The sequence below is a fragment of the Xyrauchen texanus genome, chromosome 17, assembly GCF_025860055.1.
Source record: "Xyrauchen texanus isolate HMW12.3.18 chromosome 17, RBS_HiC_50CHRs, whole genome shotgun sequence".
NCBI classification, from domain to species: domain Eukaryota; kingdom Metazoa; phylum Chordata; class Actinopteri; order Cypriniformes; family Catostomidae; genus Xyrauchen; species Xyrauchen texanus.
The window spans coordinates 17,494,194-17,559,835 of NC_068292.1; the positions used below are offsets into that span (position 1 = coordinate 17,494,194).

A 65,642-nucleotide genomic window follows, 5' to 3' on the forward strand; every position below is an offset into this window, starting at 1 on the left:
CTGATGGTTGATGTTATTTTATGCTTTTATTGTTATATTTTTTGTTGTTTTTTTTAAACGTTTTGTTACATGTTTATAAGTATATTTCTTACTGTATTTTTTTTACACTGTCTCATGCTGCACCCAAATTGCCCATTGGGATTATAATAGACTAAAGACTACTGCTACTACTAAATAACATGAATGGAACATCCTTTACATGCCATTATTACAGTTTTTGTTTTCAATTGGATACACAATGTGACTGAAACAATTAATAATTTCATCCGTTTCTCTTGCTAATGTGCCAGAAAAATATAGTATATACGTTCTGCAAAATGGTAAACACTTTTTTCCTGCTTCCACACAATTTGCGATTCTCATGCATTCTATTTGCAAAAATCTTCACCCAACTCTCAGCAGTCCAGCAAAATTGTCATTGTTAATACCCCAACCAAGGGAGTCAAACAAACAAAACTCAATGAGATAATGAGGTAAACACATCTCATCCATGAAAACATAATCAACCAAAATTGAAGGTGCCAGCCCTTCTTGGGAACAATGAAGTAAGGGCTGTAAAACCCTTGCCTCACCTCGGCTGGAGGGACAGGCTCTCGTCCTTCACTGACGTGAAGTGAAGGACGCAGAACTGGGGTGGGTGCCTGGTGAATTGAATCGAATAGCGAAGTCGGATGGTTCTGGCCAACAAGTGCGAAGGGTTGGAAAGCGATAGCCACGCGTCCAAACTCAAGGCAAGGGGCACTAACAAAAGGATTGCATCCGATGTTCCTGGTGGTGGGGCCTCGTGGTGGGGGGGAGCAGGGAGTGCCATGTGGGGGAGTGGCGCTGCGACCCGAGGCGACCGCGCAGAGGTAGCCCTCGAAGCACTTACCTTGCTCTGTGCGCCCAGTGTAAGGCAGGCCAGTGACTGAGGAGGAGGGCCTCTTGGCCCGTCCTTGAGACTGGTCACCACCGGCTGGCCAGTGTGGTTTATGTGATGCAACGGGTTCCCAGAACTGGACGGGAGCAACGAGTGTAGTGGAAAGCGGGCGGTCTGTGAGGGAATAAGCGGTGGAACCGTACCCATTTAAGCCCCCGAATCGCCTTCAGAGTCAACCAGGGTGGCCTCGTACCTGTAGGTAGAAGGACCGGCAGGAGGGACAGCTGATGTGGCTTTCCCTCGAAAGAAGGAAAGCTGCGACTGTAACGTCGCCATGGTCATGTTCCCGCAATGAGAACATGAACTATCCATGAATGCTTCATCAACGTGATTTTGGCCCAGGCACCTGAGGCAGTGATCGTGACCGTCAGAGGCGGAGAGGTAACAACCGCATCTAGGAACTGCACAGAGACGGAAGGGCATCTTTAAAAAGACGCATCTTTAAAAAGACGTTCAGTGTCAATGTGCCTGCTCTAATAGAAGAAACAAACATAATAGAAGAGTGGCGTAGTCTGCAGTGCAGAGCAGAGTGGAGAGAAAGTCGCTGGAATGTGCCATATATCCAAAAGCACACGCTTCTGAGGAGGTGAATGGATTAGTAAGTAGTACTCAGCTTGCTGATATACCACGGCTCGGCTCCGAAGAAGAAATCTGAATGAATCTGCATTCCAGCTCCCTTTTATACCCGTATGTCGGGGGAAGTGGCATGCAAATTCTACTCATCAATTCTTTTTGGTGTTTTCTCAAAGATTTTAAGGTGTCTGGGGCTCTCAAAATCGACCCCTGAGTGACAATACATAGAAACAACACTGAGTGAGTGATAGAAGGGGAACCCTTGCAGTCTAGCTGTATAGATGATCTGTATGAATATCCTTAAAAATCAAACAAGTTTTAGAATCTTCTTGTTCTTAGCTCATTTTGAGTTTTCATTTTGGTCAAATGAAAATAATTGTGTATTTGTTGATGTTGCATTGTGTTTAGTCTCACACATAGTGGTCAGTCTCTTGGTTCCAAAAAATATTAGTGTGAAAATAATTAAAAACATAGATTCTTGGTGTTTGAATATTGAAAGAGTATTGTGAGGTAAAATTACCCCACACCCACCTCCTGGACTCTATCCCAACTATATTGTGTATATCAACATCAAGCTTGTATCTGTCTAAATATTTGTATTTGTCTGCCTGAATGCTGTAATATTGACCCATCTAAACAGAGTTTGACAGCTGCCCCTGGTCTCAGACCAGTTGCTCTTTTCAGTGGTTAGCTCAGACTACATCCACACAGGGCCATCAGTCATGCACAAACAAGCGTTAGAATGCCATGCTGGACACTTTTCTGGCAATTGGAGTCATGTGTGCCATAACAGTAAACAGGGGAGTAGCCTAGTAAATATTCTGCAATGCTGGAGCGGATGAACGTGTGGGAGAGATGTTTATAGCAGGTGGAAAATTGTTTGTCATGCTGATGGCCCTGATTTATTTTGGGAGAAAATTTGGCACATATATCACCTCGGATGGCCAATCAGGATTTCTCTCTTACACGTGCACACACAGCTACACGCTGACATTCTCTCTCACTGTTATTTGCTTTCTCTCCCTCCCTCTCTCTTTCTCTCTTTCTCTCTCTGTGTTAGCCCTTGAACATGACACCAGAGTGCTGGTATGATAACACCTGCCCTGCTGAGAGACTGACTCTGCTGATTTCCTTCTAACCATGGGTGTTACTTTGTCTTTTTTTTTTTTTGCTACTTCCAGTCATGACAGTGCAGCTCCCAACCACAGTACTTGGGGAATGGGGGAACACTGAAATCTCAAAAACGGTTGGTCAAGATTTTGTATCAAAGACCATATTTTCAGCAGTAAAATCTGACAAAACTGTTATCATAAATTGTACTTTCTTACCTCATAATGCAAAAATAATGCAGTGTGCCCAAATGAATAACAATATGAACATGACTAATGTGCATCGAGTTGATTGAAAGGCGATGTCTGTATCTAAAAGTTGATTGGCTCTTTTACCTGTAAGGCGGGACTTCCTTTCAACACCCATTGACTGTTGGGCATTAGAGCGCCTTGGTTGGGGGTTCCAATATCTCCCAGTCATTTTAATTGAAGTGCCTCATCTCTGTTAAATAGTCTCTGACTCATATTAATTAGATTACAAGCAGATAATGTCAAATAATATTTCACTGTTTTGATAAATATTATTCTTGATGAACTATTCAAGTACTACTGTAAATATTCACATAATTAATTAGATAGGTTTTCCAGGCACAGAGCTTTTAATGAATTATCCATCCCTTTTCTTAGCTGTCCTGTCTTTGATTTAAAACAAAACACCTCATAAAATGTGTTCCTCAAATAACCCTGAAACTGCCATTGAATTTGGAGGAGCTGAGTAAGAGTTTGACTCATATTTCCCCAAAGTCACTGTAAATTTTGATCCAAGGGTGTAGTTTAATATAAATAACAAGTAATGGTACAGTTCACTGAACATCTACCAACAAAAGTTTAAAACTAGGGGTTTGCAGGCTGCCTGGTGATTAGCACAGTTGGACCACAAAAGGAGAAACTCAAACTCAAAACTAAAGTTTGGAACAACACAAGCAAATGATGACAGAATTTTCATTTTAGGTTAACAGTACCTTTCACAAGCAGGTCACTTTAGGTCAGATTCGCAGGTCTAAAGCTAAATGCTCTGAAGCACAAGGGTACCATCACAGCATTTCCTTTAATTGATAAAACACTTGCCTGGTAAAATATGAAGGCCAAGAGCAGCAGCCATTATGAATCATCGCAGCCATTCCCAGCATACAAGGAAAATGTGAGGCGTCAGCACCCTGCACCATAATGCCACGGGTGCACAAAGGTACTTTACATTAGACGCCTGCATGAGTTGCATCTGCTGCAACTGACCCCAATTAATATTTGCTTACATTTCAGTGGTGTCTGCATCAGATTTAGAGGCATAAAATGAAGACAGTACCTTAATGGGATGCTGACAGGAGGCCAGTTGGAAAAGTATTATATTTCCCTAAGGGACGCCTGGGCACACCACATAAATAAGGCCCCTGTTATTTCCAAGAGGGTTAGTGAGGTGTGCCTTTCTCTGAGCATGAGTGCTTGTGTATGTAAGAAGGGAAGTGAAAGAAAGTGGATGAATAATTTGTATAAATGAGTTAAGATGTATTAATACACCACAAAGTTCTCCGGTTATACTGTAATAAATTACATGTACATCTGAAAATGCAGGAAAAATATATTAATATATCATATATTTATATTCAAAATCACATACATGCAGGGCTGGACTGGGAAGAGAAATCAGCCCCGGATTTTACATAACAACCGGCCCACAAGTTGTGTGTGTGGGGGGGTGCTTATCCAAAATTTGTTGAGCGTGGATGGGGTTGCCATTTTCTGCATATCGCGGCACCATTTTGTGGCCCGTTCTGCATAACTGCATAACATGGTGGCTCATTTTAGCTTATTAATACTGCTTTTGGTTAGTAGCTTGTAGTGTAAAAATGATTAAAAGAGTAGCTTAACTGTATTTTAACGACTTTAAGTTGTGAGTAGCTCGTAGCTTGGGAAGCTGCAGTTACAAAGCAGCTTCCACAACATTGATACAAACCGTGTGGTCCACAGATCCATGTTCTGTGGATGTGTTGCACAAAGAATGACATAATCCATCTGTTAATGATCATATTCATTTACAATGTCAGTGTACAGATCATATAAATGGAACATTACAGAACTGAGCAATTAAAACATCTAAGAGGGCTTTGCAAAAGCACTTTGCATTTGATCTCTGCATTAAAAAGCGTTCAACTTGACTCATCAAACTTCTTTTCCATTTGCCCGTTTAAATTTTTCATGTTTAAGCATCATTACAATAATTTAATGGTCTTCAGATTAATTGTTCCATGGCATTTACTTATGAAACCTATATTTTTACAACAAATTGCAATAAAGGATATGCAGCTGTCCAGGCAGAGCAGAGCAGGGAAAGGAGTGCATATCCATTAAACAAATCATTTATTAGCCTATAAAATCAAATGGTAATATTTAGCAAAACGGTATTCTACGACAGCCATTGTGGTAACTCTTTCATCACTGCTCAAATTGTGCTAAAGAGGCAGATGACGAAGAGACTGCCTCCTTTCTGCAGGATGGTCGATGATATGACCAGGTATCAAATAAAGCAAACCTTTTGAAATCTAAAAGATCTTTAGTAGCACAGGGGTGGTGCAATCTTAACAATATGATCTAGGAATCTATTATTGGATAGCAGACCAACAAAATAGCTAATTACATTATATTCTGGATATAGCCTCTAAGATCTAATTGCCATTCTGGGGTTGAAGCTAAAAATCAGACAAAACTACATCTAATCTCTGATTAGACAGCTGGGAAACTTCTTGAAGCATCTCTGCTATGCATGCACACAAATCTCACTTTGCTATGATGGACTGCTCCCTGCGGCACACATACCTCCCATTTAATATAAAACCGCCTATGACTAATTATGGTAATTCATTACATCTCCAATTAGGCTGTGGGATTTATGGCAAACTGGCCCCATAAAGAGCAGGATTTATGGAGCCTTTGAATGTCACCCAGAGGACAGAGGGTTGGCTCCATATCATTCTCCTCTAAGCCTCCAGCTCCACTATATCATCGGTACAAGAGACAAAGACACTCCACCCTGCTTTGTTCAACCACAAATGCTACCCATCTACTTTGAAGCCATTCTTCTCAGTTTCAGTGTTGGTGTAGTTACTGCATTTTGACTTTGTAGGACTGTGATCTAAGTGTATTGCATGCCCTCATTAACCTAATCTTTAATCTTCATACATTCATGTTCCCCTCAGTCAATGAAGTCAATAGTGGCCAGCCTTTGTAGAGCAGCACATCTAATCAATGCTTCAATATTTGCAGTGCAGTCTACAGAGAGTGCTCTCCATTTCCTCTCCACCTCTCTAGAACTCTTTACATATGGACCTGCCAGCTGCACCTACAGCTTTGATTTTCATGACTATCATCTGTGACTGAACAGGAAGAGAGCTTGTAAACACTGACAGTCAGGCAGTCCTTAAACGTGAGCACCCTTTGTACCCTTGGCTGGGCCCCAGTTTTTCCTCTGAGCAGAGCTGTGTTGCCCGCAGCAGAGCTGCAGGAAGGCTGATTTGTTCCATGGCTTGAGTTGACAGGAGCTGGAGATGTTGTTATGAGCACGCTCCAGCTTCAGTGTTTCAATCAGGCACACAGCGGGGCAGTCCATCTGCTGCTCCAGACCTCCAAGCCACTAAAAAAACAGGACCATTACTGAATGGAAACTGAATATTCATTCAGTACTGCTCGCTTCTGTAGAGGTATCCAAGTTTTTACTTATTTACTAATCATTTCTAGATGCTTTTATCCAAAGTGACATAGAGTGCATTGAAAGTATACATTATTTCTTGCTGTAAAAAGTAACAATAACAGGGCCAATGGTCTTGTCTGCTAAATTTTTTTTTTAGTGTTCTTTCCGATTGTCCGAACTGTCCCCAGCGGCCGAAGCAGTTGTGTTAACTTGTGCAAATGCACTACAGTACTGAGACCATAACTGCATTCTTTCACTTACTCTTTGAATGGGTGTGATGTGAAGGCACATCATATGTCCAATTTTACTCCTAACCAATAATACTCCTAACACAAACACGAAAGAATGTCATACACCAGACGAGAAGCATCATGCTGATTCACATTGCATGTAAGACAAAGCACAAGTATCGCACACAGGATGTATCAATGTGGAGCAGGTGGCAGTTAAAAGCTGTAAATAGTCGCCATCACTGGAGTGCCATTGCCATTTTCTTTCACAAATCTAAAGGTGCCTTTTTGGTCATCCAGAAAAAGGGGAGACATTCTAATTATTAAATTAAAATATAATTAAATAAAAATAAATTAAAATCTTGTCATAATCTCACAATAACAGTAATAATGTGTTATTATTCTTTGTAAATTGTATTAATATTAATATTAAAGAAAATTAAGCGGAGGTGCCTTTAAGAGCACGCGCTACAGCACATCGGGGTCAGGTGATCCTCCCTATGCTCTATACTCACTCCGAACCGCAGAGCCCTTGAAGTGGGTCCTCTGAAGGAAACATGGCATTACTGTATCAATGTAACCTTCGCTAACAGTCTTGTGGAAGGGCCCTCCGTGTAAAGATACATTTTCTCACTTTCGTTTTGAACGTGCTTTCGAGTGGCATCCCCTCCCTCAGGAGTGCCCTTCAAGGAGGCAAAAAATTCAATGTTTTGAATTTGCCCCAGAACATCGAAGTGCCGTTACCTCAGACGAGTAACAGGTCAGATAAAAAGTTAACTCCATGTATTGTGTTGTAAGCGTATTAAAAGAATAATATCACGTATTAGTGTGGACAGATGTATTAATTATAATGGGAGCGTCGCGTCGCTTAAATTCGACTTTTATAGAATATTGACATAAACTGAAGGAGCTGTCAGGTTCAGCCAAAGCCAGTTTGGTTTTGTTGAAACTAATAAGCCATTTGACTAATCACTTTCAGAAAAATACCTTTAGGCTACCACAGTACCGTCGCTCCCTATACGCATATTACGCAGTCTGCGTAGGGCACCAACTCACTAGGGGAATACCACAAACTCCACCAGCTGTCCTCCCTTGCATGTTATACATTATTTAAGGACCGCGTTGCATTCGTGGAAAACAGTTGATCGCCTCACGCTCGCACTTCGTCATCGCAGCGTGCACCACGTTACCAGGGTAATGCCATGGTACTGAATGATTGATCATGTTCATATTTCTTGATACTGTCATGGTACTCCAAGGTGCCATGGTTTTACTATGGCACATGTCATAAACATGGGGTTATCACAGACCATGTCTGAAAATGAATAAATAAATAAACAAGTGTATTACATTGGTGCTGTTTGTGAGAAATATAACAGAATAGGCTATTATTTGTGACTGAAAGGAAACATGTTCAGTATATACTGTATATACAAGAAAATGATTAAATACTCAAAAAGCAAAGAAATAAGTTAAGTGTTTATAATTACTACTGATTAAAAAATAAAAATAAAATGTGTATCCTTCCACCCCAGTCCCTGCTAAGGTCTGTGCACACCACTGGTCACCATACAGACAAAAGTTAAAATGTTTTTAGTACTTCTTCAAGAATGAAAAAACTGACATCAAGTGTTTGCAGGTTAGTGTGTGAAAACAGTGCAAGTTGAACAATTAAAAATAGCAACCTTTTTATGCAATCTGTAGCCTTGAATAGTCTTCATTCAATTAATTCAAACTGTCAAACTACAAAAAGACAAACTTGTTAATGAAAATACATTGTGTTGGCTGCATGAAAGATGTAAATAGACAATGTATCTTCTAGCAATGGCTAAAGTAAATATAGTATCCCCTATAGCTGGAAATCAAAAGGGACATGATGTCAAAGGCACAGGCATTTTTCGGGGCGTGAACATTGGCCACATGGTAGTGCTTGAACATAAGGGTCAAATTTGGGTGAAAAAACATTAACACGCTAATTTCCTGTGTGTATCATGCGTGTCAACCCCATTAACATGCATTTCAAGAGTCATGCACTACTACATTATACAGAGTTGAACTTGTGGTCATTGCATTATGCTACAGGGAGTTGCTCAGTTTTACTTTTGCTACTGACAGAACAAAACTCCATTGACAAGAAGTGGTTACAAAAGGAATTTACAAAGGAGGAAATTCAAAGGCTGCACCACCTCAGCTGCAAAATCTAGTGCTGATTTTTCATGCAGCTGGACACTCCATTCAGTGGAATGTCCTCATCTATGGCATCGCGTTTCTCTCTATTTCATCTTTCTCTGTGGAGGAGATGGGTGGAGCTCCTCCTCTCTCCGCACTGCTCAGGAACTGGTGTGAAATGTATAATGAATACTAATGAATCCCCACCTCCCTCGACAGGTGTCTTACCTCCTCCACCCCTCTCACAGCTAACATCACGTCCTCTCCTTTTTTCTCCTTCCCTGACAGAGAGCTACTGACATGTGATGTGAATTTAACACACACTCAGTGGAAACATCCTCTCCATCTTGACCTCCTTCATTAGTGCTGATTCACAGACTGGACAAATTCAATCAGAGTCACTGTTCCAGATTTCATCCATGCAATCATTTCTCAGAACTTTATCAGGAAGCACAGCCTTAAGAGTTTTAAAAACAGCATATCACAATCCCTGAATTTATTCTTTCATTAATAATGCATTGATAATGATTCATTACTTGATTGAACTGTACATTTAAACAAAATAAATCAGGATGTGGCCAACACTGCACAAATAATTATCTTCATCAGTATTTTTGTCATGTTTTTCAGTGAAAATACCTTTTAAAATAAGATCAAATTTCAAGATAAAAAAAAAAGTGTGTTTTAGAGAATATAACTAAAATTATGTTTATTTCGTTTTTTAATTAGGTATGAAAATAAATACATTTTCTAAATGCTACAAACACGAATATCTTGCATATTCTCTGACAACAAGTATGAAAATCGTATTCAAATTTGCTTCTAAAGTAATTATTTTAGTTTTAGATATTTTTTTACTGGAAAATAAATAAGAAACATCAGAAACTAGGTAAGACCGTATTCTCAAATCAGGGAGAACCTAAAATCTTGAAAATAAACCTGGCCTGGGTATCTCAGCAAATATTGACACTGACTAGCACCCCTGGAGTTGTGAGTTTGAATCCAGGGTGTGCTGAATAACTCCAGCCAGGTCTCCTAAGCAACCAAATTGGTGACAAAGGGTAGTCAGGTGTAACCTCCTCGTGGTCGCGATTAAGTGGTTCTTGCTCTCAGTGGGGTGTGTGGTAAAGTGTGTGTGGATCGCGGAGAGGAGCATGAGCCTCCACATGCTGTGAGTCTCCGTGGAGGCAACTGAGACTTGTCCTATGCCACCCGGATTAAGGTGAGTAATCGCACCACAAGGACCTAGTAAGTAGTGTGAATTGGGCATTCCAAAAATTGGGAAGAAAAGGGTAGAAAATAAATAAATAAACTTAAACATACCATGTTAAGAGATTTGGTTGAGATTGCTCTTATGTCACTCAATTTAAACAGTTGGTCTTTTTGTCCATCAACTGCAATATTATTTAGGATTATGTCATGAGCGAATTAAAATGTCTTTAGTATTTATTGTGTGAAGCTTGGTTGAACGAGTTAATATGTTAATAGTAACAATTCATTTGGGCCGAGAAGGTAACAGCCTGACATGTGTTTTAATTAAGTTTCTCACTTCAGTGCCCAGATATTTGTGGATGTCAACACAGCGGAGTGCATGGACCATGAAGAGACATTACGATATGCCAAACAGTTCTCCTGCACCAGGTAATTAATTTCACATCTGAATAAATGCTATTTGATTTGTTTGTTATGTTTCTGCATAAAAAGGTCAGACATTTTGTTTCCAGTCGGTTTGCAACATCCTGGTACATTCTGATCATATGTACAAACAACACTGACAGTCTGTGTTGAAAAACATCTTTCTGTGTAAAAATGATGACAGAAAAAAAAACATCATCTGCCAGTGCTGCAGTCTCAAATACAGACATTCCACATCTGTATTGAAATAATCTGCTGCAAAGCTTGACATGAACACTTGTAAACTGCTGCCACCTGGTGGCCACATTCAATTCAATCAGCTTCAATAAAGGCTTAAGAGACACCATTAACACATAAGCGTTTATTTCATTTACACAACACTTACAACATATTTATGAAGCATTTATGCCCTTGAATGAATGTTTTTTTTATTTCACTCAATAATTCATATAAAATATTGGAGCACATGTGGATTAAATAGCTTTAAAGCATCACATCTACTCACATCTTTCGTTGCATATATTTTACAATCACTTTTTGATGCAGTGTGCTTTATATCTTATACAGAATGATAGAAACAGTGCAACAGACAGTGGTTTGTGAAACATGGCAGTGCATGAAGCTACAACAGCAGGCCATCAAGGGGTCTCTAGAAAAAAAACTAAAACATGTTATAAAACTACATCAAAATAACAGCTTAGATATGTCAGGCATTTAAAAAAAAAATTAGACAAATCAATGTATGTTTCCTGTTTGCGTGAGAATTAGATTAGATATGCTTGGGTAACATTCCAGGATAATTTGCTCACCTCAAGTCCCTTACAGAGCATACAATTCCAGAAGATACTCCTTTGGCACGATTCCGATAGCTCCTTTCATCTCCCCCACCCACCAGCCGAAGGTGTCATACTCCTGTGGAAAACACAGAAAAGCCGATGACACATACTAACTAGAGTTTGGGTGAAGCAGCACAGCAGCGTTCATTAAACTTACTCACTGTTGCAACAAACCAATCAGAGCGGTGTCACAATCAGCAAGGTCAAATCTTATAGGTCAATGCCTAGGGGAATGAAAACTGCCAATATTTATAGTTCATTGACCCGTTCATCTTCAGGTTTTGCCTCATTTTCTTCCCATACTGTCTCTTATCCCTCTGCACAATTTTTTTCCACCCCTCCCTATGTCCTCCTTTCCCTCTGATTTTCCAAGGCCAACTCAAGGACACATGGCCCACAGGACCTATAAAGATTACACAAGAGAATGTGAACAGCCATATAATTTGTATGAAGTACAAATGATTTATAAGCCAGAGTACAGAGTCCTGTTCTTTACATACAGATCTACTGAGATCAGCTCTTCTCGAGCTCGTGGAATAGATAACCATAACGATAAGATGACTCTATCTGTCTTTGTTTCCCTTTTCACTCCCTATCGTTTTCTGTATTCCATAATTGCAAACAGATCACAGAGTGCCATTCACTTCAAAGCCACAAAATCCTGTGTTTTCTCCACATCCACGATACTCTGTTTCTCACAGATGTTTTCTAATCTAAAGAGTTATATACTGAGGCAAATATCTGTCAAGCCACAGTGTATTTTTCTTTTTTGAAAAGGAGAATGCAGTGAGGAAGTGAGGACTGGATTAGAACATGCAAGCATTGAAGCTGTCTGAGCTCTACATAAAATTTCAGGAAAGCTCCATTTCCCAGACCTTTAGAGGAGATGCTTTTGGATGCATGCATAATATCCAAGACAGGTGATGGATTTCATTGTTAAGACTTGTTAAGACGAGCAGGTTGAATGCCACCACAAATTCTTTGTGAATACAGATGCTGAACAAAAGCAATACTAAAATATAAGTATAAAAGGTATATGCAAACTGTATAATATATATATATATATATATATATACACACACACGCGGTGTAATACACACAGTGAAACGTCTGAGTGCTGATGTACTGAGACATCAGTACTCATGGAACGTCTCTCATCCAATCAGATTTGAGGACCGGAACTAACTATATATATATATATATATATATATATATACACATACACACACACACACACACACACACACACACACACACACTGTATATACAGGTATATTCTGTATATATAAGGAGGCTCTGGTGTTGTTTTGGTTCTGTGTATATGAAATGCAGCATCAGTGCAGCCTTAAACTTCTGTCATTTCTGCAATTCTGTATGCTGTGTAAATGCACCATTTTGTGGTAAATATGCTGCAAAAATAAATAAATAATAAACTGACAAATATTAATTTTGCAATGGCTTCCTGCTGAAAACACATGCCTTACTGAAAAAATGTTAATTAAATATATATTGCAACCACTGCTTCCCTTTTCCAAATTTTCTTACATAAACAGGGTTTCGTTTTTTATACTTTGAAAGAATGGTCAGCAACAGTAAAACCAAGAAAAAAGGCTTCAAAAGGTACTTGGTTTAAGTGTGGATTTTGTCGCTATACTGCAACATTCTCCTTTTGTTTTCTTTATATCTGAGCAATGTTGAGCCAAACCCATCAGTCACAGAACAGATCATACAGACATGATTGATTGCGTTCATTACTCAATTTTGATTCAAATGTACTGCTATTTGCCTTTGCACGGCAGTGTATCCCTGAGACATCTTAATCCAGTGCAATGAGTGTTGGCTGATGTTTATAGCCCAACTCCTCTCTATCATTCAAGTCTTTGATCTCCCTGAGGCTGACAAGACTCTTCATGCTCTTCAACCTTCATCTTTATTCTTACTGTCCAGGGGGAAAATCTCTCTCTATGATACAGAAAGAGCAATGAGGTTTTAATCATGCCCCTGCTGAAGTTAAATATGAAGTTTGTGGGCCCCTACTTGACCTTGACAGCCTAAATGATTCCTGCTGTATAATGTATATTGTATGGCTCTGGCCAGCAACCCTCTTACTGTCTCCGTGCACTTATCTGTCGATAAAACAGAGGTCTGGTTATGCAGCTTCTGACAGTTTCTGCAGACACATACACACTGTAATGGAGAGCATCTCTACACCACAAACGGTCCTCAAAGAGGGCATGTGCACACCACAAACACAAGAATGAAAAGAAAAGGAAAATCATTTCTGAAATGCAATGTGGAAAGAGACTGTAGATGTAAAACGATGTAAATAAATGCTTCTTGAAAATTTAGTCAAGTTTCGAATAGACACTTGGTTCTCAACCTTTTTGACTCCCAAGACCCCCCATTGTCCGACAAAATATTCAAAGGCCCCCAATATAGGCTAAGATTTTTCCTCTGGAACTTCTGCTGTAAACTTCTCAACCATCTTTATAAAAGAACCCCCCCCCCACCCCCCAGTCATGCCTGGCCCCCTGGCAGAGCACCACTGGATTAGAAATAATACAATTATATATATATATATATTTGCAGTATATACTATTTATATACTAAAGTATTTGTATTACTCATATACTCTAAGGCTCTGTCTGGCCAGACAGGTCTCTGCTTGGGAGTGGCAACAGGTGATCGCACACGCTCATCTCTCCCCCTCTCTCCCTCTCCCTCTCTCCCTCTCCCTCTCCCTCTATCTCAAACACACATACACACACACACACACAAACAACCTTGTTCATACAATAACAGCCCAAGCCATGATACTAGTTCTAAAGTGATGTTTTTGAGAGGTCTGGACGCATTATTTGGTGTGAACCAGCAACAGCGGATTTTGATCTGTGGCATAAGAAAGTAGTTTTATGCACAAATACTTTTTTATGACCGTATTCAGTTTTTCCAAAAAAAAATTTAAAATATGAACTGTTTTATATAAGTAATATAACACTCAAAATCGTGCTCTATAGCCCTAAATCAGCACTGCTCTGATTCGGCCGCAAGCTAAGTGCCGTAGGTATTGTGATGTAGGGCCATATATCACTCCTCCTCATGTGATATTGCTTATACAGGGTTGGGAGGGTTACTTTTGAAATGTATTCCTCTACAGATTACAGAATACATGCTGTAAAATGTAATTTGTTTGTAACTTATTCTGTTAGATTACTCAAGGTCAGTAACGTCTGCCAGTATGTTAAAAATACATTCTCTGAAAAACATAAATATCATGCAGTGTTGTTTCTAAACAAGATAAATCAAATTTATCTTGTTTTACGGATTTTTTGATACTTTTACAGGAAAACAATACAAAAAATATTATCAAGAATATGATTTTTGCACTAATATCAAAAGGTCCTACTAGAAAAAATTAATTATGATCCAAAGTGAATTTATGATTGTGTCTGGTAACATTTGCGTGTAAAATAGCTAGAAAAAACATTTTAGCTTAGTGTAAAGCTGACAATTTACACAAGTTTTATTTCTATTTCTTCTGCTCCAAACTTACTTTCATTACTCGTATGAATGTAACACATCATAAGAAAGTGTTTCACCGCTGTTCAAATGCACTTTGGATTGCATAATTTATTTGTGTAAATGTTTTCATCTGAAAGGACTAAATATTAAATGAAACAAATGACAATAAATTGTAAAGTAATCACTTCAGTAATCAAAATAATGTTTGAATGTAACTGTATTCTAATGACCAATGATTTCAATTGTAACTGTAGTGGATCAAAGTCTATTTGATGTTTTTCCAAACATAACATTTTAATGCCAATATATATATACAGTGCATATATACAGGGCTGGATCGGATATCAAGTGTCTTTTTTTTTTCAAAAGGACCTCGGTAGTGTCTACATACTGTACATCCATATCTGAATGCACTTTTGAATGTGGTATTCATTGTGTTTTGAATGACGAATGAGCAGTGCTGGACAAAGGATATTCTTTATTTGTAAATATTATAATGCGTGGGATGACTTAATGGACATGAGCATAGAACAGATTTTTTGTCTTCCATCCTCTCTTTCCATAATGACAGATCTAGTATGACTTTTGGCACTGTGCTGATGTTTAAGTCATTGCTATGGCAATCAGTGTAGATATATCGGATATTGACAACCCTATCTAAACGTACAGATCTGATTTCATCACTTCCTAAAAATCTGATTTGAAAATGTACTTGGATTTATATGCAGTCTGAACAAAGCATAATCCCATTCTGCACATAATTGGCATTGCTGAACTGTAGGAGTAGCTAAAAGCAAAAATTGAACTAGAGTGTTGAAGAGCAAGTTGCACCATATCCCACACAGGCGGCCAAATATAGGTCAGCACAGTTGTCTGAACTGTGTGAAATGAGACAGGAAATGCATATGTGAAGGGGTGAAGGGGAAGCTTCCTGTAGCTGCCCTTTGATACAGACACACCTCATTGACAGGCCCAGTGCCTAGTGCTTAGGGCTGCCCCAATAATCAAGTCTTCCTGAGTGTGTGAGTATATGTAAGTGTGTGTGTGTGTGTGTGTGTGTGTGTGTGTGTGTGTGTGTGTGTGTGTGTGTGTGTGTGTGTGTGTGTGTGTGTGTGTGTGTGTGTATCTGGGCACGCAGGAGGGGTAGATTAAGAGGCGAATGTGACAAATAAGACTGCAACATGAAAGCAATGCAGACCTCACACACTGACTACATGCCCACACACATATGCACACTCACAGGGAACAACTATTTGTGTCTATGCAACACCCATTTATGGAAGCTGACTGCATGATGTGCAAGGTATCTGGGGGCCTATTCCATAGATTTAAAATGTGGTCCATATGGTTACATTAACATACCTCATCCCAGTGTTGCAGTCATTCTATAGTTTAGAATTAAAGGGATATTCTGGGTTCAGTAAATGTTTAGCTCTATCAACAACAATTTATAGCATAATGTTGATTATATTTTGACTCCTCCCTTGTTCATTTAAAAATCAAGGTTACAGTAAGGCACATACAATGAAAGTGAATGGGGCCAGTCCATAAATTACAAAATGCACACTGTTTCACAAGATAGCCACAAGATCACTTATTGTGTTTACTGGCATGTGTCATTATCCTGGATATACTGTAACTATACTGATAAGGCTAGTAAGCATTTATGTCACACTAAAATCATGTTAATATGTATAATGTTAACATCTTGTGGTTATCATTTGAAACAGTGTGTATTTGAATGTTTATGGACAGGCCCCATTCACTTCCATTGTGTAGTTGCTTTACTGTAACCACAATTTTTTTTATTTAATTTTTTATTAAATAAACGAGGGACAAGTTGAAAAAAATATATACATACAAATACAGGGTTGGGAGGGTTGAAATGTATTCCTCTACAGTTTACAGAATACATGTTGTAAAATGTCGTTTGTAACATATTCCGTTAGATTATTCAAGGTTATTCACGCATTATAAATACTTTGGATTACTTCTTCAGCATAAAGATGACAATGCACACAAGGTTTATTTATATTTCTTCTGCTCCAATCTTACTTCAATCTTAATTCTCTGTCTGATCGTGTGAATGTAACACATCATAAGAAAGTGTTTCACTGCTGTTCAAATGCACTTTGGATCACATCATTTATATGTATAAATGTTTTTCATCTGAAAGGACTAAATATTAAATGAAACAAATGACAATAAAATGCAAAGTAATCTCTTCAGTAATCAAAATACATTTTGAAATGTAACTGTATTCTAATGACCAATGATTTAAATTGTAACTGTAGTGGATTACATTTACTTATATTTTGTATTTTAAATACATAATCCCGTTACTTATATTTTGTTACTCCCCAACCCTATATATATGCACTGTATGTATATATATATATATATATATATATATATATGCACTGTATGTGTATATATGTGTGTATGGGTTGGGGAGTAACGAAACACAAGTAATAGGAATACATATTTATATTATATATATATTAATTTGGAAATATATACATATAATGATAGATTAGTAAACTTTACCAGTTGTCCCAGTTTACCTGTTTTCACTCTAATTGGAGCTGCAGTTGGCAATTGGTCATTCAAAGATTTGAAAATATTATTTAAGTAATAATCAATTTGAGATGAATCATATATAAGTCCTGCTTATGCAAATAGGTATATGATTGAGACTGAAATGAGGGGGATCTTTGCTCAGCTCTAACATGAGGCTGACTGTGATTGTTATGATGCTTTTGGACCCCAGACAGACCATGTGACACACTATTTTGACCAAGCATCATTTACAGCACACAACACACTGCCTTGATTTGAAAAGGGGAGAGTGTGGTGTGCATGATTTAGGGCCCTGACACCTCCCCCTGGTCTGATGGTCAATACCCTTTCAGAGTTGCTGAGGGTCTGGACAGCGGGGTAAATGGAAAGGGGGTGGGATGTTAAACCTGCAGCTGCTGCATGGCCAAGGGGAAAGAGGTAGGCCACTAATAGCCCCACTGGATTGTTCCCCAGACTGCTCTGAATGGCCTCAGAGCCACAGCTGGACACTAAACCCACACTAGCTTTACGGTCATCCACAAGCCCGGCTGGAGGAAGCAGGCAGGGGGAAGGGGCAATGCTACAAAAGAGTGCCTGCAATACTCGTAGTAAACCAATCTGTGCAATATCCATTAAAATGGCACAAACAGGCCAAAGCATCATTGGACTGTGCCGAATGGTACTTTCCAAGCATCACTTGGTACATCTCAGGACATTTTCTATGTATTGTGTTATGTTACAGGTTTATACATACATAATCATTATTATATTTCATTTATATTTATATATTTGATTATTTAATGGAGGTTTGTCTGGAAATTAAAAAAACAATGCAACACACACACACACACAAACTATTCCAAAAACAATTTGTATTTTGCTGCCTCGCCAGTTGAAGCCACTAGATGGCAGAATTGCTCTAATTTGGCAATCACCTCTGGATTCCATTCAGACCACATTCTGTCATGTTCTGACAGCCTGCTGACTTTTAACAGAATGAGATAATTTCCCCATTGGCATGCTTTATATATCCATTAGAAATTATGGATTTTTAGCCACTGGTGAAATTGGGATGTCATCTCAGTTTCTCCTGAAGATACATTATCTTGCTACTGCACATTGCTGCACCTCTGGTGAAATTAATATAAATAAATGGGCTAAAGTTATGGAAAGCTGCCTTCAGCAGTTCTTTTTTGTTGGCTTCTTTCATATGTAATCACTTCTGAAGATCTGAACTTGCCCCGTTATGTAATGGATCACATTACCCTTCTGAAAAGACCGGCTAAGATCAGCATGAATTTCTAGGCTTGTTTAAATTGGACAGTACTGGTTTATTAGGTGGGCTAGTATAGCCATGTTGTTCACCAACAAAATTTGGTTAAGCTGGTTGTCCAACATAACTCCATTTTGTATAGTTAATGCCTGTTAAAAAGTTATGACTGAAAACAAGTCACTTAGACTAAGATAACAGAAAAAGCCAAACTTGTGTCAATGAGCTTTTAGAGGTATCGATCTAATTCTGTTACTCAGGTACAAACCACATGGGCAGTCCACAGATCTGCACAGACTGCTTACGCATCGGAGATGACAGGTGGGGAAGTTTTTAACCAAGTACACTTCTCTACCACACCTGGTATGAATACAGAGGTGGATTCAGTGTTTCCTGAGAACACGGATTGCCATTAGAGCCATAAATAGTGACTGGCTGAGAAGTTTAATGCAAAAGGTCTGCATACGGTTGCCCTTCACTGAACATGGCATTAAGCCGTCTTCCAATACTGAAATACCCAAATGCACAAGTTCACACACATGCAGTGGGCAGACATGGAGACAGGTGACAGAATGCCTCTGGCTGCCAGACTGCTCTGCTCAGGGCCAAGAGTGCTAAAATGGTTTCTGTAGTGACAAGACTAATCCCATCACTGTGCATAGGGCGAGGGAGTATTTAGCTTCCACATTTAGGCTCCCCTCTGCTGAGCATGTGAGACTGATATATGTCATCCAGACATCACAACATATTTATTTAACAGAATGTGATTTCATGTTCTTTTTTTTTTTTTTTTGTAAAATTATATCTGAGAGAATGAGAGGGAAGCAAATGCAGGGAAATAAACATGACCTAATACTTTATTATTTATGTCAATAATCACATGGTTTGTGACTACTGCATCGGGTCTGGAATATTCCAGGACACTGGCTCTCTTACCTTGCTGAGGATGTAGATGCTGTCTCCCCTCTTGAAGGACAGTTCATCAGGGTGGTCACTGGCACAATCCCACAACCCCTGGAAGTAGTTTGCATAGTCTGTACTCTTGCTCACTGCTGCAGGGGGAAAATATAAAAGATAAAGTCACTTGTCACCCAAAAAAATAAAGAGACAAAGAAAGAAAGAAAATAATGACGAAGAATGGAAAAACTACTGATGATGAAGAAAGAAAGAAAGAAAGAAGTACTGACCAATAAGGAAAGAAATAAAGTAAATAACTGGCAAATATAACTACAGACAAAAAAACTACTCACAAAGATAAGAAAGTACTGAAAAAGAAATAAAGAAACAATGAACTGATGAAGAAAAAGGTAAGAAATAAACTACTGATGAAGAAAGAAAGAAAGAAAGAAAGAAGTACTGACAATTTATATTTATCTTGTTTAGAAACAACACTGCATAAGATATTTATGTTTTTCAGAGAATGTATTTTTAACATGTGTATTTTGTCTTACTGTACTGGCAGAGTTTTTATAGTCAAAAACAAGTGAAAAAAATCTACCAGTGCTGAAGACGTAATCCAAAGTATTTAGAATACGTTACTGATCTTGAGTAATCTAACAGAATAAGTTACAAATTACATTTTACAGCATGTATTCTGTAATCTGTAGAGGAATACATTTCAAAAGTAACCCTCACAACCCTGTTTATAGGTTTGGTTCAAGTATTATTCTTAAATGTGTTTGTGGTTTGGTGTTAGTGTTTTTCTGGCTCAGAACTGTCCACTAGTAGGCAGCAGAGAGTATATATATAGCCAAGTTGTAGCTCATGTAATATAGCCTCTAATAAGGACTCCACATTTGAGCAGCATCATGCTGTAATGCATGCGATATAACAAGCTATATTTGTTTAAAGTGACCATATTTTTACTCTTTTGTGACGTCACAAAATTGTCCTTGAACATAACTGGATAATTATTCCTTGGATGCATTTAGCTTTTGGTGGATTTAACCTTGGGCTGAGTTACAAAGATTTTTCTTTCAGTTATTTCTTTCAATGTACCATATTAATTTCTTTAAACTGCCCTTCAGCAGATTTTGAGAGCGTTTTCATATCCAGCAAAAGAAATATTTACTCATCTGTGCTGTTTTAACATAAAAACACAGTCAGGCCTAAAGCTGTCAGACAAAGCAGCACCGTGAGTGCCGTTCACATAAAAATACCCCTAAAGGTAAATATCTTGCTACAGACATTTTTACTGGTAGATACCCAAGAATGCTGATTTGGCAGATTATTTTAATTATTTTCTAAATATAATCTTGCCCACTGCTACGTTAACATTTTATTCAGAGCTGCATCTTAAAACAACCTGGCATCAGTGGTCCACCTTAAAAATAAATAAATAAATATTATAAAATGACAACAAGCACTATTCAGTTCATTTACAGCAATTGATCAAGGAAATTCATGTAATGATCTCACTATCCTGGATCATGAAAGCTTTACAGGAAAACCTGTAGTTTCACCACCATTATGGCTCTCTCTAGTTCTCTAGCTGGCCTCCTCATCAGAGCATCTGTCACAAGATCCTGCCTCAGCCATCGTTGCTGTCAGCAGGACGTCCTGTGCTGTGTGCTTGGAGCAGAGGGCCATGGTGGGCCACAGTGCACCAATTGAGTCAGCTTCCTGCCAGTGTCTACCAACCCTTGCCCAGTGCCCATCACTCTGCAGGATACAGGCTTCCCTCACACAGAGAAAGAATATTCACTTCTGCCCAAAAACAGTTTAAAATAATAACTGTGACAATATCAAGAATATTCTTTTATTTATGAAAGATTTTGTCCCACCATTTACCCAAATTATTTTAAACTAAATAACATAACTTGAATAAACGACACATTAAATCTGCATAAAGCAAATGTAAACTTAAACGAAAAGGAAATCTCAACTAGTATGGGCAAAGGCTCATGTAGACAGCTGATTCCTGTGGTGTAGACCACTGGTTCTCAACTGATTTTGCTTCAGGACCCAGATTTAATATTGAACATTAAGTGGCAACCCAACACGGTATCCAGATTTGTTTATCATGCTAGTAAAAGTAAAAACAAAGAAAAAAAATTCCTTAATAATAAAATAATTTTGAGCAATCATCAAAATTACATCAAAAGGCTGAATGGGAAAGGTATAAAGGTATTTCATAAAGGTATAAAAAAAATACATATATATAATAAAATCGCAGAATTGTGACTACCAGGCACATGGAACAAGCACAGAGCCAAATATTGTATTAGGCTGCTGAATATGACAAATGGAAAGCCATCAAGTGCATAAACATATCAGAGTGATTTCAGTCAATACAAACCATGTTCATCCTCATTGCAATTGAACCTGTATTCAATGTAATCAAGATCATATTGTCTTTTTTCATATTGAATTTTACTAATCTTACTCGTGGCCTTGGGAGTCAATGACAAAGAAATCTGTTCCCTAACCTTATAAAGGTTAATAAGAAATGTATTTAGCTATACTAACTATGCACAACCCTACATTTAGATGCATTTAATTAAAAAATACTTTTAAAGTAAGTCAGTCCACTCAGCCGCCATCCTGGAAATACTCCTTGTCAGCTCATTCCTATGGATACAAGCCCAAGCAACATAAAAGTTCAGCTCATATCTACTTGAATGGGGAAAGGCTGAAATTTCCACAATGGTTTGTCAAGATTAAAATCAGCAGTAAAATGACAATTATATTTTGGCAATTGTGCTTCTTTAACTCAGATCACGCAAAAAAAGACTGATCTCGCAGTGAAATTGGAAACAGGTTGAATTTACTTTAGGTAAATTGTCGAGCATATGTGCACCTGTGAGCTCCATTTTCTGGGTGTGTTGTCCACTGTTGGGTGCCAAAAGTGAGATTTTTCACTGTATTACTGTCTGTACAGTTGAAGAGCAAAGCATGTTTTATAAACGGTAACCCCAACCCAAATCCCAAACCTAAACCCAACCAAAGTGGAGTAAAACTGTTAGAGAGAGAAATGCAACCTCCGAATAATGCTTGTAACGGATGACACGAGCGTGATTACTTCCTGGTTTCTACCCATTATCCGAACACGGATCTCCCACGCTGCTGATGCAATCCACTCCCACTTTTTGTCCCCCCTTTTGTCCCCCTTAAAGATTTAAAAAAAGTTACCGAGACAAATGATAGCCACATAGGCAGATCTTGGAGTCTGTCTGATGTTAAGGGACTGCAAGGGCAGGTAGGGGATGACCCAGTGGTAATTACCTGTAACTGGGGTGGATGGTGGTGGGGGTTTGTTGGCCAGGGTTACTAGTGCTTTAGGCGGCTGGGGTACATCTTCATCTGAGAGGGAGAGAATACATATTCCAGTTACGGCAATGAAATATCCGAACATTTCTATTGTCTTTCTATTACCATTATCCACCAGATCCATAGGAGGATCCTCCACAAAATATTTTTACATGAACATTCATTCGAAACAAAATCAATAAATCAAATTCAATCAATCAGATTGACAAATAATTGAACAAATATGAAGTAAAGTGGCAAACCAGGGAGTTCTTCATAGATGTCATCATCTATAGCAGCACCCATGGGTGATGAGGTCACAGTCCTGGATGATGAGCTTGATGGCAAGCAGTCATCATACTCCTCTTCATCTTCAGGAATGATTCCATCCATGTCTGAGTAGGAAAACAAATACATAAAACATGATGTATCTGTGTAAAATTTGACCCTTGCTGAGCCAAGTTAGGAACCAACAGAATGGGCAGTGTTATGTGGACAGAGGTGGGTAGCAACGCACTACATTTACTCTGTTACATTTACTTGAGTAACTTTTTAGGGGAAAATACTTTTAGAGTAGGTTTTTAAAGTGGGTACTTTTACTCTCACTCAAGTACATTTCTAATCGAAATTTTTACTTCTTTCCAATGGGCGGCGTTCCTGACGTTAAATTCCTGGTTTAATTTTAATTAATGCATAATTTATTGAGAGATTATTGAATGGGACTTTTACGACAGCGGAAATTCGCACAGCTGCGCGCGCTGTCACAGACTGTCACTCAAGTCATCACTGTTGTAGCATTAAACTCTTCAAAGTGAAACACATTCTTCACTCCACATAGTGAAAAAATTATAGTTTGTCATGCAATGCTTCATTTAACACCAAGACAAGTGGTTAATTCAAGATTAAAATCAATTTAAAGCAGCATGCTGAGGTAAGTTTTGGCTCTAATTCTAACTCTGGCTTTTCTGTGTGAATGTGATGGTAATTTTCAGGGTGATAATGTAACTGGGCTCTTATAACATCCGTTTTTAAGAGTACATTTTTAAATCAGTGCAGTAATATATAATATATCAGTGCGCTTTTTCCCGCACAAGCATGTCATGAGCAGTATTTCAGCATTTACCCCACGCCCTCATGGGGGTACTGAAAACTATCGCATCTACTTCAGGAGGATACACTGTATAAATCCATGTAAACATCCAAGTTAAGTGTAAATAAATGCCTTTGCTCTGCTGTTCGTATGACTGACAACTGGAGTGTGAACAGACAGCATTTCTGCGAGGGCTTCAAGGCGATCATATGGCGAAGAGAGTGGCTCTGTCCGAAATCGTTCACTCGTTCACTATATCCTATATAGTGGCAATATATAGGGCAACAGGGTTGGTAGGGTTACTTCTGAAATGGGTTACTTTTGAAAAGTATTCCACTACAGATTACATGCTGTAAAATGTCATTTGTAATGTATTCTGTTAGATTACTCAAGGTCAGTAACTTATTCTAAATATTTTGGATTACGTCTTCAGCACTGGTAGATTTTTTTCACTTGTTTTGACTATAAAAACTCAGTACAGTAAAACAAAATACACATGTTAAAATACATTCTCTGAAATACATAAACATCATGCAGTGTTGTTTCTAAACAAGAGAAATCAAATTTATCTTGTTTTAAGGATTTTTAGATATTTTACAGGAAAATAATACCACAATTATTACCAAGAATATGATTTTTGCCCTAATATCAAAAGGTCCTACTAGAAAAAATGAATTATGATCCAAAGTGAATTTATGATTGTGTCTGGTAACATGTGCGTGTAAAATAGGTAGAAAAAACATTTTAGCTTAGTGTAAAGCTGACAATTTACACAAGTTTTATTTCTATTTCTTCTGCTCCAAACTTACTTTCATTACTCGTATGAATGTAACACATCATAAGAAAGTGTTTCACCTCTGTTCAAATAATTTATTTGTGTAAATGTGACTAAATATTACATTTAAAAAATTACAATAAATTGTAAAGTAATCACAATTCTTTTTTAATGTAACTTTATTCTAATTACCTATTATTTAAATTGTAACTGTAGTGGATTACATTTACTTATATATTGTATTTTAAATATGTATTCTCGTTACTTGTATCTCGTTACTCCCTAACCCTGATAGAGAATGGCAGTTTAGTTCACTATATGTCAGCAGTGAGTGAATGAAATTAGAGAGTGAATTCGGATGCTGACAGATGCACAAAGCGTCAGATCGCTCGGACTGTCACAGAAACAATATTACATATGAACTTTCACAATTATTTGGGCCTTACTTGATATTCTTATGAAATAATATATGAATACAATAAATCTTCATTCTGTTTGTCATTTTAATATATACTGTGTGTTAATATAAAGAGGAAACACATTTGAACAATAAAAAGTACATTTTAAAATGCATCTGTATGTTTTGTCTCTCTATATGTTATTATGTTATTATGTTATTTTAATCAAGTAATGATTTCACACATTCTGCATGAAATAAAACATTGCAGGAGTGAAGGAAGCAGTAAACTCCCAGCTCGTACGTCTTCCCCGTGGTGAAATGTAGGCAATTAACCATCATCGAGTGGACATCAAATGTACACTCAAAATGGTGGGTAATAATGAGTGAAGAAAAGTAAGGAACGAGTGGCTCACTCAGAATTCAGACAATCCTACTAAATGTCGGACACTCAAACTGGCGGTTTCAGACAAAGTGAGTGTTCCGCGACAGAGGTTGGTGCCCTACCCAGGCTGCATACTCTGCATTTAGAGAGCGGCGGTCCTGCTGTACAGAACTCATTATCTAAATTATTTCGACACTGAAAACTGAACTACAATGAAATAAGAATCCATGCAGGACTTTAACCTGTTGATAAGCAACCCCTTTTTGAGCACAAACCATGAAAATGACATACCTGAACTTAAATGGTTGTATTTACTGGAGGACCCTTTGGAGTATGGACACAGTTGTAGTATCTTTTGAAAGATGATACTTTGGGCTTTATTTCAGAATTAATATATGTTGTTTTCTTTTAAAGTTAGAGAAGCTGAAGTTTATAGTAATGGAAATATTTTGTGCTGAATTTGTTTTTATAATCTAAAAAACTATAATAAATGTGCCAAGACAACCCAGAAACACAATGTTCTCAAAGTCACAATTCTGAAGAAGTTACATTTCAAATTGGAAGATGATCTAACAAATAATGAGGTTCCTGCAAGCTTTTTTCTCTGTAAAATCACTGGAAGTGTACAGAGTAAATTTAAGGCTCCGCCTTTCAAGACGACACAAAATCTGACAGCACTGCTCGGTTATTCTGAATAAAACTACGCCGCATTTTTAAAAATAGACTTTGGAGACAGGCTCATTTTGTTTATGGGACTAATATATATTATATACTAATATATAAGATAATATACAGATTTACAACATGATTGCTGCTCAGATTGCATAGTTTGTTGAAGAACAATGACAAAGGGTAATTCTTTCAGGCGAGATCTCATGTAAACAATGGAGAATATATCAATTTCTCTGATTTATCACTTTTATGGACAAAAAGTGCTATTGGATGTTTTTAAATGAACGTTTGACATGGACAGTCGACCCAAGTGTGGCGAACTGGATTCATCTGGCGATAGCATTTTCATAAAAAAGGTATGAAGTCCCGTTTTGATATTGCATGTTTTCATTTGTACTCCTGGCACAAATAACTAAATTGCTGTTTCTGGAGCATTGCTAACGTGAAACAGAGATCGGATATCAATGTTGATCCCCATAAAAGATGTATAATTTGTTAACATTAATTACGTTTATAGACTGTAAATTATATTGTAAATGTAAGCAGAGTGACGTCACTCCTGAGTGCGATGAAATTGCATATCAACAGGTTAAAAGCTATGAAATAGCGAAAGAAGGCATTAATAAAGCATGATCTTGCTTTGGTTTATATTTCAGCATTATATACAATGTCCTTTCATCCAAGTCTGACAAGAGCCCTTAAAGGGAGAGTTCACCAAAAAATTTACATTCTCATTATTTACTCACCCTCATGCCACCCCAGATGTGTATGACTTTCTTTCATCTGCTGAATTCAAATTAAGATTTTTAGAATAATTTCTCAGCTCTGTAGGTCCATGCAATGCAAGTGAATGGGTGTTAACATTTTAAAGCTAAACAAAATCACATAAGTCAGCATGAAAGTAATCCATAAGACTCCAGTGGTTAAATCAGTATCTTCAGAAGTGATGTGGTATAAGAATGTGTGGATGAGAAACAAATCACTTTCACATTCTTCTTCTTCTATGTTTTTGGTGATTCACATTCTTCTTTGCATATCACCCCCTGCTGGGCAGGGAGAATAATGTCTATCAAAAAAGGACTAATATTGACCTGTTTCTCACCCACACCTATCATATCACTTCTGAAGGCATGCATTTAACAACTGGAGTCTTATGGATTACTTTTATGCTGCCTTTATGTGCTTTTTAGAGCATCAAAATTTAGGCCTACAGAGCTAAAATATTCTTATAAAAATCTTAATTTGTTTTCTGCAGAAGAAAGAAAGTCATACTCATCTGGGATGGCGTGATGGTGAGTAAATGATGAGAGAATTGTCAATTTTGGGGTGAACTATCCCTTTTAATTGATAGCTCAGCCATAATTTTTATATTCTGTCATTATTTCCCTACCCTCATGTGTTCCAAACCAGTGTGATGCTTTGTATTATGTGGAACACAATATGAGTTAGAAAGAAAGTTATTGACTGACAGTCTCGCTCACCATTCACTTTCAAAATATGGAGAAACAAAAATATTAGATATATTAGAAAATATTCCCTGAAAGTAAATAAAGACTCAGGCAAACATTCTGTCTAATATCTACTTCATGTTGCATGGATGGTAGAAAATAATATGGGTTTGGAACAACATGATCGTGAATGATGACAGAATTTCCAATAATAACAATAATAATTCTGTAATACATGTTCAATGTGTATTATGTAATGGAATATAGGGGAGTTAATGTCTATTATTTCATTTGTGAAAGTAACAAGTTACTCACTACTTGAGTACACTTTGAATTGGATACTTTCTTACTCTTACTCAAGTAATTATTTATGTTAGTACTTTTACTTCTACTTGAGTAATTCTTTTTTAATGTAATTGTACTTTTACTTGAGTACAGTTTTTGGCTACTCTACCCACCTCTGTGTTTGGATGTACAGTTTTACCTTTGATCAAAAAGTCAATTTGCTCCACCCAATCTTTAGCATCTTTCTCAGAGGCAGCACAAAACTGTAGAAATGAGCATAAGAGGGGAAAATAGGAAAAGGAAATCAATAAAACAGACAGAAAGGGTGAGAAATTAAACAGAGGGAGAGACAGATAACCCTTTTGAATATCAAACAAGTTAAATATATTTTAAAGAAATATTGCACAAACACACAACATTTAACAAAAAGTAGTTTGTTAAGTTTTTAAATGATCTAACATTAGATTAGAACAAAAAGAATTTGGACACTTTCTGGTTGTAAAATTTTGTGGAAAATGTCCATAGTAGAATTACACCTGTGGTTACTCTGCTAGGACACCTCTGGGAACTTAGGGAACTGACTTCTTACTGTACATCCCCTAAAAATTCCCTTGACACCAGTTGGCTAAAAGCAATTGATAATTGATAAAAGAAAAGTGATTGAAAAGAAATTGAAAATGATCTGAGAAAAATTATATATTCTGTCTGCGGCCAAATCACAGCAGTGCTGATGTAGGGCCATATCGCACTCTTGCTTAAATATATTTATATATATATGTAAGTCATATACTGTATATATTAGGGCTGGGAAATTTTGCACATTAATTTCAGTGATTAATATTTTTAAGGCGTTAAAATGTTTTTGTTAAATGCAGTATCCGTTTTTCTGAAACTTACCACGACAGAAGAAAGCTGTCCCGAGTTGTTCATGGCAGGCTACTGAGCCTAACAGGCTCAGCAGGGTGGGGGCTGAGTTAGGGCATCTGCTGCCTGCCAGGAACAACCCGGATACCATTGTACATGCTTTTCCCCACTTTCTGCATCTAAAATACATTTTCAGGAGGTGCACGCTTGACTGAACTACACATCCACAGAAACTGATTTTGTGGAGCAGTGCTTGCTAATTCATTACGAGTGACACCTCTCCATGGCATAATAAACACAGAAGTGGATTTACTGTCCGGAAAATGGAAACCTCACCCGCAAGCGGTGAACCTGGCGTGCGAGATACAGGCAAGTTGCCATACTGTATCTCTTCGCATTGGCCGAAAATGCTCACCCACTTGCATCTGAACTAGTGTCAAAAGCGAAACCATCTGAGATAGACCCAGCATGACAGAGACTGAGAAGGACCTGGAGCCAATTATACTTGTATAGAGACTGAACGGCAGTCAGAAAAAACAATGGTTTTGAGATTTTAAACTTCAGCAAATTAAACATCAGCATTCAATATGTTTTATATCTGTATTTGTAGTGTCTCATAATGCTTTGGCAATGTACACTTACATTTTTCTTGAATTTCTTCCCAATAAAGTTTTATTTGAATTGAATCTGCCCATTTGATCCTATTATTAAATAAAGTCCACTGGAAAATGCCAGAAGATTCTGCCCAATTTTTAAATACATGTCCACAGATTTTATGGCATATAAGTGTATCAAAGATTTATACCTGTAAAAACGTGTTAACTCTAACTTAAAAAACTGAACATTTAACAAGTAAATATTTAAATAATAAACATAAATGATGAAAAATAAATTTCTTGCAAGTTCAAGACAAAGTTTAAGTAAATATATTTATGATTAATCACAGAATACTGTGCGATTCATTAGTTAAAATGTTTTCATTGATTCACAGCCCTAATATATATATATATGTGTATATATATATATATATATATATATGTGTGTATATATATATATATATATATATATATATATATATATATATATATATATATATATACGAAAAATAAGAAAACATACTACATGTTCTTACTTGGTATAAGAGGAGACTAACCTGATATACACGCTTGTCTGGAGCAGAGATCTCAAAGCAACAATCTCGCTTAGCATCTTTCCGCAGATTGTTGTTCATCTTGACATTGTAGCCAACAATATTAACCTCTCCCTTCTGCTGTTTATCTAGTGATATGAAACAATATTGCAGATTATTGACTCATCAGACTCGCCCACAACACATTTAATTATAAATGGTAGCTGTATTACCTTTTTCACCACCATAGTAGTAGAATACGTTGTTGCTTATGGCACACCATCTCTTCTGCCACTCATTGCCAAAGAAACTGTGATCTATATGTGTGAAAAAAGGAGGACACAGTTTGTTTTAAAGTGTTCAAAATGTTTTCTGCAGAATCTGTGTGTGGTTCCAGTACCTACAGTACCTTTCCTGCGTTTCTCCAGGTAGCCACTCTTTAAAATGGATGGAAGGTCCTGAGCTGCCACCGGGGGAGACTGCTGAACTCCTGATCCAAACAAACACAAGAAATTAGAAAACAGTTCATGCTTATTTATATCTAACAGTGCCGTTCCTAAAGGGAACTAATTCTGCCCTTCAGGTTTCCAAATCAATTGTTAGCAGGTAAGAAGGAATTCAAACCTTGGTGGACGGGATAGGGTTTCATGCACCGTTTTTCTTTTTTCAGGTACACCAGTATGTGAAACAGATGCATGCTCTGTTTTCAAAGCAAACCTCCCTTCTCGTTTACTCTGCCCTCCCCTCTCTTGTGTACACATTACCATTGCATTACTGAATGAGTGTGAGAGCGGAGGTGTTATGAATGACACTGGCAATTGTGGAATGTTTGCAATTATGTAAAAAGAGGTGTCAAGGGAGCATAACACATGCTGACTGTGAAAAGCAAACTGAAAGCCTTCAGAGCTAGAGTTGATTTCTGTTAAATCTGGTCATGTAAAACAATGTCAAAGAATTGGCAAAGGAAATATGGATATTCACGTAAGAAAACATTTAGGATATTGAAAATACATCAGAGCTTGGCTTTGATTTTCACACTTATCTTATTACACAATAAACTCACCAGAAGGAAATTAAAGATCACAAAGCATACCATGTGCTACGAGCACCCATTTCATTGTATAACTAACTTTGTCCATGTAATGCTGATTTTAAACATAGCTACTGTGGTTGCTAAAGAGTCCACAAAAAAAATTAAAATCTGAAAACACGCTTTTGCTTTTATTATATTCTAATTAAACAACAAACTCTTTATTTTCCTGGATAGCAGCATTACGCAAAAACTCATTACTTCACTTGCCTTACCTACAATGCATTTGTGCAAAACCGTGCATATGCAAATATGCCCAAATAGCTTTTTTGGTTCATCTCGAAGTGTGGTTTTGATTGGTCTAGGTCTAGGATATGCAGTGTAGCTAAAAAGGCTTCGGCCTCATGTTTAGGCTGTGCAGCTGTTCTCTCTGGCAGGCACAGGGAAAAATGACCTATAAAACACATGATTGAACTAGAGCAGTAAACCTTTTCCTCCCATGCATACACACACACACACACACATACACACACACACAATACACACAAACCACTTCCAGCCAGCATTCTGAAAGCCTACCCTAAATCCTGATGTAACTCTGTGAGCTTCGGAATGCAATAATCAAATGTTTCACAACTCAAAATGAGTTGGATGAACTGGATTTACTGGTGTTCAAATTCTACCAACACATTTCATATAGCAGAGGCTTATTAAACAGGAGCCTGAATTGACATTGGCTGTGGGCAGCATTGTCTGATCTACAGACCATAAACCATTTGCTCAGAGACAAAAGAGAACTAAACCCTTGACGTCTGTGCCTTCAAACTGTTCCTGAGCCTGTTGCCGGGTTGCATCAGTCTTTCAAGCACCTCATTCAGCTTTTGTGTTCTCCTACCACTACTAAAATATTCTAGACAGGAAATGACAAAGGACTGCCACAATGATACCGTTATGACAACTGAGGCTGCAGAATAGATGTCAAGTGGTTTATTCATAACCAGTGAACAAAAGGGGATTTTTTTGTTAATGTGAATTGAAATTTATGTACAGTAAAAATTGTTGTTGTGCATGGTGGATATCAATTGACGAAGATATTATAGCTTCGTTAATTAAAATAAATGCATGATCATGGTTTGCATACTCGCAATTCCATTGGGATTCCATTAGAGAATTAATGAGTGCAGTTGTTATCTGTTATTTTAAGCTAAGCTACTAGGTTCCTCTTGTATGCATTTAACATTGCAATCAGCCCCTCAAATCTCTACTCACCATCATAAGCACTATCATCCCTGTCAGTCTGCTCTGAGTGCAGAGATCCGCCATCGTTATTGGTGTCCATCTCGTCAAGCTCGGTGAACTCTTCATCTCCTAAACAACAGAGTCTTCATCAGCATCCACAAACAGAGGCAGCTAGAAGGCCACATATATTCAACCCTCAACCAGAAAGACACATGTCAACAAGATTCTCTACACCAGATATTATATATGTTGCTTGGATACAGGGATATCTGATAGCATAGGAATTTGGATATGGTGCCCAGGAGGTGAGGCATGTTTGTTTGCTTTTTCTCCAGTTGCATGGAGCATTGAGTGGCACTCAGCCATGTTGCCTAGATATTCAAGAGTCACTTTGCATAGATGTTGGATATTTGAGGAATACAGAGGGTAAACAGTGCACCTTTGACACAAGACAGTTTCCTGACAATTTCATAAAGATTATAGATCAAACTGATCACACCAGAAACAAGCAAGTATTTTGAAAATGTGTGTTGCATAATGTTGAACATGAACAAACAAACTTGTTTCCTGGTCACAGTGAAATGGTATAACGGTGCATGGGTTTCAGTGCCTACAAGTGCTAAACCAATCCCAACCCTACTAGTTCACTGAAAAAAAAAATTCTCTATCATTTACTCACCCTTTTTTCTTCTGTAGAACACAAATAGTGAATGGTGACCGAAACTTTGTAGCTCCAAAAGCACATAAAGGCAGAATGTTGATGTCTTCAGAAGCTATATGATAGGTGTGGGTGAGGTAAAGATCAAAAGAAGTTATTTTTACTATAAATCTTCACTTTCACTTTCACATTCTTCCTTTGTTTTATGTCGATTCGCATTCTTGGTGCATATCAACACCTACTAGTCAAAGGTGGAGATTTATTAAAAAAGGACTTCAATATTGATCTGTTTCTCACCCACACTTATCATCTTGCTTCTGAATACGTTGATTTAACAATTACAGTCTTATGGATTACTTTTATGCTGCCTATATATGCTTTTTGGAGCTTCAAAGTTCAGGCCTCCATTCACTTGCATTGTGAGGACCTACAGAGCTGAGATGTTCTTCTAAATATCTTAATTTGTGTTCTGCTCAAGAAAGACAGTCATACACATCTGGGGTGGCATGAGGGGGAGTAAATTATGAGAGACTTTTCAGTTTTGGGTGAAAATTATTTCAAAGAAACACTAAGCTGAACTGGGCAAAGTCTGTATGTGCTTTTCTGTGTTACCACAATGAGAATAATAATAAATGTGTTAGTTGCAACAATGTATATCATATAAGATGCATAGGCCTACATGTTCTCAAAATTCATAATGAGTCATGTTAGCTGTATGAAGGATTTTTCTACATAATGTTGCAACAGGATAGACTGAACCACACATGCGATTAACTATGTTTCACACACAGGGCCATTCTTCTGTTGAGGCCCCTCCCCCAGGAAACATACATATAATCACAAGCACATCAACACTTACGTTCATCCTTGAAATCCTGAGAGTAGCTGTAACAGAGATCGTTTGGATATGTTGAATACTATATGAGCATATTTCAACGTCACAAAAAAAATCATTACGGTAATGACTACATTAGCACATTCTAGTGTACCTCGATTTCACTTCTTTAATCCGCTTGATAAAGGCATCCTTTTTCTCTTTTGCTTTCTTGCTCAGATTCTCCCCTTTAAGATCATCCGTCAAAAAGTTTTCCAGATCTGAGAAAACACACTGTTCAGTGAATAGCAAATCATCCCCTCTTATTTCTAAAGTGTTTACGTATTCAAACAGGTGCATGTCACATTAAAAAGCACAATTGTATTAAAAGGATTGCAATCCGGGGCTATTATGCTACCGATAGACTTCCTACCCAATAACTAAGAACAAACTATATCTTAAAAGCAGTTTCATCAAAACAACATCAGTCTCCCCTTTTATTGCAGAATTACCTAAATCATTCAAACAATGTTAAAACTGTAAAGATATGCTCGCGTTAAAATTAAGTAAAGAAAGTCTAGTTAAAGGGAAATATTCACAACGTCCATCGGTGGACGAAACTTCCTCTTTTAAGCGAAGTATAAACAGCAATCAATCTAGATGCTGTAACATCAGACCCGAAAGCAAAACCCGAAAGCAACACATGGACGTTATCAAGTATTATCCAGACATTGCGATAGTACCTGCAATGAGTGTCGTTAGGTCTTCCGGGATGGATCTCATTGTGATACACAGCTTGACCCAGTACCATAGCCTTCGAAACACGGAAGTTTGAAGTGGACTGAGAGATACGGAAGAGGTAATAACCTCCTCTGCCAAACCACTATTCAAATTAGACAGCATTATTTATCACTTTTGCTCAGGGAGAAACACTTCAAACTGTGCACTGGGCAATCACATGTTCCCTTATCCAGATATTTGGCTGGAATAATTCACTGAACAATGTACACACTAGTTTCGCTTGAAATCTTTATTGAATTATTCCTTTCATATTCATTTCATTATGTGAAGTTGATCATATTTGCCTTTGTTGTTTCATTAGCACGTGAGAGAGATGGGAAAGATTAGGCAAAGCAGCAATCCTCATGAGCTTGAGTTTAGTATGTTTACTGGTGAATGTTCTGATTTTGAATTTGCTCAAAAAACTCCCTCTCTCTGCTGTTGTATATACAGTATGTTCTAGTAGCATTGGTCCTCTCGGCCTATTTTGATGTAGCGGTGGGCCTGTTGTTGGAGAGGGGCCACTTATCCTGAGGAGGGTGGCAGGTGAAGAATGGGGGGTGATGCACAGCTTTCATAGGAAAACCCCATAGCTATTCATCTCCATCTGGCTCTGTTCTCTCTCTCTCTCTCTGTCTGTGTGTGTGTGTGTGTGTGTGTGTGTGTGTGTGTGTGTGTGTGTGTGTGTGTGTGTGTGTGTGTGCTCCTGTGCTGTTTCACAGAGATTACTGCAGAGAACAGACCCCTGCCAAAAGACCTGCGCTCTGTCACTTTCCCAACATATCTCTCTCAGAGGATGATAAGAGGTGGAATTTGTGTTTTCTTTATTATCATTATTATAATTATTCATGTGATTTTGTTCATATAAAGGGAGAGTTCACCCAAAACTGAAAATTCTGTCATCATTTACTCACCCTCATGCCTTCCAGTCCATGACTTTCTTTCGTCTGCAGAACACAAAGATTTTTAGAATATTTCAGCTCTGTAGGTCCACACAATGCAAGTGAATGGTGTCCAAAAAGCACATAAAGGCAGCATAAAATTCATCCATATGACTCCAGTGGTTAAATCCATGTCCTCAGAAGCGATATGTTAGGTGTGGGTGAGAAACAGATCAATATTTAAATCCTTTTTACTATAAATCTCCACATTTTGACCAGCCCTGACCAGTGGGCCAAGTCGCCAAAAAACTAAAGATGAAGAAAGTGTAGGTGAAATGAGATTTGTTGTTAAAAAAAGTGCTTAAATATTGATCTATTGCTCATCCACACTTATTATTTTGCTTCTGAAGACATGGATTAAACCATTGCAGTTTTATGGATTACTTTTATGCTGCCTTTATGTGCTTTTTGGACACCATTCATTTGCATTGTGTGGACCTACAGAGCATATTTTGAAATATATTCAAAAGGGGCAAATAAACAATAACATGTATTAATTTAGCACATTTGTTGGAGGGAATTGGTGGGTAGTTATTGAATGTATATTTTGCAAATCTCATTGTAATATGCTTGGAAAGATTCTGTCATTAATATACATAGGAATGACTTAGTGGGAAGATTCAGATGCAAATTTTTCTTGTCTGAAGGTATCGGCTGGGATACTGCACTGACATCCTGCATGTTTAAACACTCTGCTTGAGCACTGCTTGAACCTCGTTTGACCTTGCCGCAGATCCATCTGGTGAGGAGGGGGAAAGAGAGGTGAAATGCCCTTTGACCTTCTGAAGAAGAGCGGAGCAGCTTCATACCTCATGCTCCTCAGAAAGACCTGTTTGATCTGGACTCACCTCAGTTCACACGTATCAGCTTCTGGCCCCAACTCACAAGGGAGGAATGTTTGCGTGAGTGTGTTCATGATGCAGTTTTACATTTGTATCTTCATAACCTTTTATTATCAGGTTTATAAAAATGAGGCATCTTGCATTTCAGTTCATCCCAATGTTTTAGCCATTTACTCTGTTTTCTCTAGGGTAAATCATGTTTTAATCATTTTTGGTCAACATTTGGTTCTGTTGTAGGCAGCTTTGTCATGCTTATACATTTAGAAACCACAGACTGACACATTCTGATTTATTCCTCTCTTTTTCATGTCAGCCTTGTGATTTGAGACACATGCATTTGCTTAGATGTCAGAAAGCTGGTAGAGAATATTTTGTTTTATTGGCAGAGCTGTTTACCCAAACATTACTCAAATACACCCAACTTGTGTGGCGATAGATTAGACTTGGAAATAGCTGAGATGGATGAGGTCAGAAGGAAGTACCAAGACATGTGACAGGTAAGTCATATCTGAATAAAAGAAAACCTGAACGGCCTCTGAACATGAAGGAAGAACATCTGAGGGGCTGCTCTTGCCACTGTAATTCACATTGCCTGCAGGGTGCAGTGGTATCTGTGAAGTTCAACTTTGTGATGGATGAGAGGGTGTTTTTGCCCCATGGCTTCAGAGGGATTAGGCTGCTCAGGTGTTGTTTTTAAAAGACTTAGAATTAGCTTACATTTAAACTTTACACATTTAAACTGTCTTTTGACACTGACTTATACCACCTGTTTTCAAGAGAAAAAAAAGCCTAGGTCCCCTGAATGGAATCTTGAGTTTACATTATCCTTAATATTTTACAACAAATTAATGAATGTGAAAATTACATTTATAGCTGTTGTAACTGTGTGGCAGGGCTTTGATTCTTTAATTATTAATTACATCTATTTATGTATTTATTTATCTTAGCTTTTCCAGTGGCTGAGAGTGACTATTCAGCAGTTCACACGGAGGTCTCGGTTGCAGCCTCAAGATGAAAAAGTATTTTATATTAGATGAAAAGAGATGTTTGAGAAGCAGACCATGTAAGTGCAACTTGAATAATTGCATACTTCAAGAATTCCATAAACATGATCTATGAGATAATATCATGCTTGAGAGAGCTAATTTGCTCATTTGTATTCTGCGGTGTTGCTGTGGTTGGCCTTGGAGCCTCTGCTTGAACCAGTCCTGATTCAGATCTATAAATGGCTTAAATCCTGCAATCTCAAAGTTCATACAGTAAATACTGAATTTGTCATGTATTACCATGCAGAATTATGGGCTTGCTGTTTACATTTGGTGGTTCCGCCACCCACAGAAAATCTGCATGAAGCCCACCTGCATAGGAATGACAAAAGGGACCACAAAGATTAAATGGAAGGTTTCCATGGAAACCATCTGAAGGCTGACTTCACTAGCTTTAAATGCCTGCAAAGACATTACAGCTTGAGTCAGTGGACAAGCAGTGGGACTTTCCTTTTTAGGCATTATGTAGTTGTTGGGACAGAAACTGTCCTTTGCTCAAATGGTGCACTATTCTTTATGCACCCTAAACAAAGCTTCAAACCTAGGTGAATGAAATGCTTTAATTTGTTTAAGATCATGAAAGAAATATGAACATCAAACTTTTTGGCAATCTTTAATGTTTGAAATTTGAAAAGTTTTTATGAAGTGCAGTTGTTATTTAGCATTGTGACAATGACTTAATATCAAAGTCGACGAAATGTATAATAGAATAAGTGTATGTGAGTGCAGATTATGCAAAATAATAAAAAATGATATAGGTAAATGTTTTGTTAAAAAAACGTTTTCTGCTATGGTTGCAGAATGTGGATAACTTCTTAATGCCAAACTCATCTAAACATTTAACGTGATTAAAGAATGCCGATCACGTGTATCGTTTGTCAAAAGGGCGTCAGTCAAACTTTTTTTAAGCCTCGATTTGGCGAAACAACCGTGGAGCTCCGAGAAAAAAAAATCTTAGTTTTCTAAAACGCGGTTAAAGTGTGGTATACTGTATAGTCTACACGTCATTTAGTGTAGATATTATCCACAAAAAAATATATATATAATAATATTAATAATAATAATTAACTAATAATAATGTATTATAGAATCCTCAATTACTATCTACCAATTGGAATCCAGATTGAAATCAGTACTTTGATAAATAAGTTAAGTTAGAGTAGGCCTGCAGGAATAGGCCTACAGTAGTTATATTAGCTGTGTTATTTACTTCTTTGTGAATTTACTATAGTGTAAAGTCAGACTTGGATTATTCTGCGTCTCTAGCACATGTCTGTGTGCGGTGTGAGTTGTTGGTTGGTAGGCCTAATTTCCATTTCAACACTTAGCCTACACTGTGATTGCAATGTGTCGTCAGATATTTGGAAATTTTAATTGAATACAATTTTCCTGTAGACCTTGCACTTTATAGAGGCATTGGCTTTAAGGTTAGGATTAGATAGAATGACTCCATGAGGGGAAGTATAAAAGTAAATCACTGGAAACACCCACCAAGTAAATCGCGATAGTGAATCTAATATGTATATTAATCATGCATTTCCTTAAAAATACATATAATATAAAATATACATCCATACAAATGTCTGTTCAACGTTTGTGACCGACGGCCTTCTTTGTGTCTTCATGGTGCTTTTTTAAGCATTAAAACGTTTATGTTTTATATTGATTTATTTAGGCCTATATTTGTATATTTTTGGTCTGGATCCTGACTCGTCGAGTTCAGATCTTGGGAGATGTAGCAGATGTCGTAAGTGACATTGTTTTTGCTATATTCAGATAGTCTGTGAAATTAAAGTTAAGTACATATTTTGCCAATAATTAATAAAACACCGGACTCGATCTGGCGCCAATTCTGTTCATAGCTCGTATACGTATATATATATATTCACTGCAAAGACCTGATTCAGTTCGTCAAACCTAAATTAAATATGAAACATATTCATAAGATTTATTTAAGTTCTGTTGAAAAACTGTTGTAATCCGCATTCATTCCGAGCGGCGGATTGAATTACGCAGAGTGCTGCCTCAACACCAACCCCCTGTAGAAGGTTTAATAGGCAATAAAATGTAATTGCTGAACTCCAAAACGTTACAGCTCTTGGCCAGGAGACTCCCTGTGTCGTCAGATACAGTAGGGTCTTATTTGTGTATGCGCAGCATCAATACATCAATCACCTTGTTGAGGTTTTAGTTTAGTCCACAAATTTGATGGCATCTAAAATGTAGCTATTGGCTCATTTATAAAAGTAAAAAAAAAAAAAATCGAAATTAAGCGTCGTTTAAGCTACAGAGAAATAACAAAGATTCATAAAAATAATAGATATAATAACACAATTACCCAACTGTAAATCAATTTTGCTCACACATATTTTAAAAGAACATGTATTCATTTTTAGTAGCGGTCCTAAACATCCATTTCAGCTTTTATAAATATCAATTTTTTCACCCCATACATTTACACAAAATGTTCAAATTAAATCAGCAAAATATCAGTGTATAGTAGGCCTAATCATATGTCCTGCAATCAAAAAGTTTATTTAGACGTTTGAATTTTAAAAATACCTCATTTAAAGTAGCAAACTTTTGCTTCCTGAATTCTGCAGAAATAAATAACACCGCTGTTATTTTTAATAACAAGTACAAATTTATTCTATGAAAATATGGCACTTTGCCGGCGAGAGATACAAAAATAAAACGTGAAAAATATCACTTTTTTCCAGCCATATTTTCTCTGTAAACTCAAATGGTCACTCGATTATTGAGAAACTTACCTCATTGATTAATGCTCTAGGCCTAGTTTTAAAGTCCCAATTAAACACACAGGCCATCACTGTAAGAAAGATATTGACGTCCCTATAATGAAACTTCAGTTAGAGTTAGTAGCTCAAGTTTTGTAGGTCGATTGTTGTAAGCGTCTCGGAGAAGAAATCAAAGGCCTCTGTGGATAAACCAATGGGGCTGTCTACAGACTCTGACAAACTTGGGGACACGGCATCTGAGAGGTGTAAGCAGGAATCGTTGGAGAAAACGTTAAAGTCCTGTAAAGAGACGTCCAGGGCCGAGGGGCTGCTATTGTCCTGGCCAGATGCACAATCCTGGGCCATTGTTGAGGCGCAGATAGGAACAGTGGGTGACGGGTTGGGGAAATGTTTCAGATGTTTGTCATTGCTACCTAAAGGCGAGACAGTTGCGCTTTGGGAATCACTATTGTGTCCATTCTGTGACTGTTGAGAAGTTAAGGTATTCTGTTGAAATGGATAACCCTCTCTTTCCAAAAGCGCCCCAGATACATTGTTTGCCACTTGCTCGAAAAAAGATTTCCCATCACCCCGTCCTCCTGCCTCCTCCAGGCTCTGTGCTTTCCCCTCGCCGTGATGGTTCTCTTTGCACTGCGTTTGCCGTTTGTGCTTCATCCTCCGGTTTTGGAACCAGACTTTGACTTGCCTCTCGGTGAGGTCCAGCAGAGCGGCGATCTCCACCCGCCGTGGCCTGCAGAGGTACTTGTTGAAGTGGAACTCCTTCTCCAGCTCCAGCAGCTGAGTGTTGGTGTACGCCGTTCTCAGTCGGCGAGTTGCCCCATTGCCACCATCAGAAATCTCGGGCGAACCTATAGGAAGAGATTACAACGTTATACATTATTGATTCGCCACTAATTATATATAACTCTTGATTGTTACAACGCCGCTGTGGGGCTTAAAACTGACCTCACAAACGTGTCAAATATACCGAGGGGCATAAATTGTTTGTGGGAATGAAGCCACGGCACTTGAATTATTTGTGTCCTCATCCCCAATGCCAGAATATACTGATGTGTCTGGTGTGAGTGCGGAGAGGTCCGAGTAAAGATTAATGAACAAGCCAGCTGCCGAGTTGAGTAATGGCAATCTATCATTCTTCATTACTGTCAAATATTAAAATTCATGCCCTGCACTACAAGTAGCTAACACAGAGTTTAGAAGTTACGCAGAACGGACCCTCCGCAGTCAATAACAGTAATATATATAATATACATACATGAGGATATAAAGTTTTCAGCAACATGACCTCTTATTGCTATACTGAACTAAAAGCATACATATCAACATTCAAGCAATAACAGTAAATGCATGAAATTTAAGTAAACTATTTCGTTTTACCTTGAGGGGAGAAGTACAGTGGACCAGGATCCGTGGTTGTTGATGTCGAAATTGTCTGGATTTTCTTGGATGCTTTTTTCTCCTTCATCCAAGGGTACTCTGGGGGTAGGGATGCGGCAGGCAGCGGGCATGAGCCATTAGGGTTCTGCTTGGGCCGGCTGTGGCGAGGGTAGCTGCCGGGATTCAGGCTTGGAATGGTCTGCTCAAAAGGAGGAGGAATCAGTGTCGAGTGTGAAAGCGTCGAGCTCTTGATTGATGAACTTTGAAATGCATCACCGACAGGGGGGAAAGATGTCAGGCACTCAGCGAGCGACGGCTGACTATTGATAAAACCCGTCTCTCGCTCGAATTCGTAATTCATCTCCTCCAAGTCTTGCAAATTCGCCGCTCACAAATTTGTGACCCAAGGAAGATATAATGAAATATCGTGCCCGGTTAAAAAAAACCTATTTTGCTGATTACGGCCGTATGGGGACCGCGGTGCCATTAAACTATTGCTTTCATGGAGACAAGGTTGAAATTGGACCGTATTGCTTGTCACATGATTACCCTCTGTCCAATGACAATTTGGGGTTTAATCAAAAGAAGCCACTCTCTGTGTGATTGATCGAAAAAAGTCCGAGAGGAACGCCTCACTCTCACTCTCGGGGACGGGCTAGTTTATTTACGCATTTATGGTCAGTTTGCCCACTGCTCAGTAGATTATAGCCTAACTTTACATTAACCAGTACCTGAAACAATGTGAGAGTGTGTCCGTCTCCTGTTCTTCATTTATAGTTTGACTGGCCCTCGACTGCCCCTAGACATCAACTGGACAAATAAGATACGCCAAAAGTCATTATCGAAGTAACCAGTTAATCTTAGGGTTTAGTGTTTTTTAGACAATGCGCGCTCTCGATTGTGGATGCACGAGCAAAAGCGCGTGTTACGATGCGCGCGCACAAATTGCGCGTGGACAGTTTTTTTTTTAAAGCACTTAAGCGCGCTCGTGTTCACATGCACACAAATGCATTATGCTATGTATATTAGATTGGTTTTAGCTTAAGAAATGTTTAACGTGTTTTAGATTGACCCAGGACTTAACTTTACAAACTAAATAAATGTAAATTGAATAGATTATAATGAAACGGTTCTTTCTTCAAAGAGGAGTTGCTCAAGGAGAGCGAATATCATTGTTATTTTCCATACAGAATGCATTATTATGACACCATCAAAACAGAACAATCTTATTCTTGACGTAGTACATTCAGTCTACATTGTAATGCAATTAAATATCTAAATAATAACATACTACAAATTATTACACGAGTTGACCTGCCAAATCTGTTTACACCCACTTACAGGCTAAGAAAGCCAATAAAAGGTATTACTCTTAAATGAAAGTGTAAATCCCATGTAGTCTTTTACGTTCAAGAATGTTTCTTCTGTTTTGCCTTTAGAAGTCTTCAGCTAAGACAGAGTAGGCCTCGAGCACTTTATTGCTTATATTCTAAACAAAGAGCCCTGGAAGCCTGCACGCTATCAATCTTACACGCCAAAAGGTCTGACAGCTTCGTGCCCTAAGAACACATTTAAACCATCTAACACTCCCTTAGATCATATGTGACCAGGAAGAAGAGAACAACGTTGTACTCATGGTTAAGAGTTCCCCATTTTATAAATTAAATAGACAAAATTTATATTTTTCAACTACAGGATTGTCCTCGTTCATAATTTCATACCGGATGTGCTGTTAATGGACCAGCGTTGTTTCGGACCAAAAATTCGTTTTTTCTATATTTTCGTTTTTTGGAAATTCTGCTTTTATCGAAGGTTTGGGGAAATAGGATTACTTATTGATTGTAAGAGAGAAACAGTGTGTTTTCAAGCTATACGGGAGACATTGTGTGTAGATGAACGTGGGTGTCGGCATTCTTCAAAAAATACCCACTCCTTCCTACACATTTCCTTCACGAACGAAAAAACCTAGTCTTTTCTCACGAGCTGAGCATCAGAACTTATCAAGGATGTATCATGACGCATGTGTTAATTGTACTGTTATCATGTGTTCATTTATCGATTGAATTAATGATTAACATTTGCAATGCATTATATTTATTCTCATTTGTTAGGCCTGACAGAATTAATATGTGAGTATCAAACTGTATTGCATCGTATTGTATTGCCTTAAATGAATTTTTTATTGTAAATTGTCAGTTAAATTATGAATGTTATATCTCTGCAAAATGTATTAATGCATTTACACGAAGAGTAGCCTATGGGTTTGAGCTTTTTTGCTTTTGTTTAAATAGTACCGGATGTATTTATTTTCATATTCGTTTATTCTAAATCCGAAATTAATTCCAAAATTTCACCAGGCTCTTTTTAATACAACATTTATTGTCTATATCAGCAACACTCTCAAGGTCACTCACATAGTCTAATTACAATGAGCTCAATCTTATTGGTTGATTATGTGAATTGTTTTAATTTAGAATAAATGCATCTGACTGTGCAATTAAAAAAACAACCGGGTTTCAGGGTTTCTACAGAATGTAGAAATTTTCTCAGTTGTTCATTTTGAAAGCCGATATTACCCGAATGAGAAAAAAAATCGTATTAATTAAAATAAGTGTCATTTTAACTTGAGACATTGAATCATTATTTTGCAGTCTGAATAATTTCGTTGTCGTACTGAGTAGAGGTTCCAGCACAATATGTTTTTGAATGCGTCTGGCACGATGGACGGCCTCGCTGACCGTCTGTTGGACTTAATAATAATGCATCTGACAGTCATAGAGCAGAAATTGGAGCGAAAAATGAAGCGATTAATATATATAATATAAAGCTAATGTATTCCTAAATATGCATTTCAATAGGCTTAAAAACTACTACTGTTTATTATTATTATTGTTGTTGTTATTATTATTATTAGTAGTAGTAGTAGTATTAAATGTAGAGGTTGTAAAACTCTTTGAATTACCTGGGACTTAATTTAATGCCAAAGCAGCATGTTAATCAATATTTAGTTAAAAGTAGTCTAAGTTTGCCAGTCGCCGTCTTTAATTTCTTATTTCGCTATTTTCTTTCTCAGGCTTGTCTTATTTTTTATTTATTTACGAATTTGTTGAGTTCATTTGTTTATCTATTTATAGTCGTATGAATTCTGTTGATTTACATGTATTCAGATGCCTGTAATAACACAGATCTGTAGATACTGTAAAGCATAACACCGGCACTGAATAAGATGTGTCTGGATATCAGTGGAGCCTATAACAATATTGGAATCAGATGGTCAGATGAGTGGACTAATAGTCTGTATACACTGTATACTGCTGCTTCGGCCAGCCGCATAGGCTACAAATCTATTTGTTTATGTTAAAAATAGGGATTGGTCTTGTATTCCTGCTGGTGATCTTTGCGAATGAATGCGCGAGAGGTGTATATGGGGTGTTTATGATGTCTGCAAAGGCAGTTGCAGCAGTAGCTCTGGCAACTGTGGGGTTTGATGGATGACCCTCTACCCACACACATCGCACTGGGTTGTAAACGAGCTCCAAGCTCCTATTGTTCTGCTGAAGGTGTATGTCATTTCCGGGCATATTATATCCCTGGCCGAGAAGAGAATCATGCCGTTTTATACAGGAAATGACGTTGTGATAGCATAGCCTGCACTCTTTATTTTTCCATTTTATAATTTAACTTCTTGATTAATTGTAAGATGAACAAGACATTAAAGCAACCTAACTTTGCAAACCAACAACATGAGATTAACCAATAATCCACTGTACATTTCCTGGGATGTATCTGAAACTGTAAACGTAAAGATTGGTTTCATCGTATGGACACATGTTATTGATTAGCAAATTCTGTAGTCTGTCTCCATTAAACACTGGACTTTGATTTAGTGTTAGTGTTTGATGTAGTGTTAGTGTTTAAGACTATAAAGAAACTATGAAGTGAAACCAAATTATTTTAATAGTTGTGAACTATGTGGGGGGAAAAATGAAAATATGGCCATCGATTGGTTTGTCTCGTAGAGCTGTTACAGGTAACACGTGTTTACAGTAGCCTAATATGAAATCAAGATACTGCCTCTTTTTGTGTTTATTAATCCTGGATTAGGGATTAAGAAACACTGTGTTAAATTATCATAGGTGGCCTTTCAATAAGATATATGATTTCTAAACAAAAGCGTTTATGCGTTCAACATGGTTAAAAGAAAGAGATATAGGCTCAACATTGCCTTCATCCTGCTGACCTGCCTGCTGCCAGAAACGCGTCGATCAAATGTCTACTTTATTTTTCCCGTTTAGCTGTGTTAAAACATTAACGAAAGCAAAGTAGCCTCGACATGATACGCAAATGGATATTTACCCTTTTTATCCACAATTTAGTGGAGTAAATTGACCATAAACAACGGCCTAGTTCCCGAAACATAAGTGGAACCTAAGTAGTATGTAAGTGCTATTTTATTATTGCCACCTCCCAAAAGCATCGTTACATACACACGTAAATGTTCGTGCATTAATGAGTGCTCCAGATAATGAGACCGTATATGCTCAGCTTTAAATATATCTTTACACCTCTAGATATACGACACAATTTAGATAAATGAATACATTATACAACTTTGAATATTATAATCTACACTTTAACCAATGTAAAATATAATTTGGTTCTTACACAATTTAGTTCTTATTATTGTAATTATTTTGTTGTATTTGTTACTTTCTGTTTAGTAATGTTTCAGCTGCAATGCCTCAATTTTCCATTGGGGATTAATAAAGTAGTATCGTATCGTACCGTTAAACGATACACTGAAATATTTATGTTGTTTTTTTTGTTTTTTTTGCGCCTGCTATTCTGTGAGCACTTATCCGACAAGATAGCCTACAGCAGCCATACTTCCTGCTATTCATAGCCAACAGAATTTTAGTCCAATGTGTTTCATATCCACTAGACATAAACAAAACCTTCACGTTTTGGTGGACAATGAATGTCTCGCAACTAAAACCTAGTGCACTTTTACTCTCTTCCTCTTAATTAATGTAATCTACCAGGTACTTTTAGTGTTATGCATCGCTGCACAGTAGTCACACTCACAGCTATTATTAACCTCCATATAGTTGCAGCATATTGTGCACTTCACCAAACCCCCTATTTCATTGAAAGGTGTGGGGGGTTTTCTTGGCTAAGAATTATAGTGCACTAACCAGTGCAAACAAAAATTATGTTGCAGTGCGCACTAGATGCACACATTTTAGCAGATTAGCAAATGTCCCTCTGCACAGGGCATTGTGCATTGCTTTTAAATAGGCTATATGTTATGATGTACTGTATATGCCTGCACTTCTTCGATCTTCGAACCATGCATGCTCAACAAACTCTTTTGAACTGCATACAGTATCTCTGTTCAGCACTTCAGGACCTGACAGCTCCTCTAAAGTTGCTATTTCATAACGATAGTTCCAGCTGCTGTGTGGGCTAACAAGCACAACTTGGTTGTCACATAATAAACAACTTTAGCTATAATCATCATAAGAGAGTGAGATTCAATACACTGGAATGGGTGGCATATGTAAACAGTCTTAAACATGATCTTTTGTTGGATCAGATTTCTTGGTGGAATAGCAGAAACCACAGGGCCAAATCATACTTTCAAGTAGCCTAAGGTTAAAGGGGTCTAACAGAGTTTATGGCATCCCAACTCAATTTGTCATTCAAGCAAAGTCATATTATCTTTCACATTTGTAGTAATTATATGCTATTTGATAAATCATTTTCCAAAATTTGATCGGCGGTACATATTTCAAAATGATTTATTTTACCTGTAAAAGTAGCATACAGTTGAAGTCAGAAGTTTACATACAGGTTGAAGTCATTAAAACTCATTTTTTAACCACTCCACAGATTTAATTTTAGCAAACTATAGTTTTGGCAAGTCGTTCAGGACATCTACTTTGTACATGACATGAGTAATTTGTCCAACAATTGTTTATCAACAGATTGTTTCACTTTTAATTGACTATATCACAATTCCAGTGGGTCAGAAATGTACATTCACTAAGTTAACTGTAAAATTCCAGAAAATGATGTCAAGCCTTTTGGCAATTATCCAGTTAGCTTCTGATTGGCTAATTGGAGTGAATTGGAGGTGTACCTGTGGATGTATTTTAAGACCTACCTTCAAAGTCATTGCCTCTTTGCTTGACATCATGGGAAAAGAAAAAGAAATCAGCCAAGACCTCAGAAAAATATTGTTGACCTCCACAAGTTTGGTTCATCATTGGGAGCAATTTCCAAATGTCTGAAGGTACCACGTTAATCTTTAGAAACAATAGTACACAAGTATAAATACCATGGGACTACGCAGCCATCATACAGATCAGGAAGGAGATTCTGTCTCCTAGAGATGAATGTAGTTTGGTGCCAAAGTTTGGTGCCAAAGGTGAAAATCAATCCCTAAACAACAGCAAAGGACCTTGTGAAGATGCTGGAGGAAACAGGTAGACAAGTATCTATATCCACAGTGAAACAAGTCCTATATCGACATAACCTGAAAGGCTCAGCAAGGAAGAAGCCACTGCCCCAAAACCAACATAAAAACCCAGACTACAGTTTGCAAGTGCACATGGGAACAAAAATGTCCTCTGGTCTAATGAAACAAAAATTGAACTGTTTGACAATAATGACCCTTGTTATGTTATGGAGGAAAAAGGGTGAGGCTTGCAAGCCAAAGAACACCATCCCAACTGTGAAGCATGGGGGTGGCAGCATCATGTTGTGGGGGTGCCTTGCTGCAGGAGGGACTGGTGCACTTCACAAAATATATAGCATCATGAGGAAGTAAAATAATGTGGAAATATTGAAGCAACATCACAAGACATCAGCCAGGAAGTTAAAGACTGGTCGCAAATGGGTCTTCCAAATGAACAATGACCCCAAGCATACCTCCAAAGTTGTGGCAAAATGGCTTAAGGACAACAAAGTCCAGATATTGGAGTGGCCATACCAAAGCCCTGACCTCAATCCGAAAATTTGTGGGCAGAACTAAAAAAGCATGTGCGAGCAAGGAGGCCAACAAACCTGACTCAATTACACCAGTTCTGGCTGGAGGAATGGGCCAAAAGTACAGCAATTTACTGTGAGAAGCTTGTGGAAGGCTACCCAAAACATTTGGGTTTTTCAATTTATTTAAACAATTTAAAGGCAATGCTACCACAAAACTAACAATTTGTAGTTATTGTATACAGTCTTCTTATTTTGTGAATACTGTATATTGTATATTATTAGGTGTATTGTATTGACAATTACAATAAACATCTGATTTACACATGTGTAATTCAGATGTTTATTGTAATTGTTATACTGCTATGTTGCTTAGAACTGCACCAAAGACTTTCACTCACTTTTGCACTTGTGTATGTTGAGTGACAATAAAGGGATTTGATTTGATTTATTATTGGAAAATATGTATAATATTACACCCATGTGGGCTACCTCTAAATGAAGCATTGGACTACTGTTGATGCTAAAATAATTGTGCTATTATTGATGCTAAGTGAAAGTCTTGCATTTAGGGTCAAACAATTATTTGTCTCTGTTGTAAAAAATACATTAAAAATAAAATATAATCTGGCTACATTTTCCAGCGACATGAATAACATGATTTGACCATATTCTAATTCACTTTTGTTCACATTTACCATTTAAGACACTTTAAGACACATCAATAAATAGGCCTTGTTCATAGCTCGCCCTAATTAAGTGGGGGTTACTACAGTGAGGCACAGGAATTTTTGCTTGAAAGTTTCGAACAAACCGCTGTCTCCATCTGCTGGATACTGATGGTAATAACTCAAAATGGCTCAACAACCAACACAATCGTCACTTTTACTAAAAATAAAGAAATTATTTTTATTTCTTGGTCATTTTCCAATTAGCCAAAACGAGTTAATCTTTTTGATTCATTCTTTAGAATTCAAAGGCTTACAGGAGTGTTTAATGCATCACGTTACGTGTGCATATTCACGTTAAAACAACCAGTTGAGTTAAAGGGATAGTTCACCCAAAAATAAAAAATATTTCATAATTTACTCTCCCTCATGCCATCCCTGATGTGTATGACTTAGCCTACTTTCTCCTGCTGAACACAATACGTTTTTTTAGAAGGATATTTCAGCTATGGTACAATGCAAGTGAATAGATACCAACATTTTGATCTCCAAAAGCACATAAAAGCAGCATGACTTTAATCCATACGACTCCAGTATTTTAATCTATATTTTCAGAAGAGACATGATAGGTGAATCTATAGTATATAAAAAAAAAACTATTTTGATCAATTTTTAACCCACACCTATCATATTGCTTCTGAGGACATGGATTTAACTGGAGTCATATGGATTACTTTTATGCCGCCTTTATGCACTTTTGGATTGTCAAAGTTTTGGTCACTATTCACTTGCATTGTGAGCACCTCCAAAGCTGAGATATTTTAAAAAATATGAATTTTTGTTCAACAGAAGAAAGAAAGTCATACACATCTGGGATGGCATGAGGGTGAGTAAATGATGAGAGAATTTTCAGTTTGGGGAGAACTATCCCTTTAATTTATTGCACCTTCTTCAAATTCACATTGCCAAAAAGGCTAGAAAGCAGAAATATTGGACACTGCAAGAAAAACTACAATGCGTCAATAGGTTTGTTTCCGTTGCCACTTCTTTCATGACAAGGCAACAAATGGATGATCAGTTCTGCAACGTTTTAATTGTTGCTGGTGAGTAATAAAGTAATCAGCAGAGAAAAACCAGACAGCGTTTTACGATACGGTCTGGGGTATAGAGCCTTTGAAGATTGGTTCATCACCCGAACTGAAGAATATTGTGTGTGTGTGTGTGTGTGTGTGTGTGTGTGTGTGTGTGTGTGTGTGTGTGTGTGTGTGTGTGTGTGTGTGTGTGTTTGTGGTTTACGAAGACATTTTTTTAGGTTACAAACTGGTAATTACAAGGGTATTATGCTATATCACTTAATAAAACATAATCTTTGTTACTGTAATTGTGTTGATATAGACCTGGGGCGTCCAAAAAGTCGTTCCAGGTCCGCCCTCAATCGCTTTGCACCCCATAAACTGTTAAGACTGTGATTGTGGTTTATTGCCGCACGGCCACTAATATCGCTTGCAGGGGCAGGGCACAAACAGAATGTGCAGGCCTGTCCACAAGCATCAAACGAAGCTTTATTTATGCGGCCGGAGAAACGGCATCCGGGCCGTTAACAGGACACTAAACAGTCGGTTGTGAGATAAAACGAGAACGAGCGCAAGAGCATGTGAGATGTGTGAAATATGTGTTGTTATTGCTGGAGTCTGGAAGTGTGTGCGCAGTGTTGCACTGAAATAAAGGACTGGGAATATTAGTGACAGCTTCTCAGTACAATATCGATTATGCTTCTTTTTCTTCAACGTTGAATTGGATGAAATGAGGTTTTGAGCTTTACTTTGAACAGATATATACAGCCCAGAATGTTTTATCGTTTTATTATAAGCCCATTTGATGTTGGGTGGATGTTATTCAGAGTCTTAACGAAATGTACTATTTATAAGAAATGTATTTGTCATGTACACAATTCATTTGAAAACGACTAACACCGTTGATTTGAGGTATTTGCGTATGCACAGTTTCTATGTATTCACATAACATTGCAAGCACAATAATGTTACAAAATTCACTGAAGGACCTTAATGACGTATAACACAATATAAATACAATCTTAATACATAGGTAGTTCAAATACATTTAGGTAGTCACATTAAACATTGATACATTGCGTTACAAGTACTTGTTCCTATAAAAACAAAACTGAAATTCATGCAAATTATTCGTATTTCATAGCAGAACCATTTCCCTGAAATTGTGAACTGGACTTTCAAAACTCATATTTCACATGTACACACTGAATAACAAGGCCTACAAGCAAACTAAATAAAATAATCATCAACAATAAGCTGTACACAAAGACACAAGCATGTTTTCAGATCAAATGTTTGTGCAGTGTTAATCTACAATACAATATGTTGCCTACCTTCAATAATACTTTACCGTTGTTGTGCAAGAGAGAAAATACAGGCTAGTTTACAACACTGTCGTACTAACGAAATCTCTCCATCCACTGCAGTGCAAGTTTACAGCTTTCCTTGTTTTAAATGTCTTTTGGGTGATCTTTATTGCATTTCTTCATCTTCATCCTACGGTTTTGGAACCAAATTTTGACTTGTCTTTCGGTGAGATTTAGGAGTCTTGCCACTTCATATCTACGGTCGCGCGAGAGGTACATATTAAACAGAAATTCTTTTTCCAGCTCGAGAGTTTGATGCTTAGTGTAAGGACAGCGCTTTTTCCTAGTGGACTTCGCATGCAGCCAGTTGGACGCAGGGTTATCTGCAAGAAGGGTCGGAGAGAAAAAGCTAGTCATGTTGCCAGTTGGGGGGGAAACTGCGGCCATTTTATGATCAGCCCGCAATTCGGAAGAAAGAAAGGTCTAATAATAAGGTTACTTGACTACAGTTTAGCATAGGCTCAATGTTATGTTATTCCTGTAATTGTAAAACAAAAATCACGGAGAACATAAAACAGATCTCTGGCTATTGCCTATTATATATTATCGAAAATATTATGTGCAAGCTATATATATATATAATTTTTTTTCCCACTCATACTGACAATTTAGAGTGAATGAAGGGGGAAACAATGGCCTAAAGAAATTATGTTTTTAAAAAAAATCCAGTCCGTTTTATGGAAACAATTGTGCGACTTTAATTATGCCATAAAATCCAATGTGATGTGACTAAATCCACACTTGTCTTGAACATTATGACAAGGATTTGCATGATACATAAAGGACAGTTGTAGATGGCAAATATATTCGCATAAATTGCATTACTGGACTGGATTTAGCATTTATACTGTCTCTTAGCAAATGCAGATTATTGCCACCCATGAAAATAAGGATCTTGAAAGAGGGGAAGATTAGAAGACATTCTAGCCTGAATATATAGCCTATAACAATAGCCTAATAAATGGCCAAATACATTGTTGTGACTTCCTTTACTCAACTGCTGTATTGTAAGCTATCAATTCTGACTTTTTATGGGTTATAATTCTTTTAAATATATCTGTTAATCTGTTATGCTACAAGGAATTGAAGACTTTTCAACATATCAAGCCACATTCTGTTATAAACTGAGCACTTACTTGGGTCTAGATCTATCTTCGTCTCTGCTGAGGTTTTTTCATCTTGTGACCCGCTGGAAACCGCATCGTCCGGTACCTTCCTCTCTGCTGGGGTCGTGTTGTTGTTGTCAACCTCGGGCACTAGAAGTGTGTGCGTCGTGCACTCACCGTTCCCGACCAATGGTTCAAGTTTGATATCATGGTGCATTTCTGATGATAATCCCGTGAAAGGCAGGGACGCAGATAACGGTTCCAAAGCCCAGGGACGCACGGATGCTCCATCGGGTTCTCCTGTTGAACATGGATGATGATGATGGATGTATGGGTGGTATGCGATAGATGCACTGCCTGGGGGTTGCACAGGCACGGGACTCCACGATGCGCCAAAAATAGATGATTTGGCCTGAAATGTGTACGGCTCCTGCTCGCCATATTCATGTAGCGTCAGCTCGCGTGCCTGATGTTCGACCACGGGTACAGATGAGAACCTCGGTGCCAAATGATCATCATTGTCGTGTGGAATGTGTGAATCAGCGTAGTAGCTCAGTGTCCCCAATGACGACATAACAAAAACAAGCAAAGAGAGTCCCAGCCGAACGTATACACCCACAATGAAACGGACCCAAATTCAGAATCCGTGGAAATCGAGTAACTACTTGACTTCACGGTGAACTACAGACCTCTGATAAGTTGAACCATTGCTGAGATTGGATTGGATCTGGGAGGCACGTGACTGTGGGAGATAAAGGGAAAGCCTAACCAGTGCGCGCTGTTAAATGGCCTCCATTTTACAAGGCATATTTTTAATGTAATAGCCATGAAGGCGGATTTTATTTTATTCATGTTGTTAAGATCATGCGTAACAGAAACGTATATTTGCATCATTGTAGAATTAGTATGGATCCAAATGTTAATGGTGATCCAGTCTACTGCTGTCCATTAAAAAATAAAACCATTGCGGATCACTAGCGTGATCATTGCCTTGAAAACTGAAGGTCATCCACCCTGTTGTTTATAACAACAGTTTGCAAACCCAAAGATAAAGCTATAAGGAAAACAAGGACTCGCGCACAAGAAGACAAAGTAGTTCAGACATAAAGTGGATCTTTACTTGAGCCATATGTATATTTTATATGGCAATAAGTGCCATTGGATGGTTGAGATATGACCTGCTAAGTGAGCAGGCATAGGTACTGTTCTAAATAAATCCTTATTAAAAGAATGAATGAAACGAATGAATAAAATATTAAAATCAAATAAACATTTAACTGAGAGTTTGATCTACATCGCAAATAGTAAAACTGCAAAACAACGAGACAGAGAGAAGAGAGAGAGAGAAAATAAGGTTGGGGTTTAATATTCTATCGAAACGGTTGTTAATACACAAAATATTTGTATTTATTGTATAATTATCCCCACATTATTAAAAGTTTGTATTTGAACACATTAGCCTATATTATGATTGGTTACATTTATAAGAATAAACGCTGCATCGATTATACGCCTGTTCTGACTGTAAGTGATCAGACCATTAATAATACACGGCTTTTGAAAATCAGAAACGGATAAGGGAACATTAAATATGTATTTATTTGTTTAAAATATATTTTAAATATTCTATAAATAAACATTTCAGAAATATATAAAAAAAACTTAAAACATATAGCAAACATACTGTTTTTGTGTGTGTGTGTGTGTGTGTATGTATATGTATATATATATATATATATATATATATATATATATATATACACACACACATATATATATACATGCACACAACATATATATATATGTTTTATACATATATATTTATATATGTTGTGTATATATATATACATACAATATATATATATAAAATGTTAAAAATTAGAAGAGGTATACATATATTTATATATGTTGTACATATATTGTATGTATATATATATACACACACATATATATACATGCACGCAACATATATATATGTTTTATACATATATATTTATATATGTTGTGTATATATATATATATATATATATATATATATATATATATATATATATATACATACAATATATATATAAAACGTTAAAAATTAGAATAGGTATACATATATTTATATATGTTGTACATATATTGTATGTATGTATATATATATATATATATATATATATATATATATATATATATATATATATATATATATATATATATATAATGTTGTGCATGTATACAACATATATAAATATATAACGTATATAAATATATATGTATACCTATTCTAATTTTTAACATTTGTTTCGTTGACGGAATTGTATGTATTCACGTCTAGAGATGTTAGAGAATTTTTTTACTTGAATAAAAAACAGTTAATGTAGACGTCACCACGTTAAGCATGTTGAGGTTAGAATTGTGTAATATTATTTAATCAAGGCGAGATGACTGTGCACCATATAGCCCACAATGATATGCCAATAGGCCAATACAGAAAAACGCAATTGAGCTTTGCTCTGATCTTGTCCTCCAGGAAGAGGGGTTTCTGGGTACTTCAACAGACTTTGTTTATAACAGGGGCTATTACTCTGTTTTTCTTCAGGCTGTAACTTGGCTGTCTGGCCTGAATATGGCCAATAAAGCCTTTGTGTTTTTTCTCCGGCCCAGCAGACACATCCGGCAATGTGGGCGTGCCCTCGGTCTCAGATGCGCACGCGGCTTTGCATTTGCATTGATCATAACCGAGGCCTTGCTATCTCCACCTGCACTCCATGAAACATTATTAACTTTCTAAACTGGCCTAAATAGCTTATTATAACAATACAATTCAAAAAGATTTGCTTTATTCACATTTGCTTTAATCATTGATATTTCATGAGTGTTGCTGAGCCTTTTGCTTTTTCAGAAACAATATAGCCTACTTCTCTGAACTGTTCTCAAACTTCGGAGCAATGCTTCGATGTTGTGCTGAAGCTCACTGCGAGGCAATTAAGACAGTTTCGTGTTGTGGAGATGTAAATTGGAGCCCAACAACATGAAACTACCTAAATCACGCAGCAGTCGTCTTTTTCACTTTCTTGAGACGAACATAAGTGAGAAGGCAACACACGAAGTTTGTTTCCTATTTATTTTCTCGACATTGTGTTGCACAAGCAAACAAGTACAATACAAATTCATTTTGTCCACACTGACCTGTGATCTTACCAGCGTTTTCTGATGACAGTGATTTTTGTCATCTTACATAAGTTGTTTGCTATTAATGGAACATTCACTTTAAATTCCATCAAATGAAATTTGAAGTTGACAGGAATAGAATTGGGTAATTGGGATAGGAGTGATTGGAATAATGATTTTAGCGTGAATCTTAATGGTAACAGTATGACTGAGGAAGACTTGGCAGAAGATGCAAAAAACTTTGCTTTTACAGTAAGGAAAATTACAATCAACACTGGCCCAAACTCTCCGTTACAAAGATGGCTCAGGAGTGTTTCACATAACAAGAACTCAATGTTTAAAGTAGGCTATAACGACTTATTATGCGTACATGCCTTTATTCAGTTCTGCCACCTATGAATAATGAATTTACAGCGGAATCCATCCCGTTTCGGCCCGAGTCTCCTGAAAGATTTTGCCTTTAAATGCTATTAAAATAAAAATAAAAAAATGAAGCATCGTGTTCATAACGATACAAGTTTCTATAATTAAAGAACCGATCTTTACCACTTATGCCTAGAACAGCAAATACATGACAAGGTCATACTTAAGAAGAAAAGTATTATTAATTATATTTAAAAAATGGTTTCTTTAGTTATTATTACAACATGCAAATATCGTAGTTATATACAGTAAATGTACAATATTGTCTAAATGTTATTTACATTAAATTCCAAAAAACACCTTCAGCATTCGATATTTCCCCCTTACTTTTACAGTGAGGTACCCTTGACAGTTTATAAATAACCATGACATGTTATGACGACATGGATGTCAAATAAAATTTTACATAAACAGATAAAAACGTCAACAGTATACGACACACAATAAGTTATCAATAGTATCTTGCACAAGTCATATATGCACACACACCTACAGAGACGCTTTGCTGTAAGAAGGCTGCAGTTGATGGAGGAGGGCGCCAGAGGTCTAGAGCCAAACTGAGGCTTCAGGAAAAACTGAAGTTAGCCGACAGCTCTCGGATTCGGTTTTCTCGGCTCATCTTCTTCAGCTTCATCCGACGGTTTTGAAACCATATTTTGACTTGTCTGTCCGTGAGGTGAACGCTGCGGCTGATCTCCAGGCGACGCTCTCGTGTCAAGTACATGTTGAAGAGGAACTCTTTCTCCAGCTCTAGAGTCTGGTGTTTGGTGTAGGGGCAACGCTTCTTACGGCCACTCTTCGCCGTCAGCCAGTTAACCGTATTGTCGTTTTTGGAATCTCCTGCAAAAATTGAAGAAGATATTAGTCCCAAAATTCCCACATGCAGTTAGCTCCCATTTTTAAAGCTTAATCGATTAAATATTGATTAATACTTTTCCTGTGATCATGTTATGCATATTAGACGTTAATTAATTAAGTATACAAAAGCATACATAATTACACAATAAGTACATAGGGTGCAGTAGTATTACTCTCCTATGAATAGTATGAAACTATTAATCCACATTGATTTTAGTTTTTTGTTTTTTGTGGTTGTTGTTTATTATATAAATAATTTGGCTTTGTTATTTTTATTTATTTTCTTGTGAGGACAATTGCCTTAAAAAAGAGTGGCAACGCTTAAAAACTGCCCGTGAATAGTATAAACTGAATACGTTTTTGGTTAAATTGTAACCAAATCAATGTTCCATGTTACAGATGCATCAAGAAAAATTAATTGTATAACTCACATCAGTTGATTACAGATCTTAACAGCCAAAGGATAAATACACTTGCATAAGACGTACAGACAATGGGTATAGTCCAGGGTTATTATACTGTACGCTTTTTTTTTTCTTCTTCATTTTTCTCGTGAGCAATATGCTTTAGCCTAAAAGATTTTAAGGTAATCATTTTTAAGACAGGCTACAGTTAGGAAACTGTAAACACGTTTTCTTATTGGTGTTGACATTTTACGCGAACTAATATTATGCCATGTGCTATAAAAGACTTGCAGAGAGAAATTGTGTGATCCGCAGATTTCATATTGGTTAAATGAGGGTTATTCAATTGTGCGCTTTTGTCTAATTAGATGTCATGAAAAGTATATTATTCAATGAGCTTATTTTTTAAAGTGCAAACTTTAGGAACCACAGGGCCGTATTTGTTTACGCGTTGCATTTGACTCGAATTAATGTTGTAAGATACTATATAAACTTCATATTGGTCATGAATTGGTTTCACGATTGTGCTGCCAAAACTGCCCATACTAAAGCCTTATTATGGGCTATATTTAAAGAAATATTATAGCAATGCAATGTAATTATGTGCAGTTCGTCATATATCAGGGATATAGCCTATTTACTGCGCGCGCGAATGCGTTCATTTCTCTACACGAGAACAATCTCTCTTAGGACCTTATGCCCGAGCAACAAAACTAACCTTTAGTAACATGTATCGCCTTTTCTGGACTGTCCGGTGGTTCGGGAGATGAAGCGGTGCCGGTGGAGCCCCTTAGCTCCTTGTTTCTTCCCGGGGCGCATGAGGAGGGCTCGTCGCTCTCTTCCCTGCTTGTTTCTGCTGGAATGGCCGAAATAGTGCTGTCAAATCGAGTCGAAAGTTGAGGAGCAACGTGAGGCGAAATAGACTGGTTGTCTGGAAAACCTTTAGACGTAGTGCATGTCTGAGATAGGCGGAAGTAGCCAGGCACCGGAACACATCCGTTATTGTTGCTGGATGGGCATGAGTTTGTTGTCAGACGCGAGTACGATATATCCTCTGTAACGGTGTCTTTTGGACACTTCTCAGACTCGTATAAGCAGTAAGAGTTTTCCTCTTTAATGGTGGGCGAGAACGACCGTGGGGTAATTTGGTTGTTAGGCTGTTCGATGCGACAGGACCTAGACGTCTCCAGCCATGCTTCCATGCCTTGATATGGGCCACATGCAGGGATCACATTTTGGGAATTGCTCTCACTCCGTTTGAGTCCAGGAAAATAGCCACAGCTAGATAGTCCGTAAGAATAGTCGGAGGTCGGCTGCAAGTAGACTCCGCTGTTTTGGTAGTAGTGCCCACTTCCCTCGGCCCTTCCGTGGATCAAGGAGTCGACCAGAAAGGAATTTCCAGATGGACTATCGGAGCATGACATCTTTGTGGTATAATTTGACGGTGGAAGAAGATTGCCCTTTCTGGATGACATTTCTTGTGCAAAACATGCTAAATATAATTACTGATAACTATACAACTCAGTGTGAGCTAACAGCCAATTAAATCGCTAGGAGCACCGTTGACTCCTCCCTCTGTGCGCACGTATAACCTTGTGTACCGTTTCCTTTTCAGGCTACTACGCTTAAAAAAAGAGGCAAATCCATATAAACTCGATCAGTAGTTTATGAAAACTATACAAGGAATAAAAACAGAATTTAATATGAACTGTGTGATGTTTATGACCACTGACTTCGTTAACACTGCCACTGCCACTGAGCCGCAAAGCCTTATGAACCGCGTAAAACCAAAAAGCAACAAGGTATCGAAAAGGAGAGCATGTGCTAAAATAGTAAACCTTTATGATACACTGTGATTGTCCCAACAGCCCTTTACGCACATAAACAGTGAGTTACAGTCCGCTTTTCTGCTTTTCATGCAGGCGTTACCTCAAAACAATGTATTTTCTACATTCAAGTTCAAAACGAAAGGCGGCTTTATGCTTTTCAGAATCACTGTGTTTGGTTGAATTAAATGCAGTAGAATATACGATCATCATAGGCCTATATAAAGGCCTAAATAACTTTTAATTCTAAAACATATTTTTTTAGAATAGATCATTTAGATGCAGCTAATTATAATTCAACATAGGAATACATTTAGCCCTAATAGCATAATAATACGTTTATTTAACAATAGGAATTATAACAGGCCTACAACTGTGCGGTTAAATTGAGGGTACATTTTATATTCTGTTGATGTTCAGAGGACAGTTTCGTTTAGCTTAGTTAAAAAGCAGCTTATTTGATGTCATGTTCCGCATAGGTGTTGTTGTAATAAATTGAATGTAATGGCATAAAATATCATTTGAAATGTCTCTCTCAGATTATAGTTACTTTTTGATGTGGTTTGATCAGCCCGTGTGGATTATGTTCAAGCGATGTGAAGACAATTTAAGTTTTTATCTGACCTTTTATTGTAAGCAGTCTGAGTTCTCCATGGATTTATCTATCAAAAGTACTAGTCCTCTTGTTGTTATTACCATTTGTTTCCGATAAAGAAAAGAACAAAATTGGTATCACATGGTCTTTATCATTGCGATTTGGATCGATTTGGATATTTGAATTAGCAAGCCAGGTTTAGGCTACTAAACAGCAGTTAATGTAAAGGAGGACGCGGGTCGAAAGCGCTTGGCTATTGATATACATATATATATATATAATCTCTACTGCAAATAATTTTCTTTTATGTGATTTTCTTTACCGTCAAGTTGTCCTTGCATCAGTAAAATAAACGTTTTGATTCACAGTATCTAATGGGATCGCGTATTCTAACAAAAGACAATGTCGCCATAAGAAACAGCAAACTTTTTCTGATAACTAAAATGTATGACATTTATAAGAGAAAAAAAGAGAAGGAAAGCCATGGCAAATATTGTCTGTTATTTGTTTATTCGGCGACGTGAAAGGAGTAATTTCAGTGTTTCGGGAAAACAAATCGTTAGCTAAATATTATTTTGTTTTAGAGAAAAGTGACGGGCGCTGTTTTAAAAGTTTATGTAATTTTATATTGAGTTCTTCATATTACACATAACAATAACCATTTTTAGAAGACTTAGAATGTATACTCATATATATCCGAAGTCTTCTAAAAATATATTTGTGTGTGTGTGTGTGTGTGTGTGTGTGTGTGTGTGTGTGTGTGTGTGTGTGTGAGTGTGTGTGGTGTTTGTGAGTGTGTGTGTATCCGAAGTCTTATAAAAAAAATAAAATGGTTATTGTGATGTGTATTATATATATATCTTTATATATGTATATAGATAGATAGATAGATAGATAGATAGATAGATAGATAGATAGATAGATAGATAGATCCTAAATAAGCCTTTTGGAATAAACATTTATTTTCAGTTCCTACATTTAGGACATCTAGAAGAATAAAACTTTTGTCTTCTACGTTTCTTACAGTTTCGTGACAGTCAGAAACGAAAAGATATTACCCTGGGATTGATAAAAATACTGCCAGTGGTAGGCCTACTGCTTTGCAAATTATTTTTTTGTAGGCTACGTGCAGACTTCATTATTAATCGCTGACTTTATGCGTATAGGCTTTTGAACAAAACGTGACATTTTTATTTATTCAAAAAATTAACCCATTATCTACAAAGATAGCTCGCTCGGCTATTTACCTGAAAACGCGGCTTGTATGGTCACGATGACGTTGTCCTTTGCCCGTACACCAAGTAAATATGTTTCAGCAGGGATTTTAGATACACGGCAATGACATTGATCTAAGGTGCGCCGCCCAGTGGATGGAAAATGAATCGTCAGATTAGCAAAATAGTGAGCAATCCAGCCGTGGTGCCATGATGGGACTCTGAGACAAATGATGGAGGAAAAGTCCGTGAACACAAGCTTTCTTGCCGTTGTTTTCTAGCTCTTAGTCACAGTTAATAACCTTGGTTCTCAGACGGTTTATGGCACCTCACTCCAATTCTACAAATGCTCCAGACTAAGACGGGTTTTATGACCGAGTTGCTGCAGCAACTGGGGGATGTGCCGTAATTAGGGCGAAATTCCAGCGAGCCTCAAAGGATGCGCACACCACCAGAGCCATCACGTAAAGCAGTTGTTATTATCTTATGGTCGCCTTTATTTATTAGACTTCTGAGTGGCATAAGCGATATCAGATTTGTGACCCTCTCTCGGTGGATCATCGATATATTGGTACAATGAAACTGTAAAATTATATGAAGCAACAAGAGACTGTTACTTTTTACTTTCCTTTTCCCCCCTTAATTTTCAAGATAAAAGCACATTTTCTTAGAGTTCAATTTTGAATAAGTTTTGCCTAGAAGTTGTGTTTTAAAATAGCACTATGAAACCTACACTGACTAATCTGAAAGGTCGACATTGAACAATTTGTTGAAAGGTCGTTTGATTCATGGAGACATACACCGCCATGTTTTGGGCAGTTCCGTAATGGATACTGGACTGCAACCACTTGATCCTTGAATCAAAGAAAACGCGTTGAGGATTTATAACGGAAGATCCATCAAACATTTGATCCTATACTCCAGGAAAAAGAGAGAAAACACTAGATGTTTCAAGAGACTGATTTATATAACACTGAAGAAATGTTATAAACACGAGAGATTATCATAAACATGAATGAGCTCCTGCAACATCAACATCAATATAAGGTCTCCGAGAAAAGGAGGTGAATCAGAGAACTCAAGTAGAAAATAATATTTGATTTGGGTTGTCAGAGGTCTCAAATATTGTCCATATTGTCATTATTGCCTTTGGCATAACGTCCATTAGAACCTTCACTGTCCCGAACAAAATCAATCGGAATTTCTTTGATTTTGAGGACATTAAGAAACAAGTGTCGATTTTACTGGAGAATGCGCCGTATTCTAGAAAATATCAATTATACACTCATTTAAAGTCCACACAATTGAAGTATATAAGAATATAGCGCGCTAGACACGTTTCCAGTAAGCTTATTGGCTTAATATTAAACGTGCGATTTTTACTGAAGAAAAAAAAGAGAATATTCTAACAATATAAACCACAAATAATTAACAGTATTGATAGTTTCAAATTCACCTTCTCGTCCTTTCGTATGTATGTCTGCTACAACATTTCCCCATCAAAATAGATTAGAAGAGCTATATGAAACATATGCGTGAAAGTTACAGATCTTGGTCAGAAAATAATATAAAATAATAATAATAATAATAATAATAATAATAATAATAATAAACCCTGTAACACATAGTACAAAGCAGAACTAATGTCCATTATAATAATAATAATAATAATAGCAATAACAACAACCAACGTGTCTTTAATTTCAAATAGTAAGGATTATATTGAATATTATTTATGTTCATATCGATGAAATAGTCTGTCAGAGGAATGAAGGTCACATCTCGACCCGCAGGAGTCTGCAGGGAGCCGGAATGTGCATCCACGAACTTGAAATTAACATCTCGCATAAACGATTTCTCGGCATCGACAGTCTAAAGCAAAGAGTTCGTGGTGTAATACTGCAAACGGTCTCTGTTTAGTTTCTTTTCTTTCATCCTTCTGTTTTGAAACCATATTTTGACTTGACGGTCGGTGAGGTTGAGCATCCTGGAAAGCTGAAGCCGTTTTTCTTTGTTAATGTAAACACTGAAGAAAAATTCTCTCTCCAGCTCTCTGATCTGATACTTGGTGTAAGGGCACCTCTTTTTCCGTGTCTTCTGTCCGGCTGAAATATAAAGAAAAAGGACTGTCAAGCTATTTGCCTTTTAGCTCGAAATAAACAACTGAATATGACATTTTTAAAAAGACGCAAAATTACAATTAGTTGGAGTAGTTAATGCACCGAACTACCGTTTTCCATATTTCTGCACAAAACCTTTTGAGGTTGGCTTAATATAACTGCAGTGTAATTAACAAATAATAACAAAACAGCAATTAAATTCATAATTTGATTAAATATCGAGTTATATACACTGATGCACAATGCTGAAATAGCCCACTCAAATGTGTTTGATAATGAGCAACTGCTAACGGAGGCTACATTTCCATACGCAAAATGTTCTTTAACCATAGAAATAAAAATAAATTCTACGAAAATGAGAAGTTTAACCATTTCCAGCTGAAAGCATTAAAAACAAAACCAATAAAATGTTTAAAATTCCCTGACGTGCATTCGGAATTGACAGATAGACTATAGAGGTGCAGAATTGAATAAAGGGGCACAGAATAAATAAAGGGTTGCTGTTAATCGACGTTAATGATAGCCCAAACTCTGATGGTGTATAAGGGAACCCAAACTTTTCAAGACTTAAACGGAAATGGCCTATCATTCACGGCCAATTTCAATTTCGAGCACGTGATCTCGTGTTTAACAAAGTTTTGTTAGAGAAAATATACAGGGCCCTCCATAAACCTATAGCTATGCTTATAAAACAGCAAATAAAACCTTTAACAACAACACATCAGATGAGAAACTTTCTCACATAACTGCTACGAGTGTTTAATACGTACTGCTGTTGCTGCTGAATTTCTCTTCGTTGTTACCGGAAGAGGACTCGGGGCTGCTCGTCTCTTCGCACCGCTCGGTCTCATCCGTTCCCCGACAACTGTCGCACCCTGATTCAGCCGGCTGAGGTGCTTTGCTGGTTGCCCGGTCCACCGGTTGATCGGTCGACTGATTTTCCACGTTCCCGTAGGCTGACTCGACAAACTGATCGAATGCGTGGGGCAGCACTCCGTTCCTCCCTACGCTGCCAAACATGTTGGGTGTGTGGCTCGTGTTAGAGTGGTAAAGAACCGAGTTGTTTTTCGATAACATGTCCCCCAAAGTTCCAGGATTGGACAGGCAGTCCCTGTGCACCATGTCTTCTGTCGCGTAGCAGTGTGGCAGATTGCCCCTGGAGTGCCACTTGCTGGACGTGTCAATGGCATAGTCCCTGAAAGAGACCTCTCTAACGGTCTGAACCTGTGGCAAATTGGACGTGGAGTATGAGTATGACATGGGGCAAGAAGACGGGGTCTGGGGCAGAAAAGGAGGAAGACTGGAGAATTCCGATCCAGACACGTAATAAGTACAGCTGGGCAAATACATGTTAGACCCAACGGGTACCCGCTCATCAAAATCCATCATGACACTTGGTTGGGCACGCCAAAACCACAGTACTGCCTCGCATCGTTGTACAGGACTGCTTCAGCTTCAGTGGCTTTGAAGCAGTTCCGCGGAGCTGAGATTTTGAGACGTGAGCTGACGTGGAGATCCATCTCCATCCATTCCAGAGAGCGCCAGTCATGTGACCAAGGGCAGAAATTGACATGTACCTCAGCGAATATTGAATGACAACATGTGCAATTGTTCAAGTTGAGGAGTTAGCGATACTTTCATTGACAAACTCGTGCATGCATTGGACAGCAGTTGGTTACACACAACACACTTTGGATTGCTGGACAAAACCAATAGCCCAATAGCCATTCGCATCACTATTATGTCTTGGCTTATGGTCTTTATGGATTTGGTCGCAAACATCCCATGCATCCAAATACAAATCGCCGAATGCTTAGAATTTGAATTCGCTAGAGGTATCGCTCATAATTGATAGTTGCATGGGACACACTAAATGGAACAATGATTTGGAATTGTGGGATAAACATATATAGCGTGCGGTCTCACACATTTGCCTTTATTCCACGATAGTTAATTCAGAATAATAATAGAAGTATAAAAAAAAAAGGCTCATTTAAAAAGAAAGCCCTTTATGCCACTAGACCAACTGACGTGTCAATTGACATGTGACATGAAGTCTGTGGGATACTAAAGCATACTTTCACCCATTTTCAACCCTTTATACGCTCCACTTTAAAAGAAAGGCGACATAAAGAGATGTCTTTAGTGTTTCTTCTTTTTGTTTTTTACATTTAATGTCACACGCCATTGACGGCCACTGCATATACGAATATAATGCATGTAAATGCACAATATAACAGCCTGCATTGTAGGGCGCCAAGTTAGAAGTGCAATAATGCATAAATGGACACGAATGAATTAACTCTACTAAAATAGAGTTTTAGTATATATTCATTTGAAATATGAATAGCTACAGCAGTAGTTTCAAACCGGCAACATGAGCTAGCTAGATGTTATTTTTTACGTGATTGCTCAAAAAGACACCTTTAATAGAAGTAAATAAATATTGTATTATCCAGAAAATCCTAAAATAATTTATTTAGGCAAGACCACGTCAGAAATATAGGCCAAGTCATGAAGTGAAGCGGCTTGAAACACATTCGAGGCCCGTAAAGT

General features: G+C 37.5%; 5 protein-coding genes across 5 annotated transcripts; all 5 read right to left on the reverse strand.

Moving 5' to 3' along the window:
* Positions 1–10,679: 10,679 nt before the first annotated feature.
* Positions 10,680–34,365, reverse strand: skap2 (src kinase associated phosphoprotein 2). The gene is made up of 13 exons (XM_052146378.1): positions 34,282–34,365; positions 33,714–33,819; positions 33,584–33,609; positions 32,097–32,195; positions 30,207–30,287; positions 30,031–30,114; positions 29,822–29,946; positions 28,004–28,067; positions 23,016–23,147; positions 22,729–22,806; positions 19,441–19,556; positions 11,127–11,229; positions 10,680–10,966 (listed from the first exon to the last, which is right to left on the reverse strand). The coding sequence occupies exons 1-12, from the start codon at positions 34,319–34,321 to the stop codon at positions 11,137–11,139; spliced, it is 1,044 nt and encodes a 347-aa protein (XP_052002338.1). The 5' UTR covers positions 34,322–34,365; the 3' UTR covers positions 10,680–10,966; positions 11,127–11,136.
* Positions 34,366–39,650: 5,285 nt separating this feature from the next.
* Positions 39,651–41,875, reverse strand: hoxa2b (homeobox A2b). The gene is made up of 2 exons (XM_052147179.1): positions 41,284–41,875; positions 39,651–40,754 (listed from the first exon to the last, which is right to left on the reverse strand). The coding sequence occupies exons 1-2, from the start codon at positions 41,642–41,644 to the stop codon at positions 40,024–40,026; spliced, it is 1,092 nt and encodes a 363-aa protein (XP_052003139.1). The 5' UTR covers positions 41,645–41,875; the 3' UTR covers positions 39,651–40,023.
* Positions 41,876–50,866: 8,991 nt separating this feature from the next.
* hoxa9b (homeobox A9b) lies at positions 50,867–53,144 on the reverse strand. Its single transcript, XM_052147502.1, has 2 exons — positions 52,518–53,144; positions 50,867–51,704 (listed from the first exon to the last, which is right to left on the reverse strand). The coding sequence occupies exons 1-2, from the start codon at positions 53,059–53,061 to the stop codon at positions 51,466–51,468; spliced, it is 783 nt and encodes a 260-aa protein (XP_052003462.1). The 5' UTR covers positions 53,062–53,144; the 3' UTR covers positions 50,867–51,465.
* Positions 53,145–55,657: 2,513 nt separating this feature from the next.
* Positions 55,658–58,992, reverse strand: hoxa10b (homeobox A10b). Its single transcript, XM_052147059.1, has 2 exons — positions 58,050–58,992; positions 55,658–56,909 (listed from the first exon to the last, which is right to left on the reverse strand). The coding sequence occupies exons 1-2, from the start codon at positions 58,804–58,806 to the stop codon at positions 56,635–56,637; spliced, it is 1,032 nt and encodes a 343-aa protein (XP_052003019.1). The 5' UTR covers positions 58,807–58,992; the 3' UTR covers positions 55,658–56,634.
* Positions 58,993–61,948: 2,956 nt separating this feature from the next.
* On the reverse strand, positions 61,949–64,616 carry hoxa11b (homeobox A11b). Its single transcript, XM_052147061.1, has 2 exons — positions 63,857–64,616; positions 61,949–63,071 (listed from the first exon to the last, which is right to left on the reverse strand). The coding sequence occupies exons 1-2, from the start codon at positions 64,473–64,475 to the stop codon at positions 62,839–62,841; spliced, it is 852 nt and encodes a 283-aa protein (XP_052003021.1). The 5' UTR covers positions 64,476–64,616; the 3' UTR covers positions 61,949–62,838.
* Between the last annotated feature and the right edge of the window lie 1,026 nt (positions 64,617–65,642).

Excerpts from the sequence above, each read along its gene's own strand:
- skap2 (XM_052146378.1), bottom strand. The coding sequence starts at position 34,321 with ATGAGATCCATCCCGGAAGACCTAACGACACTCATTGCAG. Across the intron at positions 30,115-30,206 it reads CCTGGAGAAACGCAGGAAAG|ATCACAGTTTCTTTGGCAAT; the intron begins GTACTGTAGGTA and ends TCACACATATAG. Across the intron at positions 19,557-22,728 it reads ACCATCCACCCCAGTTACAG|CAGTGAGCAAGAGTACAGAC; the intron begins GTAATTACCACT and ends TTCCCCCTGCAG.
- hoxa2b (XM_052147179.1), bottom strand. The coding sequence starts at position 41,644 with ATGAATTACGAATTCGAGCGAGAGACGGGTTTTATCAATAGTCAGCCG. Across the intron at positions 40,755-41,283 it reads ACTGTACTTCTCCCCTCAAG|GTTCGCCCGAGATTTCTGAT; the intron begins GTAAAACGAAAT and ends CTCTTCCTATAG.
- hoxa9b (XM_052147502.1), bottom strand. The coding sequence starts at position 53,061 with ATGTCGTCATTGGGGACACTGAGCTACTACGCTGATTCACACATTCCA. Across the intron at positions 51,705-52,517 it reads GAAGATAGATCTAGACCCAA|ATAACCCTGCGTCCAACTGG; the intron begins GTAAGTGCTCAG and ends CCCTTCTTGCAG.
- hoxa10b (XM_052147059.1), bottom strand. The coding sequence starts at position 58,806 with ATGTCATCCAGAAAGGGCAATCTTCTTCCACCGTCAAATTATACCACA. Across the intron at positions 56,910-58,049 it reads GGCGATACATGTTACTAAAG|GAGATTCCAAAAACGACAAT; the intron begins GTTAGTTTTGTT and ends CAATTTTTGCAG.
- hoxa11b (XM_052147061.1), bottom strand. The coding sequence starts at position 64,475 with ATGATGGATTTTGATGAGCGGGTACCCGTTGGGTCTAACATGTATTTG. Across the intron at positions 63,072-63,856 it reads GAAATTCAGCAGCAACAGCA|CCGGACAGAAGACACGGAAA; the intron begins GTACGTATTAAA and ends TTTATATTTCAG.